The sequence below is a fragment of the Arvicanthis niloticus genome, unplaced genomic scaffold, assembly GCF_011762505.2.
Source record: "Arvicanthis niloticus isolate mArvNil1 unplaced genomic scaffold, mArvNil1.pat.X pat_scaffold_588_arrow_ctg1, whole genome shotgun sequence".
In the NCBI taxonomy this organism is placed as follows: Eukaryota; Metazoa; Chordata; class Mammalia; order Rodentia; family Muridae; genus Arvicanthis; species Arvicanthis niloticus.
Genome location: NW_023046210.1, coordinates 1 through 60,000, shown reverse-complemented (window position 1 = coordinate 60,000; position 60,000 = coordinate 1). Strand labels below are relative to the sequence as shown.

At 36.2% G+C, this 60,000-nt stretch overlaps 1 protein-coding gene and 1 pseudogene across 2 annotated transcripts; one reads left to right on the top strand and one right to left on the bottom strand.

Annotated features, from left to right (window-relative positions):
- Window positions 1–6,340: 6,340 nt before the first annotated feature.
- On the top strand, window positions 6,341–10,457 carry LOC117702224 (nuclear pore complex protein Nup88-like; annotated as a pseudogene). Its single transcript, XR_004605988.2, has 9 exons — window positions 6,341–6,411; window positions 6,894–6,996; window positions 8,198–8,355; window positions 8,585–8,710; window positions 8,819–8,884; window positions 8,993–9,073; window positions 9,325–9,451; window positions 9,577–9,695; window positions 10,210–10,457. The product of XR_004605988.2 is annotated as a nuclear pore complex protein Nup88-like (transcript).
- A 1,780-nt stretch (window positions 10,458–12,237) lies between these two features.
- Window positions 12,238–58,785, bottom strand: LOC117702225 (rab GTPase-binding effector protein 1-like). Its single transcript, XM_076706408.1, is given in 20 exon segments — window positions 12,238–13,251; window positions 13,650–13,766; window positions 16,222–16,320; window positions 18,396–18,463; window positions 19,049–19,115; window positions 19,117–19,223; window positions 19,226–19,238; window positions 22,503–22,643; window positions 28,354–28,452; window positions 30,126–30,242; window positions 31,822–31,926; window positions 33,339–33,806; window positions 39,431–39,562; window positions 42,701–42,879; window positions 47,062–47,131; window positions 47,133–47,198; window positions 50,641–50,687; window positions 50,690–50,759; window positions 56,396–56,556; window positions 58,587–58,785. Coding segments are annotated over 20 exon segments (2,343 nt in total). The 5' UTR covers window positions 58,702–58,785; the 3' UTR covers window positions 12,238–13,149.
- Window positions 58,786–60,000: the final 1,215 nt, after the last annotated feature.

Sequence of the window (60,000 nt, the reverse complement as noted above, 5' to 3'; positions counted from 1 at the left end):
TTTTTTTTTTTTTTTTTTTTTTTTTTTTTTTTTTTTTTTTTTTTTTTTTTTTTTTTTTTTTTTTTTTTTTTTTTTTTTTTTTTTTTTTTTTTTTTTTTTTTTTTTTTTTTTTTTTTTTTTTTTTTTTTTTTTTTTTTTTTTTTTTTTTTTTTTTTTTTTTTTTTTTTTTTTTTTTTTTTTTTTTTTTTTTTTTTTTTTTTTTTTTTTTTTTTTTTTTTTTTTTTTTTTTTTTTTTTTTTTTTTTTTTTTTTTTTTTTTTTTTTTTTTTTTTTTTTTTTTTTTTTTTTTTTTTTTTTTTTTTTTTTTTTTTTTTTTTTTTTTTTTTTTTTTTTTTTTTTTTTTTTTTTTTTTTTTTTTTTTTTTTTTTTTTTTTTTTTTTTTTTTTTTTTTTTTTTTTTTTTTTTTTTTTTTTTTTTTTTTTTTTTTTTTTTTTTTTTTTTTTTTTTTTTTTTTTTTTTTTTTTTTTTTTTTTTTTTTTTTTTTTTTTTTTTTTTTTTTTTTTTTTTTTTTTTTTTTTTTTTTTTTTTTTTTTTTTTTTTTTTTTTTTTTTTTTTTTTTTTTTTTTTTTTTTTTTTTTTTTTTTTTTTTTTTTTTTTTTTTTTTTTTTTTTTTTTTTTTTTTTTTTTTTTTTTTTTTTTTTTTTTTTTTTTTTTTTTTTTTTTTTTTTTTTTTTTTTTTTTTTTTTTTTTTTTTTTTTTTTTTTTTTTTTTTTTTTTTTTTTTTTTTTTTTTTTTTTTTTTTTTTTTTTTTTTTTTTTTTTTTTTTTTTTTTTTTTTTTTTTTTTTTTTTTTTTTTTTTTTTTTTTTTTTTTTTTTTTTTTTTTTTTTTTTTTTTTTTTTTTTTTTTTTTTTTTTTTTTTTTTTTTTTTTTTTTTTTTTTTTTTTTTTTTTTTTTTTTTGTTTTTTTTTTTTTTTTTTTTTTTTTTTTTTTTTTTTTTTTTTTTTTTTTTTTTTTTTTTTTTTTTTTTTTTTTTTTTTTTTTTTTTTTTTTTTTTTTTTTTTTTTTTTTTTTTTTTTTTTTTTTTTTTTTTTTTTTTTTTTTTTTTTTTTTTTTTTTTTTTTTTTTTTTTTTTTTTTTTTTTTTTTTTTTTTTTTTTTTTTTTTTTTTTTTTTTTTTTTTTTTTTTTTTTTTTTTTTTTTTTTTTTTTTTTTTTTTTTTTTTTTTTTTTTTTTTTTTTTTTTTTTTTTTTTTTTTTTTTTTTTTTTTTTTTTTTTTTTTTTTTTTTTTTTTTTTTTTTTTTTTTTTTTTTTTTTTTTTTTTTTTTTTTTTTTTTTTTTTTTTTTTTTTTTTTTTTTTTTTTTTTTTTTTTTTTTTTTTTTTTTTTTTTTTTTTTTTTTTTTTTTTTTTTTTTTTTTTTTTTTTTTTTTTTTTTTTTTTTTTTTTTTTTTTTTTTTTTTTTTTTTTTTTTTTTTTTTTTTTTTTTTTTTTTTTTTTTTTTTTTTTTTTTTTTTTTTTTTTTTTTTTTTTTTTTTTTTTTTTTTTTTTTTTTTTTTTTTTTTTTTTTTTTTTTTTTTTTTTTTTTTTTTTTTTTTTTTTTTTTTTTTTTTTTTTTTTTTTTTTTTTTTTTTTTTTTTTTTTTTTTTTTTTTTTTTTTTTTTTTTTTTTTTTTTTTTTTTTTTTTTTTTTTTGTTTTTTTTTTTTTTTTTTTTTTTTTTTTTTTTTTTTTTTTTTTTTTTTTTTTTTTTTTTTTTTTTTTTTTTTTTTTTTTTTTTTTTTTTTTTTTTTTTTTTTTTTTTTTTTTTTTTTTTTTTTTTTTTTTTTTTTTTTTTTTTTTTTTTTTTTTTTTTTTTTTTTTTTTTTTTTTTTTTTTTTTTTTTTTTTTTTTTTTTTTTTTTTTTTTTTTTTTTTTTTTTTTTTTTTTTTTTTTTTTTTTTTTTTTTTTTTTTTTTTTTTTTTTTTTTTTTTTTTTTTTTTTTTTTTTTTTTTTTTTTTTTTTTTTTTTTTTTTTTTTTTTTTTTTTTTTTTTTTTTTTTTTTTTTTTTTTTTTTTTTTTTTTTTTTTTTTTTTTTTTTTTTTTTTTTTTTTTTTTTTTTTTTTTTTTTTTTTTTTTTTTTTTTTTTTTTTTTTTTTTTTTTTTTTTTTTTTTTTTTTTTTTTTTTTTTTTTTTTTTTTTTTTTTTTTTTTTTTTTTTTTTTTTTTTTTTTTTTTTTTTTTTTTTTTTTTTTTTTTTTTTTTTTTTTTTTTTTTTTTTTTTTTTTTTTTTTTTTTTTTTTTTTTTTTTTTTTTTTTTTTTTTTTTTTTTTTTTTTTTTTTTTTTTTTTTTTTTTTTTTTTTTTTTTTTTTTTTTTTTTTTTTTTTTTTTTTTTTTTTTTTTTTTTTTTTTTTTTTTTTTTTTTTTTTTTTTTTTTTTTTTTTTTTTTTTTTTTTTTTTTTTTTTTTTTTTTTTTTTTTTTTTTTTTTTTTTTTTTTTTTTTTTTTTTTTTTTTTTTTTTTTTTTTTTTTTTTTTTTTTTTTTTTTTTTTTTTTTTTTTTTTTTTTTTTTTTTTTTTTTTTTTTTTTTTTTTTTTTTTTTTTTTTTTTTTTTTTTTTTTTTTTTTTTTTTTTTTTTTTTTTTTTTGTTTTTTTTTTTTTTTTTTTTTTTTTTTTTTTTTTTTTTTTTTTTTTTTTTTTTTTTTTTTTTTTTTTTTTTTTTTTTTTTTTTTTTTTTTTTTTTTTTTTTTTTTTTTTTTTTTTTTTTTTTTTTTTTTTTTTTTTTTTTTTTTTTTTTTTTTTTTTTTTTTTTTTTTTTTTTTTTTTTTTTTTTTTTTGTTTTTTTTTTTTTTTTTTTTTTTTTTTTTTTTTTTTTTTTTTTTTTTTTTTTTTTTTTTTTTTTTTTTTTTTTTTTTTTTTTTTTTTTTTTTTTTTTTTTTTTTTTTTTTTTTTTTTTTTTTTTTTTTTTTTTTTTTTTTTTTTTTTTTTTTTTTTTTTTTTTTTTTTTTTTTTTTTTTTTTTTTTTTTTTTTTTTTTTTTTTTTTTTTTTTTTTTTTTTTTTTTTTTTTTTTTTTTTTTTTTTTTTTTTTTTTTTTTTTTTTTTTTTTTTTTTTTTTTTTTTTTTTTTTTTTTTTTTTTTTTTTTTTTTTTTTTTTTTTTTTTTTTTTTTTTTTTTTTTTTTTTGTTTTTTTTTTTTTTTTTTTTTTTTTTTTTTTTTTTTTTTTTTTTTTTTTTTTTTTTTTTTTTTTTTTTTTTTTTTTTTTTTTTTTTTTTTTTTTTTTTTTTTTTTTTTTTTTTTTTTTTTTTTTTTTTTTTTTTTTTTTTTTTTTTTTTTTTTTTTTTTTTTTTTTTTTTTTTTTTTTTTTTTTTTTTTTTTTTTTTTTTTTTTTTTTTTTTTTTTTTTTTTTTTTTTTTTTTTTTTTTTTTTTTTTTTTTTTTTTTTTTTTTTTTTTTTTTTTTTTTTTTTTTTTTTTTTTTTTTTTTTTTTTTTTTTTTTTTTTTTTTTTTTTTTTTTTTTTTTTTTTTTTTTTTTTTTTTTTTTTTTTTTTTTTTTTTTTTTTTTTTTTTTTTTTTTTTTTTTTTTTTTTTTTTTTTTTTTTTTTTTTTTTTTTTTTTTTTTTTTTTTTTTTTTTTTTTTTTTTTTTTTTTTTTTTTTTTTTTTTTTTTTTTTTTTTTTTTTTTTTTTTTTTTTTTTTTTTTTTTTTTTTTTTTTTTTTTTTTTTTTTTTTTTTTTTTTTTTTTTTTTTTTTTTTTTTTTTTTTTTTTTTTTTTTTTTTTTTTTTTTTTTTTTTTTTTTTTTTTTTTTTTTTTTTTTTTTTTTTTTTTTTTTTTTTTTTTTTTTTTTTTTTTTTTTTTTTTTTTTTTTTTTTTTTTTTTTTTTTTTTTTTTTTTTTTTTTTTTTTTTTTTTTTTTTTTTTTTTTTTTTTTTTTTTTTTTTTTTTTTTTTTTTTTTTTTTTTTTTTTTTTTTTTTTTTTTTTTTTTTTTTTTTTTTTTTTTTTTTTTTTTTTTTTTTTTTTTTTTTTTTTTTTTTTTTTTTTTTTTTTTTTTTTTTTTTTTTTTTTTTTTTTTTTTTTTTTTTTTTTTTTTTTTTTTTTTTTTTTTTTTTTTTTTTTTTTTTTTTTTTTTTTTTTTTTTTTTTTTTTTTTTTTTTTTTTTTTTTTTTTTTTTTTTTTTTTTTTTTTTTTTTTTTTTTTTTTTTTTTTTTTTTTTTTTTTTTTTTTTTTTTTTTTTTTTTTTTTTTTTTTTTTTTTTTTTTTTTTTTTTTTTTTTTTTTTTTTTTTTTTTTTTTTTTTTTTTTTTTTTTTTTTTTTTTTTTTTTTTTTTTTTTTTTTTTTTTTTTTTTTTTTTTTTTTTTTTTTTTTTTTTTTTTTTTTTTTTTTTTTTTTTTTTTTTTTTTTTTTTTTTTTTTTTTTTTTTTTTTTTTTTTTTTTTTTTTTTTTTTTTTTTTTTTTTTTTTTTTTTTTTTTTTTTTTTTTTTTTTGTTTTTTTTTTTTTTTTTTTTTTTTTTTTTTTTTTTTTTTTTTTTTTTTTTTTTTTTTTTTTTTTTTTTTTTTTTTTTTTTTTTTTTTTTTTTTTTTTTTTTTTTTTTTTTTTTTTTTTTTTTTTTTTTTTTTTTTTTTTTTTTTTTTTTTTTTTTTTTTTTTTTTTTTTTTTTTTTTTTTTTTTTTTTTTTTTTTTTTTTTTTTTTTTTTTTTTTTTTTTTTTTTTTTTTTTTTTTTTTTTTTTTTTTTTTTTTTTTTTTTTTTTTTTTTTTTTTTTTTTTTTTTTTTTTTTTTTTTTTTTTTTTTTTTTTTTTTTTTTTTTTTTTTTTTTTTTTTTTTTTTTTTTTTTTTTTTTTTTTTTTTTTTTTTTTTTTTTTTTTTTTTTTTTTTTTTTTTTTTTTTTTTTTTTTTTTTTTTTTTTTTTTTTTTTTTTTTTTTTTTTTTTTTTTTTTTTTTTTTTTTTTTTTTTTTTTTTTTTTTTTTTTTTTTTTTTTTTTTTTTTTTTTTTTTTTTTTTTTTTTTTTTTTTTTTTTTTTTTTTTTTTTTTTTTTTTTTTTTTTTTTTTTTTTTTTTTTTTTTTTTTTTTTTTTTTTTTTTTTTTTTTTTTTTTTTTTTTTTTTTTTTTTTTTTTTTTTTTTTTTTTTTTTTTTTTTTTTTTTTTTTTTTTTTTTTTTTTTTTTTTTTTTTTTTTTTTTTTTTTTTTTTTTTTTTTTTTTTTTTTTTTTTTTTTTTTTTTTTTTTTTTTTTTTTTTTTTTTTTTTTTTTTTTTTTTTTTTTTTTTTTTTTTTTTTTTTTTTTTTTTTTTTTTTTTTTTTTTTTTTTTTTTTTTTTTTTTTTTTTTTTTTTTTTTTTTTTTTTTTTTTTTTTTTTTTTTTTTTTTTTTTTTTTTTTTTTTTTTTTTTTTTTTTTTTTTTTTTTTTTTTTTTTTTTTTTTTTTTTTTTTTTTTTTTTTTTTTTTTTTTTTTTTTTTTTTTTTTTTTTTTTTTTTTTTTTTTTTTTTTTTTTTTTTTTTTTTTTTTTTTTTTTTTTTTTTTTTTTTTTTTTTTTTTTTTTTTTTTTTTTTTTTTTTTTTTTTTTTTTTTTTTTTTTTTTTTTTTTTTTTTTTTTTTTTTTTTTTTTTTTTTTTTTTTTTTTTTTTTTTTTTTTTTTTTTTTTTTTTTTTTTTTTTTTTTTTTTTTTTTTTTTTTTTTTTTTTTCTTTTTTTTTTTTTTTTTTTTTTTTCTTTTTTTTTTTTTTTTTTTTTTTTTTTTTTTTTTTTTTTTTTTTTTTTTTTTTTTTTTTTTTTTTTTTTTTTTTTTTTTTTTTTTTTTTTTTTTTTTTTTTTTTTTTTTTTTTTTTTTTTTTTTTTTTTTTTTTTTTTTTTTTTTTTTTTTTTTTTTTTTTTTTTTTTTTTTTGTTTTTTTTTTTTTTTTTTTTTTTTTTTTTTTTTTTTTTTTTTTTTTTTTTTTTTTTTTTTTTTTTTTTTTTTTTTTTTTTTTTTTTTTTTTTTTTTTTTTTTTTTTTTTTTTTTTTTTTTTTTTTTTTTTTTTTTTTTTTTTTTAAAAAAAAAAAAAAAAAGGATGGGGGAAGTGGTTACAGCACTTGCTGAGCAAGCTTTAAGATCTTGAGTTTAAACTTCTAAATAGGTATAAAACTAGGTATGGCCAAGTCCCGTTTCTCCCTTCCCTAGTAGAACAGAAACAGGAGGATAACCTGGGACTTACTGGTTGCAAGCAGCTCAGTGAAACCCTGGCTCGAGGTACAAACTGAAGCGTGCCTACCACACAGATGTGTGACAGGCACTTGTATATACACTATACACTCATACAGGTTGCTGTTACAAAATAAAAGAACAGGTTAGAGGGAGACAGACCTGGCACAATGAATGTTTTGCCATATAAGCCATCAGTGGGGAATGTCTGATGGACATAACGAGAAACTATGTTGCTTTTTTATAAGCTGAGAGGAGATGCGTAAACAGGAACACTTTGAAGAACTATACAGTGATGGCACAAGGGCAGGAATGTGGTTATGGCACAGGTAGAACAGGCATGTAGACAGTTAATAAAAAGCACACTGGTGGAGGTAACAGTGCCCATTTGAGACCCTTGGTTTTTTTTCTCCAATTCTTTTGGTGAAAGAGATAGAAAGGAAACAATGCAGTGCACCCAAATGAAGGCCTGTGGCAGGGTTGGGTCACTGGGTGTGTAAGAGTCCAGTCCTTTAGGTCTCTGAGCAGTCTGTAGACACTGGGACTATGTTCATTGAGAAGATAGATGGGCTTATTTGTTAGTGGAGAGAAAAACTAGCTGTGTATCCCTAGGTAAATAGCTCATAGATTGCTACTAAAGTGGGGCTGGTTTAAACTGATCAAAGTACATTATGTTTCCAAATAACCATGTTGTGGTGGTTACTACACTGTCAGGATGTCACAGGCCCCAAAAGGCCATGGACCAGTCACGGCTGCTATTGGTTCTGGTGCATTTGCTGCTTTGTAACTTAACTTGATTCTCTCTCTCCAGGCAGCCAGCTCCAATTCGAGGATTCTGGATCGTCCCGGATATCCTGGGGCCCACAATGATCTGCATCACCCAGTACCTATGAATGTCTAATAAGGCCTTTATTGTAAGTCCCATTCCATACTTGCAACATAACTCTCTTTAATTCTGCCAAATCAGAGCTGGAGATGCCCTCGATGACTAGTTGGAGGTTAGAAGCTTTGGCGTCTGAATTCAGTCAGTATTCTGTTTTCTTTACACCGCTGAAAAGTTTCATTTAGACATGGTGGGATTTTTTTTTTTTTTTTTTTTTTTTTTTTTTTTTTTGGCTTGTTTTGCCTACTTGTAACTGAAAAATCATAGCTTTTCTGTTTGTTTTTGAGATTGGGTCTCAGTCTGCAGTCATGCTGGCCTAGAATAGGCTTTACCTCATCTGAGATTACTATTGTGATTCCCTGCACCCAGCTACTTTTCTCCCAAGTACAGAAGATCAAGACCCTGAATGACATTGTTGTGAGTGGATTTAATTGACTGTTGCATGTCAGGCTCAGGTACAAGATGTTTCTCCTGGGTGTCCTCTTGGTATTAAGTTGTAATCACCATTTTCCTTTTCCAGCAGCCTTGGAAGGTCGGGATTTATAAAAAACGTAGGAATAGACATGAAAACCAAGTCACTGGGGTGTCAAACATGAGACCCTCCAGTCTCTTGGTGTCCATTCAGAACAAGTACTTCTGAATACTGACAGAAGTATGATGTGTTTGCATTCAGTTACTATCTTTACATGCTTTTTAAAAGATTGTCTAGTTATACTGTTTGACAAGAAAAAAACAATATAAGTATAAATTTTATGTTGCTTTATAAAAATAAAAGAGAGAAAGAGAGACATTAAAATTCTAGCAACTTAGCCAGGCAGTGGTGGCACACGCCTTTAGACCCAGCACCTGGGAAGCAGAGGTAGGCGGATTTCTGAGTTCAAGGCCAGACGGTCTACAATGTGAGTTCCAGGCCAGCCAGACCTACACAGAGAAACCCTATCTCAAAAAAAACAAAAACAAATTCTAGCAACTTTAAACAAAAGAAATACTAGGAAAGGACTGGAGGTTAAGAGTACTGACTGCTCTTCCTAAGGTGTACTGAGTTCAATTCCCAGCAACCACATGGTGGCTCACAACCATCTGTAATGAGATCTGGTGCCCTCTTCTGGCACGCCATTGTACATGCAGGCAGAATGCTGTATACCTAATAAATAAGGTGTTTAAAAAAAAAAATACTAGGGAAATATTTGCCAGTGAGATACCTCAGTGGACCTGACTTGTTTATTTTGCAGAAGTACAGTCCACCCAGCATCTCCTCCCCTCCTCTGTACCCGAGAAGATGCTGAAGTGGCAGAGTCTCCACTGCGCATTCTGGCTGAAACTCCAGACTCCTTCGAGAAGCATATTAAAGAATCTTGCAACGAAGTGCCACCAACCCAGCATTTCTCAAGTATGGGATTTAGGGCATATGAGTTTTAAGAATGGGCTTTCTGGTTAAAATGGGGATTGAACTTACGGCTTTGTGCTTGCTAGCAAGTGTTTATCATTGCTTTTGGTCCTTTCTGTCCTTACTGTGGTGATGGGAGTGGACTTGGCACATCTCTTCAGCTAGTCTGGGGCTTGTCTATTTGGTTGTTTTACCTGGCTAACAAGAATAATGACAGAAACTGTTCTGCAAGATCATCTGAAAAGGATTTGGCTCCCCCTCCCGAGGAGTGTCTCCAGCTGATCAGCAGGGCCACCCAGGTGTTCCGAGAACAGTACATTCTCAAGCAGGACCTGGCCAAGGAGGAGATTCAACGGAGGTAGTGTCTTATGTTGAACAGCCACTAATCCTTGCCTAGGGGTTGGCTCAATAATTGTCTGTGGGAGCCTGGCTTTCCTTTCAACTTGACTGCTGCTTCTTTTTGAAGGGTCAAATTATTATGTGACCAGAAAAGGAAACAACTAGAAGATCTCAATTACTGTCGAGAGGAGAGGTATGTATCAAAACCAGAGAGGAGAAAACAGTGGAGCGTAGTGGACTGCACCTCACTCAGGATGCTGTGCCGCGTTACATGGACCCTAAGAGTTTCTCATTTCTTCAGAAAAAGTCTCCGGGAAATGGCCGAGCGCTTAGCTGACAAATATGAGGAAGCCAAAGAAAAACAAGAAGATATCATGAACAGGTCAGGGGCCATGAAGCATCCAGTTCCCTGCCCACACAGGGTTAATGATGCAGCAAGTATTTGGGTACTGCCAGTGTTCACATACCTATAGAGTAAGATGGATCCTCCAACCCTTTGAAGTATCATGAGATACTGTCCCCTACTCCTTCTCTATTGTATCCTCACACACCAAATTCTTGACTTACAAAATTTGTTTACCTTATAATTAGCAGTCTTTACTTACATTTTACTCATATCTTCCTTTTCTTAAGGATGAAAAAAGTGCTTCATAGTTTTCATACTCAGCTCCCAGTTCTCTCTGACAGTGAGAGAGACATGAAGAAAGAATTACAGTTGATACCTGATCAACTTCGACATCTAGGCAATGCCATCAAACAGGTAAGAATGGGTGCAGGCTGGCTAATCTAAGAAATAGTTTTATAAGATGTAAACAATAAAATAGATACTGTAAAAATGTGTGGCAAACCATAGTCAAAATGTCTATGTTCTGTTTGATATTTGAGGTTACTATGAAAAAAGATTATCAACAGAGAAAGATGGAAAAAGTGCTGAGTCCTCAGAAGCCCACTATTACTCTGAGTGCCTACCAGCGAAAGTGCATTCAGTCCATCCTGAAAGAAGAGTAAGTTGATACTTTGCAGTCACCTACTGTTGTGAGGCAGGTTTTCCTTGGCAGTATACCAAAAGCTGCCTGTCTGCCTGGATAAGAATCCTGAGTCTAGGAGTTTGCTTGCAGAATGGGGGCACAGAAGACAAGAGGCTTAAATGAATATGGTGGGATGGAAAGTAGTGGCTCTCCTATAATTTTGTTGTATAATCAAAAGTCATCCCAGTTATGGTTGGCAATGGGGCTGTGCTTTAGCTGAGTGGCTGATGTGTCCTGGGTATGGTCCCCAACACCACACAGAAAATAATTGCTGTTCACCCGAAACCCTTTCAGGTTATTCAGTATTAGCAAAGCCACTGGGCATGGTGGTGCGCCCCTTTAATCTGAGTATTTGGGAGGCAGAAGCAGATGGATCTGAGTTTGAGGCCAGCCTGGTCTATAGATCAAGTTCCAGGACAGCTAGGGCTACACAAAGAAACCCTATTTAGAATGGTGGAGGTCCTAACAACTCATTTTGATGATTTTGCAGGGGTGAACATATAAGGGAAATGGTGAAGCAAATCAATGATATCCGAAATCATGTCAACTTCTGACACCACCTGAAGTTAACACAACAGAAGGCTTACAAACCCGTGCTGTAAAACAAACAGGTAGCACTATCTAATTTATAAAGAAGCATTTTGGATAAACTTTGGTGTGGTTATTCTTTTGTTATTCCTTCCGTTAAATCTTATTTATTCGAATAAAATTTGAATAAATTTTTATTTAAAAATTTGACTTTGCTTTATAATTAAAGTCTATGGGTTGGTTGGTTTGTTTTGATTCTGGAACACAGGCTCCTGCTGCACACTGCCAGGTCCATCTTCATGTTAAGTAGCAGCATCAAAACTGCCTCTCAATGGAACCAGAACCCTAGGATGCAAAGGAACAGGCCACACACACTACTCAGCAGCAGCTGTTTTAATCTGAACACTTTCTTACGGGCATGCCTTCAGTACAGCCGACACAGACAGACACCCCTGCAGTCTGCTCAGAGCAGGAAGGTCCACAGCTGCAGCCTCCTCTGCCGGCTCATCTCCTCACAGGACCGAGACCTCCCAGAGCTCCATTTTGGCTATGTGTGTGTCCGCTTGGTGGGTAGGAGGTGCAAATTCTAGCACCTTCAAAGAAAAGGAACATTATGGTCTGTTGCATGCAGTTTGTCCTTGGCTTTAGGTCATCTTTTCATACCTGCCAATTTGAGTTCTGAAAACTAAGTATGGTACTTGCCTAGAAATAACCAAGTGACTGCCAATTAAAAGCCACACAATAAAGGTATGTTACAGTTTAGAGTTAAGCCAGGTCAGACATGCAAGAGAACAGGTCTACACAGACTGAATGCAGTACAGGAAGGTGTGTGAAACTAGACTGACCTTTCCTATGCAAACGCTTACTTAAGTGTAAAGACCCGTTTCTTACCTGGTGGATGGATAGCAGTAGCTTATTTCATTCAACCTTGCGTTTCAGTTTCTAGGCTGTGTTTCTCAACTGAGTGGACCCCAGCAGTTTACACTCGCCACAAGTTACAGACTGTAAACAGTACCCTAATCATGATGCTTTTACTGCCCAATCCCCAACTTCAGGAGAAAAGATCTGTAATATATTTGGTTTCAGCAGAACAGTTCACTAGGAGTGCCAAAGTTCAGTATGATTATGAATTATCCATTCACTGTATACAGCCAATGGTGATCCAAACAAATTAGCTTGGAGCCCAGGGACTAGTCTTAAATCTAATTTAATCACATTATAATTAATAAAAATCCCTTTAACTCAATGAGGATATTATGTTCCTTTTAAACCAAGTAGCATTATACAAGGGGACTTTAAGCCAAATTTTCCATGCACTGGCAAGCTTTTAGCACTGTTTCCATAATTCATATTTAATTTTAAATTCATAATCATGACCATGACTATAAAAATAACCTATGGGATAACCTATGGGTATGGGATAAGTAGGCCTTATCTGTTTTATTAAAAGAAGAAAGTAGAAAAGATCTTGAGGGCAAATTCATAATGACTCATTACTAACAAAGTCCATTTATGCTATGAACTGATGGTAGTTAAACCAGAAAAGTGGTTTAAACATTCCCATAATGTTCCTTTGGGTACCAGCTGTAAGCCAACACCACTCACAAAAATTATTTGAAAACAGTTTTACTTTGAAACCGCACAAGTTAAATAGCATAGTTAGCTGTGGACAGGCTGCTCTCAGGGTAGCCTGCAGCTAGTACATGAGCACACTTCTGATTTCTGCACCGCTTCATGAAGCTGTCTGTGCTCAAGAGCCTGTTCACTGCTTCTCCAAATAGGAAAGAAATCTCAACTCTTGGAAAAGGGTGAAGCAGAGTCTAAACCAGTAAGTTTTCCAGCTTCACTGTAAGCATAGTTGTTACACTTTTAAGTCTAAACTGTAAAACAAAAATACAAAGACCTGTAAACCATCACCATTCTAAATGTGACACTTTAAAAAATAGTGTGCCTCTGACGCAGGCTGAAAATAAGCAGATTTATACATGTGTACTAGATATCAGAGATAGCTTGTTTTATTAATATTATTTTTTTCCACTGATCCAGTAACTAAAACACTTTGAAAGGGTAGATGGTGCCAGTTATTTGCCCTGGTACCTTTGGGCCCAGGAAGTTCATCACGGTGTACAGACAAAGTGCTTCCAAGGTGGTTTGTGCTTTTTTTCCATAAATTCTCTCATTCATATATATATGTATGTATATATGTGCATGTGTATATATATGTGTGTATATATATATACACACACACATATACATATATATATGTATGTATGTATGTATCCTCAGCCAAATATTCAGACTCTCCTAATTTTAATTGCTTTTCTTTGCCATGGTCCTATAGTTCTCAGGCAAGTTTCAGTAGCATTTAAGGTCTTCCAATAGAAGATAAAATGGTAAAAAGGAAACAAAATGCACTGAGCGAGGGAAATACACTCAATAGCCCATGGCCTGCGCTCACACTTCGTATTTTAATATAAAATACTCACACAGCGCACTACAGCTCCGCTAGCTGAACACTGCCACTGCTGAGTCCTAGACAACAGAAAACACGTCCCTCTCCCAGTCTGTGTGAACAGAAAACGTAATTCCAAACACTATTGGGAAGCTGCTTTCACATCAGGAAATATGTTCCAGAGTCCATGGTGGAGAAAGCGGGCACGAAACAGCACTTTTCTGGCACCAAATCTGATCCCACACCTGTTGGAATCAAGTCCAGTGTCTCATTAGTGTTCCCTTTGAAACATCTGTTGGCTGTCCTGCACACAGCAGCCTTCTCCCTCTAGCATTGCATTTCTCCAGTCTTCCTTTGCTGTGACTTCTTCCATTAAGAGTTAAATAATAATGTTATTCTAAAGATGAGTTAAAAACCCAAAATGCAGGTTAGAATCCTGCTATCAGGGTGTCATGTCTCAGGAAGCTGGTTAATGTCTGTCAGTTTGGTATCATTCAGAATTGCCCGGATCCTCTCCAAGGAGTCTGCTTGCCGTATCCTCTCCAGCTGCACCTGGAGAAACAATGAAGAGCTGAGTTTGATAGGTGATGCCCCACCTACCTATGTGCCCTCTGCTTGGACTATTTAGTCAACATGCAGCAGATCAATTCACCAGACTAGGCTCTTCAAAGAAAAGGAGGAGAAGGGAAAAATACTTTAAAATTCACCAAATTAATCAATCTCTATAACAGACTGGTATCCCTCTGCCTCTCCAGTACCCCCTCAACCTGATTATATGGTTCAAGGTAAAAGGGAAAGGAGGAGCTGGCCAAGTCTGTAGAAGAGACCAACTTAGAACAGGCTTAGTGATCATGCAAAGATTTGAGGTAGAGATAGAGGCAATCAGAGTCGTCCAGTTACATTGGTGCCCCCTCCCACAAAGGGCCATGGTGGTTCCCCAAACACCTCACCTGAAGAGTCTGAGAAAGTTTTACAAAATCTCTCTGGACTTGTTCACTAACATCTAATTCTGTCTGCAACCTCTGAGCTTTGTTCTTCTCTTCAAACATGAGCTGTTCAACAGCAGCCTAAAAAATACAAGTTTTGAGTGAAGATGGGTGCTGAAGAGTCCCTAGACCTCTCCACCAGCTTACTAAGGAACTTACATCACTCACTATATGAAAGCTGTCATCTTTTTATTTTTTTGTACTAAGGACTGGACCCAGGGCCATAGCTTTGGGTAGGCAAGCACTCTACACCACCAAGCATATCCCCAACTCTTCCTACTACTAGAGCAGAGACCTGAATGATACCTCCATATTCCATTAATCTTTAACTTCATTTTCTACTGATGTTGGGGGGTGGGTGCACACAAGTGGCAGCCACAGGGCAAGCTGCAGGAGTCTACTCTCCTACCACGTGGGCCCTAGGGATTGAACTCAGACTTGTCTGGCTGCTCACTGGTTTCTATTTTAGTGTTTTTTAAGACAGGGTCTCCCATAGCTCAAACAAGCCCTTAACTTGCTCTACTGTAGCCGAGAATGACCTTGAACTCCTCATCTACCTGCTTCCCTTCTGGGATTACAGATTGTGCCAACACACCCAGTCTTCTGCAGTGCTGGACATCAAACCCCAGGCACAGCTGCACTCGAGGCAAGCACTCTACCAGCTCAGCTTTCCCCCTCACCCATCATCTTTTACATTACCATGTGTGGAAAGGGAAGCACTCCCAGGAGGTCATCAGAGGACAACCATAGGCAGTTGGTTCTCTCCTTCCATTATGTAAGCCCCATAGATCAAACTCCAGTTAGCAAGCTTGGCAGCAAGCACCTTTACCTGATGATCCATTCCCCCCACCCATTCTCTCTTTCCACAGGGCCATGGTACCAGTTGGGGGAATTACTTGCTCTAGGTATGAAAGCCAGGATAAGAAATGTATTCAAAGTATTGTGTCCTTGATTCCCAAGATAACAGCTGTCACATCAACACAATATTTAATAGGAATGTCCTTTGACATTAACACCTCAGTAATATGGACCAAGCAGCCACAGCTATCTCTAGCTTCCCTACTGAAAAGTACAGGATCCTTTTTCTAAAAACAAGAATCTACTGACTACTACTAACTCAACACATTAAGAACACGTCTAGGCAATGTCCCCATAATTGGCCACATGTATTTTTATTCTATCCAGACTCATCTAGACTTCTTCAATGAAATCTTAGCATTTGATATAGGGATGGAATGGGGTAATGTTTTCAAAGTATCCCCACTTCCTTCAATCACTGGGGACTGAACCTAGGGCCTCATGCATGCAGGCAAGCAGCCTACCACTAAACTATATATCCCCAGCCCCCACCCTACCTCTTCAAATAAAATTTTATTTTTTACTTTTTATTTTGAGACAGGGGCCAATTAAGTTGCCAAAGCTGGTGGTAAGCTACTTGATAGTTTAAAAGACCTCTGAACTAGCAATCCTCCCTTGGTCTCTACTAACAGGAACTGCAGGTAGGCCTGTATCACCTAGCACAACTCAGAGCAATACTTCCAACAGAGCACTGTCCAAGTTAGGTTCAATCTTATTTTATTTTTTATGTATAAGGGATTATTCGCATATGTGTATGTGTACAATATGTGTGACAGAAAAGTATATCAAGGGGGCTGGAGAGATGGCTCAGTGGTTAAGAGCACTGACTGCTCTTCCAGAGGTCCTGAATTCAGTTCCCAGCAACCACATGGTGGCTCACAACCGTCTGTAATGGGATTCAACACCCTCTTCTGGTGTGTCTGAAGACAGCTACAGCACACTCATATACATAAAGTAAATAAATAAGTCTTTTAAAAGGAAATAAAAGTATGTCAAATCTGGAATTGGAGTTACATGAGTTACCTGCCATATGCATGCTAGAAACTGAACATAAGTCAGTGCTCATAACTACTGAGCTATCTCATAGCTCTGGGTTGAAATTTCTAATCAACTAATAATTGAAACCATTAAAGCATATGACCCAAGCCTGCACAATCGGCAGAGGGGAGACTTAACCCAACTCTAGGTACATTACATCCACTTTCTTTTTACAAGTTGTTAGTAAAACCAACGTTCAGAATATAACTACAAACAGCAAGGTTTTGTTTTTTCTAAATAAATAGGCTAAATTCCTGCATTCTTTTTATGTTTTTAATTTTTAAAAAATTATGGGTGTTTTGTGTATACATGGGTCTGTGTACCAAATACCTGCAATGCCCATGGAGGCCAGAAGGTGGCACTGGATCTCCCTATGACTAGAGTGAAAAAGATGGTTGTAATAGGACATGTCTGCACTACAAACTAAACCCAGGTCAACCAGTGTTCTTAACCACTGAGCCAGCTCTCTAGGCCCCTTGTTTGTTTGCTTGAGAAGGTCTCACTATGTAGACCAGGCTGGCCTTGAACTCACAAAGATCTATCTGCCTCTGCCTCACCAGTGCTAGGATTAATTAGGTGTATGCTGCCGTGCCTTAGTCTCATTTTTTAAATTACATGACCAACAAATATAATTAATTACCTTAGCAGCAGTTTCTTTCTTTAACTGTTCCTCTAAATTAACTTTTATTTCTTGGAGATTCTCGAGTTGTTCCGACTTCTCTCTTAATGTAGATTCCAACTGTGAAGTCAAAAGGGAAAACTGAAACTCATAGAAACATTGAAGGCCACACAGCACTATCCAGAGGTATCTGTAACCCAGAGTGCCACGCCCAGTCAGGCTTACTTTTGGCTGTCCTGGAATATTCTTCTCAAGCTTCAGAATGTAGATTCTCCTTGTGCTTCCAGACCTGGCCTTTACCTATTGATTAGGTACCTATCATAATTCTAATTCTAAAGCCTGAAACTGAGAAGTCAGGACAAGCAGTCATGGAAACAATTAATGCACATCAACATAAAGGCAGCAGCATTGAATTCAGGGAGAAAAACTGGACAGTGTTTTCTAGAAGAGACGACAGCTGACTTCTGCTTTAGTCCTGGGGACTGAACCCAGCCAGGGTCACAGGCTAGCAAGCACACAGCCACTTATCTTCACCCGCAACTCCTTTTGAAACTGGGTTTTGCTTTTTGTTCAGGCTGGTTCTGAACTGGTTTTGAGCTCTATAGCCTAAGCAGGCCTTGAACCTGTGGTTCTCCTGTCTCTCTTTGTACCACCATCATGGATTAACATTTTCACAGGGGAAGGAAAGGGTGACAAGGTAAAGAAAGAAAAGAGATGTTCCAAAAACAGAATGCCTGCCCTGCCCAAGGACAGTGCTCTGACCACCTGCAGCTGTATGGGGCTGTGGGGTCCTGAGAAGCCTGAGGTGAGAGATCTATGCACTAAGACTGTAGACTTGTCCTCCTAGTTGAAGGGAAATGGTTTAAAAGATTAAGACAGCCTGGCTTTAATACAGAGATGAACTGGAGCAGGCTCCAGTTCTTAGGAAAAACGAGTCAAGATGTGACAACAGGCCAACGAAAAATGACATCTCAGAGCTGGAGGTGCAGCTCAGTGGGACAGTACAATACTTGCCTAGCATACACATGAATTCAATTCCCAGAACCAACAAAACAAAGTAAAAAGTGAAGTCTGTAGGGTAGAATGTGGTGCATCTGAGCCTGGCACTTTCTTTTCAGTGCTAGGAAAGCATTCTTCTACTGAGCTACACCCTGTAGGCCTGAGTGCGGGACATCTGTGCAGTGTCATCTAAAGAGGCACTACAGAAGTAGAGGGGAGACCCAGGCTGCCTGAGGCAGAGCAGTGCTTGGGAGGTCAGGTGGAAGGCAGCACTCCTTCAAGAACCTCGGAAAACTAAGCTAAAGAACTAAAAGCTAAAAGCTAGAGAACATTGAGAGGGAGTCTGTCAAGGCACTGCCAGTGTTACACTACGGTGAGAGACAAGCCATCATTTCATCTCAAAAGACAATACTGATAATAAAGAGGAGAGCATGACTGGGGAACCAGAGAGTCCAAGTAGCCTTGTGTGATGACTGAGCAGTGAAGATACTGAGATGACAGTGACTGAGAGCCATTGTGAAGAATGAAAGAAAATCCTAGGACAAATGAAAGACTGTCTAGGAGGACTGGAGCCCATGACAGCAAGGGCAAGAGATACCACCAGTTCTGGTAGCATTGGCTTCTTGAAATACCAGGCCTAACCCAGAACTGGGCAACAGCTGAGTGAGGGCAGCAAGAGAAGAGTGTGAGTTGGAAGCCAACTAAAGACCCGACAAGCCATAGAAGGTGCAGCTTTGGCGGAAAGAAAGCCAAGCCAGGAAGCTGTTGCTCCAAGTTTAGGGAACTGGAAGAGGTACTCAAGTGAGACAGGAAGACACTGGAGTCAAAGAAAGAGAAGCAAGGTACAGTCAGTGTGAGAAGTAGGGCAGCACTGGAGTAAAGTCTTTTGGGTCACTGAGGCCAGGAAGCAACACGGGCTTCCCACACTGTGGAGACTGACTAGGAAATCGTGCCCTGTGGGCACAAGTGTACGTTACACTTGCAGTGCAGCAGTCACTACTGAGCACTCCAGGCTGAGGCACCCATCCATCCCCACCAGGCCCAGCACACAGCAGGTCTCTTTCACTGCCCCTCCCAACTCCCACTAGGAAGACATCTTAAAAGCAGGGATTATGCCTCAGCTACCTTCAATTTCTTTGTTCTGGCACAGGGATTTAATAGGTAACCACTGAGTGTTGATAGAATTAATTTTAAACTTGTGACTCACCCTGTCCCTTTTCAACTTTTATTCTTTCTAATTCAGCTTTTAGACTAGAAATGGAAGCTAGGACACAAAGGGAGAATATTAGCAATTATTTATTATTTTTTCCATAAAATGTCCCCAGTCAGAGATCAGAGATACACTGTGGAGAAAAGTTTGTTTTCTCTCTCTCTCTCTCTCTCTCTCTCTCTCTCTCTCAAACTATCCCAGAAAACTGACATTATAATCAAGCTCAGAAAAAGGGCAACTACACATGCACACTGTGCTCCAACCTAAGCTACACCACACCTAACTGTAGGAAAGCAATGCTGTTAGCAATCAAGTTCTGTGAAGAACTGCTACCTGTCTGACCCTGTTACCACGGCCTTTGGCTCCATTACCATTAAAGCTCATAAGAGGACTTTCAGAATTACTGCACCTCTGAGCACCTAGGACAAGTGTTCTTTTATTCCTGTGTTTTCTACATCCATGATCATGCATTAGTCTCAAACAGTGTTATTTACCAATGCATCACTCTCTTGCTTGTCAGCTCCCTTTCTGAGCTGGTGTCTCCTGAGTCCTGGCCTCTGATCCTCCTGCTCCCTCCCAGACGAGCACGACATCAGCAGAGCTCCACACCCAACCCCAGACCACACTGTTGTTTCTCACCTATTTCCTCCTTACAGTTTTCTATCTCCAACTGCAGGGTCTCTTCGAGGTTTTCTTTTAGACACTGTTTCCGCTTGAATTTGCTCTTTTAGGAAAAGTATTTCAGCCTTCAGTTTCTCTTCCATGTGGTCTGCTGCTGTCCGAACGTGAACAATGTTCTCACGATATTTTAAACCAGTTCCCGGAGCACCTGGATTCAGTAAACAAGAGATGACTGGATTTGTGAAGTGGGAGAAACTGAAGATTTATGTTTCAAACGATTTAGTTACTTAGACTGTGGATTTCAATGACCACAGGTGTTCTGAAAGCACATCAACGTTCAACACGGCAGAAAAGCTGTGCTGTGCTGTGAGCTACATTCTCCCCTCAAAGCTGTTTTATGAGGAGGAAAATAAATGTTATGTAATTTCCTCATGAAATTCATTAGGAAGAATACCTTCATGAGGATTACAAAGAGAAGAAACTCAGGAACAAGCATAAACTCAAGATAAAATACATTTAACTTACCTATTCATATATTCAAATGCTCACTGAAAATCTCTTTAGGCAAAGTACTATGTCAAGTAAGTAATATTCTCACACACACACACAGACAGACAGACAGAAAAAGAGAGAACAGGGAGAAGGAGAAGAAGAAAAGCAGTAAGCTTTATATATTTTTTTCATTTTTGATTATTGAGAAAGACTGGCCTCAAACTAACAGAGATCCACCTACTCCTGCCTCTAAGTGCTGAGATTACAGGCACATGCCATCATATCTGGCTTTTTCCGCCCAAATTTCAATCTTTTAGAAAACATAATTATATCCTACAGAAAACCAACCCAAACTGCATTTCCAAACAGCTTTCTAATTGAATACATGTACCTAGTGTTCTGGGATGGGCTTACCTATGTTGCCAGGCTGGCCTGGAACTCCCTACACAGCCATCTGCTTCCAATTCATGAGCCTCTTGCCTCAGTCTCCAGAGTGTTGGGATTGCAGGCAAGCACAACCATGCTCATCTTAGAATAAAAATTCTCTAGAGAACAGAACAAGAACTATGTCCGGCCAAAAAGGAAAGTTTTATCAGAGGTGAAGGTGGTGGTAAGTTATTTAAAGATCATGGCAAAAGCACAAGTTTCCCAAACTTTCTGTATCAGCAATTACCAGTTAAGAAAGGGGTAAGAGCTGTCCTAAGGGGGCCAGGTCTGGGATAGACCACAGCAGAGGGCATGATAAACAACTATGCCTTTAAAAGTAAAACAACAAAAAACCACTACTAGCAATGTAGCTGTAACACTTGGATAGAGTTAAGAAAGCAATTCCCCTACCAAGCAGAGTACAAGTGTCAAACAAATGTCCACCAAGAAAAATTAGCAGGATTACAAGAAACTTACTTTAAAAGATAAATTTATATTATATTTATTTTTTCATTTCAGACAAGAATAGGGCAGGCTGGCCTAGAACTTACTAAGTAGAACTGGCTAGCCTCAAACACATAGCAATCCTCCTGTCTCAGCCGCCACAAGTGTTGGGATTACAGGACCAAGCCACTATAACCAGCTCATTTCTAATTTTTAAATTATTTGAAACAACAGTTTCATTCACTATTTTATTTTTGCACATGGCATGTGTAAAGACAAGTCTCCTTCTAGCAAAGGAGTCCTAGGGACTAACTCTGTCCTGGCAGACTCTGCAGCAGGCACCCTCTACCTACTGAGACATCTCACCAGCCCTGAGTTTCTTTCTAAAAAATAAAAGAGCCGGGCGGTGGTGGCGCACGCCTTTAATCCAGCACTTGGGAGGCAGAGGCAGGCGGATTTCTGAGTTCGAGACCAGCCTGGTCTACAGAGTGAGTTCCAGGACAGCCAGGGCTACACAGAGAAACCCTGTCTCGAAAAACAAAACAAAACAAAAAATAAAAGAGAAAGACCTCAAAATAAAATTCTCTTTATTTTGTTTTGAAAACTGGTCTAAGAAATCTTATCTCTGCCGGGCAGTGGTGGCACACGCCTTTAATCCCAGCACTTGGGAGGCAGAGGCAGGTGGATTTCTGAGTTCGAGACCAGCCTGGTCTACAGAGCTGAGTTCCAGGACAGCCAGGGCTACACAGAGAAACCCTGTCTCAAAAAAACAAAACCAAACAAAAACCCAAAACAAGAAATCTCATCTCTACTTAAGCAACATTGAGTCTGAGGGTCATAAACCTAAAAAGGTGTTTTCTTTTAATATTGAAAGGTTTACAAATACACAGTTGTAACATTTGGATAGCATTAAGAGAGTAATTCCCCTACCAAAGCAGAGTACAAGTGTCAAAACAAATTCCATCTTTACATTCAGAAAATAAATGAGTGTAACATAACTCTTTAAATTCTACCTATAAAAGCAAGTATCACAAAGAATCAACCTGTTAGGTGGCTCAGTGGTTAAAAGCACTGACTGTTCTTCCAAAGATCCTGAGTTCAATTCCCAGCAACCACATGGTGGCCCACAACCACAGCAATGGTATCCGACACCCTCTTCTGCTGTGTCTGAGGACAGTGATGATGTACTCACATACATAAATAAATAACATTTAAAAAAAAAAAAAAAAGAATCAACCTGGTGAACCTACGCATATGGATTATTCTATATCTGGTCCTACATGACAAAATCATAGTCCTTGATTTGGCAATGGAGTCCAATACCAAAAGAATAAACAACAGAAAAAAAAACAACAAAAAAAAAGATAAGCTGTACTTCATCAATTTTTTTAAAAATGTGTTTCAAAAAAATCCCACTTAAAAAAAACAAAACAAACAAACCAAAACAACAGCAGCCACAGACTGGACCAAAATACCTGAAACCGGTTAAGACAAATAATCAATCCAACTTTAAATTTTTTTTAAAGAGAATAAAAGAAATTCTGTTGGTTGGTTGGTTGGTTGGTTGGTTGGTTTGGATTTCTTTTATGTATATGGGTTTTTTTTTGCTTACATGTATGTCAGTACAGACATAAGTGATACCTGCAGAGGCCAGATGTGTCTGATGCCCTGGGACTGGACGTATAGAAAAATCAAACCCAGGTCCTCTGGAAAAGCAGCCAATGCTCTTAATCACTAAATCATTTTTTCAACCCTGAAGGTTGGAAAAGGTTTCTCTCTACAGTGAAATATTGGAAATATGGAAATATTCTAAAATGGGGGAGTGTGGCAGCACACACCAGTCATACCAGCACATAGGGAGACAGAGAAAGGATGGAGTCTGAAGCTGGCCTACACTACATACCCAGATATTTCAAAGACAAAGACAAGACAAAACAAAGTTTTAAAACTGACATTTATCCATCAATATGCTAAAGGATGAATTACAGCTTTAAAAGTAGAATTATTTGGCATATAAAATTAATCAATAAAGATTTTTTTCTAAAGAAACTTACAACCATTTTAAAAAGTACACTTGCTTGTGTTTTTGATGTTGTGGCAAATACATTACCTCCACAGTATCTGGAAGAATGAAGTCTTCTGCTAGCTGTAATGACACATGCAAGCTATGCTTTCCCTGGAGGCTGTCATTGTCTTTCTGTAACCTCACCAGCTCTTCTGAAACCTGTTCACGTGACTGCATCAGCACAGCCTAAACACAAACAGATGCTAGGGGAGGTAAATCCAGTTTAGTAACAACCATATCAGAGGAAAGCAAGGCCAAACAAAATGACATTTGAAGATGGAGCATGTAATAAAACTATACAAAACTTCTAAAAAACATACACACAGCTCATAACTTCTATTTCCTATACTTATTGTAGTGTGGACATGTGTATGCCACAGCATGTGTGCAGACCAGAGGACAAGGCTGTGGAGTCCATTCCTTGTTTCTATGTTACAGAGGTTCCAGGTATCACATCCAGGTCAAGCACCTTCCCCTGCAGAGCCATTTTGACAGCCACCAGACCCACCTCATTTTTTTTATTTGCAGCCTATTTATTCAGCAAGGAGTGAGGCAATGAGGCAAACATGGGGAGCTCATTCTCTAGTGTTCCTACAGCAATTCAAAAATATTCACTGTTTCTTGTCTCCCAGAACACAGAGGAACCAGATTCTGTGGCTCAGTAGAATCAGCTGACACAAACAAGACCTGCACCAAACAGAACAAGTGTTCCACCACAGAAGGAGAGGGCAGATTCCATCCTCCTTCATACTTGCTGCACACACAATGTTTGCATCCAGGAGCAACTGAATGGCTGGGTAGCCTCAGGCTACAAGTCTTCAGAAAGATCTAAGCACATGCTGGTGTATATGTCCATGATCCCATCACCCAGGAGACCCAGACATAGGATCTGGAGGGCAAGCAAGTCTTGGATGGATAGAAAATTTAAGGCCAACATGAGCAACATGAGATCTTGCCTCAAGCTTCTACACCACTCCTTCACCACTACTGAATAAAGAATATCCATGCTCAGTTCATTTGTCCCCTTAAGGTTTATTTTTAAAACTTGTATTTCTTTTGATGTTTAAAAGAATTAAAATATCAAGTACTAATTCGTATCAATGTGAAAGTTATTCCAGCTAATATAAGTTTAAACTAAAGTTGTACAAAAGTCCCTGTCTCTGCTAATCTTTTTTGTTTTGCTTTTTTTTTTTTTTTTTTTTTTTTTTTTTTTGATACAAAGTTTCACTGTGTTGCCTTGGCTGGTTTGGAACTCATTATATAAACCAGGCTGGCCTTGAACTACAGATTCCCCTACCTCTGCTTTCCCAGCGATAGGATTAAAGGAGTGTGGCCACTATGCCCAGTTTTCTGCTAAATTTTAGTATTACATTATTAAGTCATTTGTTACAAATTTATATCCCCACAAATACAGATCACTCACTCAGGCCACCTTTATTGTCACCCACTACTGGAAAATAGGCATTTTTTGTTTGTCAAGAACACACAGATCCGGACAGTGGTGGTACACACCTTTAATCTCAGCACTTGGGAGGCAGAGGCAGGTGGATTTCTGAGTTCGAGGCCAGCCTGGTCTACAGAGTGAGTTCCAGGACAGCCAGGGGCTACACAGAGAAACACTGTCTGGGGGGGGGGGGGGGGGAACCTTAAAAAAAGAAAAGAAAAGAATACACAGACATGGCTGGAGAGATAGCTTAGCAGTTAAGAGCATGAACTCCTCTTCCAAAGGACCCAGGTTCAAATTCCAGTACCCACATGGCAGCTCACAACTGTCTGTAATTCCAAAATCTAACACCCTCACACAGACATATATACAGGCAAAACACCATGCACATAAAATAAAAACTTAAAAATTAAAAAAAAAAAAAAAAAGATTTATTAAGAACAATACACAAAGATATTTGCCCTGGAGAGGTAGAAGAGAAAGCTGAGTTAAAGCCAAAACTACCCCTGGGTATGACATGGTGCAATTAACAAAAACTACTTAGTGAACCATACAAGGACGGAGGGACTCCTAACTAGGAAAAGGTCAGAGAGAGACTGAGCCCCCAGGGTGGGTGATGAGCATGTTGAGCCCTGAAGGCAGGCAGGCAGTCAAGGTCATGTACAAACTGTAGCTAACATTATCAGCTTTATTTTCATGAGGCTAGTTGGACTGAGTGCTATGATCACACTCCATAGGTACCTATCCTACTACACATTCTACAGAGACAGACACCCAATGACTCTCCCTCTGGCTATCAGACTCTTGATGTGAACCCCAAGGAAATGGAGCTCCCCAGGAGCCTCATGCTGGGAGACAGAAACAAAGCCACCATGGTACTAGCAAGAGGGAGCTCAATCTCCCAGAAACAGACTCCACACAATTCGGACCTGTCAGACCACCTTAAGGTAAGATAAGAACAGAGACAGCGATGACAGGTGGGACCACAGCTTGATGCAATAGCTTAGCTATCTGTACACACTTCTTGCCTTCAATTTAAATTTAACCCTCTTGTTAGGAACATGAAGACAGATTTGGGGAGGTGTCACTTGACCTCTTTGTTCTTCCCAGTGTGTCCGTGGAAGAGTAGCAGTAAAGACCATCAAAGGAAAATTTCTAGTCAAGAGAAGATTCTCAGGCCTGGGTAGAGACCTAGTTGTCTGTCTCTGTCTATCTCTGTGTCTCTTTCTGTGTGTATGTATGTATATGCATACACAAGAGTGTGTTTGAGTTTTAGGCAAAATATACAATGTGTGCAAGCACACATGTATTTGCCACAGCACATATGTGGAGGTCAAAGGTCAACATTGGGTTGACCTCTTAATCCCTCTCTACCTTAATTACACACAAATTTTGAAGACACTAAACCTAAGCTGACTGGGTAATAAGTTCCAGAGATCACCCAGTCTCTGCACACCAACTGCCCCCCTCTCTGCAGTGCAGTTACAGAGGGCACACGTGCTGCTGTATAGGGTTTCTATGTGGATACTATGATCTAAACTGTACAGTAACAACTTTACCAACTGAGCCATCCTCCTAACCCAAATCTCTCAACATCAATTATGACTTTAACTGAACTGAGAATGGCTGGCCAAACTTGACTTCTCAGGACTGCTACGGTGCAGGTTTTGATGCTAATTCCAGTAACAGATCCACTTAACTAAGTATTAGCATCCTGTTACCTTCTGGCTATTAAAGAAAGAAAAGAAAAAGGAAAGTAAAAGAAGAATATATGTCTTTATTTCATTTTAATTTTTGAGAATTTCAATGTTTTAATGTTTGAGAATTTTCTGGATATTAACCTGTGGAGATCAAGATGATTTTCTTCCCTTTTAATTCTTTAATCTGATTATGACCCCTAGGTAGTGACATAATCACAGAGCAACTGGAATACCTCCTGAGCAGTTCCCATGCTGTACCCTAACTGGATGTATTCTAAGGGCAGAAACAACCACAAAAATACACTGGGCCTATTAAGTAAGGTCACTGTTAATGGCAATATTCATATTGTGGATCCATTTTGTCTCCAACTTCACCAAGTATAATAGAACATCCACCATCATGCACAATTTGACTTGACACCAAAATACTTTATCTGCTCAGTATTCTTGCCAAAATGTCTGACCTCTACTAAATCATGAGGAAACAATCAGATACACTCCACAGAATGTTAACCTAAAACATTCTGAGTAAAATAAGGGCTCTAAACCATTAAAAAAAGATTAATGTCATTTTGTTGTTGTTTTTTGTTGTCACTGCTATTGTTGTTGTTGTCATAGACAGTGTTTCTCTGTATAGCTCTTGTTGTCCTGGAAACTCACTTTGTAGACCAGGCTAGCCACAAAACTCACAGAGATCCAACTGTCTCTGCCTCCCCAAGTGCTGGGATGCACTACCATTGCCTAGAGATTAACGGCATTTTTTATCTTATTTAAATTTTTTTAAAAGATTGATTCATTTATTTATGTAAGTACATTACAGTTGTCTTAGACACACCAGAAGAGGGCATCTGATCCCATTACAGATGGTTGTGAGCCACCATGTGGTTGCTGGGAATTGAACTCAGGATATCTGGAAGAGTAAGCAGCCAGTGCTCTTAACCACTGAGCCATCTCTTCAGCCATAATGGCATTTTTTTAAAGTGAGGGTATTGTACTACATTAATTTAAAGGAAGAAGACTGAAATTACAACAAAGTATAATATATGATATATGATATATAATACATAACATATAATATATAATATATTATTTATATATATATATATATATATAGAGAGAGAGAGAGAGAGAAGAAAGAGAGAGAGAGAGAGAGAGAGATTGGTCCCTAGTTCGAAATAAAAGTAAAATATTTTAATTATTACAAAAAACAACTAAGAATTTGAAAGAAAAACTGGTTAATTTTAAGGATGTAAAAAGAATGTTCCAGATATATAGAACATCTTTACTCCTAAGAAATACATGCTGAAATATTTAGGAGAGTCATACTGTCTACACTTTAATTCCCAATAGTTCATCACAAGTCAGACTTAGAATATGCACATAATATATCTATATACAGTGAGCCCAAAAGAGACTAATGTTATCAACTGCTGAACTAAAGTGACAGTCGTAAGCAATACTGTTATGTATCTGATGGTTTGAGTGTACACACATGTCACAGGATGTATATGGAGCCACTGGGAGTTGGCTCTCTCCTTTCACTGTGAGTCAGATGTCGGGCCTACACAGCAAGCTCTTTCACCTGAAGTGGTAGTCTTTCAAAAGCTGATTCCACAAACTTCTCTGCAAGCGTGAAGCTTCTCAAAACACAAAGGGATAATGTTAAGACGTCCAATGCTATCACAGCCACTCTGCAGGGGCCTAAGACGCTGAGTTTCTCTTTTTCAGCATAAGTACCATTTTGAAATTAAATCCTCAAAGGACTTCAGCCCCAAATTCCACCAATTCTTCAATATCACCTAATACACACTGCTTTTAATGCAATCAACTTGCATATCATCTACAGAGGAGAAGGAACTTTTAAAAAAAAAGAGAGAGGAAAAGGTGTGAGAAACAACCCCATGAACCTTTGCCAGAAATGAACAATTATAAAGCTGTCTTCTTTACTTAAGAGAAAAATGTGAATTTCCCGATTCATAATTAGGATCTGAGAATTCCCACAGACCAGATGTAGGGTTCAAAGTCAACTCAGTTACCATTAATACACTGGCTGAATGCCAGTCAAAGATAAATTATGGCCGTCCCACCTGTAGCCTTCTGATTCTCAGAACTGTGGTCCCTGTGAAGGTGCTAGGTACATGGAAGCTTTGCAGTCATCCCAGAAAGAACACATCCACCATAACTGACCCAGGCCATTAGATACAGAGTCCAACAAGACAAATACAGCCAAAGTAGTAAGAAAGGACCCAAGTCTCAGAACCAGTCCACAAAGCTTCTTGGTGGCCACTGCTCAGGAAGCCCTGCTTCTACTCCTCACAACTAATGACCTTCTGGAAGGCCTCCAGAGCTACAGCATATATGTAAATTCTGGGAAATCAATAAGGTTATTCTAAATAAATAAAAGTTACCCAGGAAAAACACATAAATATTTAAAAGCTGTGTGAACTAGAGATTATAGTTATCTCTGTTCTTTTAGCTTGTATTTTAAACTGAAAATTAAATACTGGTCTATCACAGTTACTCTGTTTAGGTTTTCCAAGACAGAAAAGGTAAAGATGAAATGGGCAGAGTGAGGGGCCGTGCTTAGAAGCAATGTTCTCATGATGGTATTTTCCATCATAACGCTCCGTAGGCCCTGGAGTGTTGCCACGCCAGCAGCCAATTTGAGCAGAGTGATATTTTAAAAATAATGTTGAGAAGGCAATCCAGGAATAAAGGTAGCATGTGATATGTATTTCAAACACTGACTTACCATCTGCTCTTGAACGTCCCTCTTTGCTTGGGAAAAGCTCTGTTGTAACTCTTCAAGTAAGACCTCAGAGGCTTGGGCTCTTAAAACAAGTGCAGATATCTGAATAGAAGATATACAAGTGAAAATACAGTTAAAGCTGGCTATCTGAAGCTAACCCTGCATCCCATTACTCCACACAAGTCCATGAGAACCACTCATCTTTTATTCAACCAATGTGCACATTTGCTGCATAGCAAGACTTTCCAGTACCCAGAGCATTAGCAAAGCTCAAGTCACAAGCTGACATATATTAGCAAACAGTAGCAATTGGTCCTTAAAATGATGAAAACCCACATGACCTAGTTATGAATATATTTTTAAGGGGTTAAAAAAAAAAAAAGCAATTAAAAACTAGAAGCCTGGGGCTGGAGCAAAGGCACGGAAGGTAAAGGTACTTGTTGCTAAGCCTGAGTTTGGTCCTAGGAACCAGAATCCATATGGTGGAAGGAGAGAACCAACTCCTGCAAGTTGTCCTCTGATCTCCGCACATGTGCTATGGCCACATATTTTACACACACATGGTGTATGCATGTATGCACACAAATAAATGTTATTTCTTTAAAATGGAAGGATATGAAGGAGAGAAAGAGAGGAGACGGCACACCTTTAAAGGATAAATAAACTCCTTTCTGAGTACAACCTTCTAAGGTAGGTATTCAAGAGCAACTGACACCGTTTAACTCTTGACTATTTTGAATTAGTGTTAATATTCATGGGGAGGGAATTATTTGAAAACTAATCATTCACACACAAAAAACTAATAAAAATAATTCTCTCTACGCATTTAAAAAATTATTGTTAGAATTTTGTTTCTAGCTGGGCTGTGGTGGCACAAACCTTTAATCCTAGCACTCAAGAGGCAGAGGCAGTCGGAACTGAGTTCAAGGCCAGCATGGTCTACAGAGTGAGTTCTAGAACAACACAGACAAATCCAATCTTTTAAAAAAAAAAATTGTTCTTAATAATGGTAGGTTGTCCCTACCTCTCAAGAGATGAGATACTAGGTGTGTACTTCCACCCCCAGTTTATACAGTGCTTGAGATCAAAGCAAGTGCTTACACTAGACAAGCACTCCATCAATTGAGCTACATTTCCAGCCAGTAAGTCTAGCTTTTTTTTTTTTTTTTTTTTTTTTTTTTTTTTGGTTTTTCGAGACAGGGTTTTTCTGAATAGCCTTGGTGGGATTAAATAATCCTTGCCGGGATTAAAGGCGTGCGCCACCACTGCCCGGCAAGTCCTATCTTTCTTATTAATGAGGTTATATCAGGGTGAACCCAGTAAACACACACACACACACACACACACACACACACACACACGGAAATCCAAAGCCCTCAGAGCCATTAGAAATGCATTAAGTCTGTTAAAAGAAAAATCTTGAATAATAGATAACAAGATGCTGGAGAGACAACTCAACAGTTAAGAAACTTGTTGCTCTTGAAGAGGACCAGAATTTTGTTCCTAGAATACACATGGTGGCTCACAACTATCTATAATTCCAGTTGCAGGGGATCAGACCCCCTCTTCTGACCTTCCAGGGAACCAAGGATGCATGTGGTACATATACATGCAGGCAAAACACATACACACAATTAAAATATAAATAAAATCCTTTACACTTTGTATCTCAGATAGAATTGCTAAATCTTCAAATCAGAAGAAACAAAGCAACTATACTTTCTGAAACCATAAATGGAATTTAACAAGCGAGTCCTCTCCCATGCATCCCTCACCTGGTGGCTGGAGTCCTCGGCACTCTGCTTGAGAAAGTCCTCTAGCTCCTGTTTCTCTTTCATTGTCTTCTCTAGTTGGTCATTAGCTTGCCTGAGCATTAACTGCAGTTTTTTCACCTATATAATTTAAAAAGTCAACCAGAAAGAAGCAGTTGAATTTTTGCTGTTGTTGTTAACCCAGAGCCTCATGCATGCTAGGCAAGGGCTCTACCACTATGCTAAACCCTCAACCCATAATTCTTTTGTGAGTTAAAAAAAAAATTGGGGGGGGGGGGGGGTAGGGGGGATTATCAATACAAAAAACAAAAAATGAATGACCTCAAGAATTATATTGTGCTTTACAGTTAGCAACAGCTTTTCACATACATATTCTCGTTTGAAAACCTCTTCCCTGCTAGGCCCCTAGGATTCAGAAGAACCTTATAAATTTTGTAAAAGTGAAATTATAATGTTTTTCCTATTTAAAAGCAATTATGCCTCCAAGTTGCTAGGCTTCAACGTAATTCCTCTAATTATCTCCTCTCCTCTGGTCTCATCCTGGCCTTCCTGTGCAGCTCCTTCTCACACTAGCTTATAAACTCACAGGCCAGTCATGTGTCCTAGAACATACCATTCTCTTTCATGACTCTGTACATTTCCCACCTTGAATATATTTTCCCCTTCCCTAGTTCTTCTCCCAAGTGCTACCTTTCCTGAACCTACAGCTAAGCTACACAGCCTCCTCTAATCTAGATGTTCATCTCTAAGAACCAGACAGACTGAACTTGTGCTTCAGCTTGTAATGCTGAAAGCTCCTTATGGGCCAGAACCATCTTTCAGCTGTATCTGAATTGCTAGGATCCAGTAAAACACCAGGCAAACAAGAGGCATCTACAGAAGTCTACAGAAATAACTAAGGAATCCAAGACAGCCTTTTCCCACATCAGAGTATCAAAAGCCTACCATATTATCTTAGTTGTTTAAGTAGCTTTAGAAATCCACCTGTAAGCTATTAGTTAATTTAAAAAGACTACAGATGAGGAACTGAGTATCAGTGACACCTGAAATACCAGATCTTTATTCTAACCTTCAATTCTGATGGCAAAGGCAGTAAGTAATCCTCATAAGAACCAAAGAAAAATACTCCTTTCCTGACACACTCTCACAAGGCTACTCTTGTTAAATGCTACACTGTTACCAATGCCCCACTCTTCTACTCTGTATTTGGAAAAGAACTTTACCCTCAAGTCCAGTAGTCCAAGCCTGCAAGAGCTTAACTTCTATGCCCTACAAATCACCATTAATCAAGTCAACAAATTTACAGCAAACAGGCAGTAAGCAACGAATCCAAATTCTGGTCATCCTGACATCCGGCTGGCTTTTCCAGTCAGAGGCCACAGTAAATTTTACCCTCTCATATCTGTACCACTAAATTCACTGTGAGGATGAGGTTAGGCCAGCATCAGGCTTAAGTGTTTGGGTAATGGGGTGCAAAGAAAGGCTAAGGTGCTGTTAGCACCTCTGAGGGCTAAGTTGGCTGGTATAGTGTTGGCATGCTAATGAAGAGTGAATATCCAGAGTCCTACTGAGTTCTCATTAGAAAGTAGCTGCCACTGTTGCCACTATATGTGCTAGATTATTCCATAGATACACTTCATAAAGCAGACAGAGAGAGAAAAAAAAAAAAAGACAATTCTATGGCTCTAATGAAACTCACCTGGTCTCTCGTTTCAGCTTCCTGAATCTGAATTCCTTGTAACTGTTTTTCATAATTGGAACACATATCACAACGTCTACCAAGCTTATTTCCAGCATTATGTACCTGAAGGGCGCCAAAATTACCACGTATCAGCCAAAACAAAATAATTCTGTCTCATACTCAAGGAATGAACGCACATTCTTATCAGTGTTACTCTAATGCATAGCACAGAGTAAATGCTTCAAAGATTTACAGGAAAAAATTAAAATAAAATATAGTCAGTCAGATTCTAAAAGTTGTAACCTCTAGTACAAGTATGGTAGAAAAACAAGGGACACAACTTAGCACCAAGGACCACAAAACACCACATTTGAAGAACACAGAAAGCAAACAAGGTGCTACACCATGCACTCAATACTACCTAACCAAAAGGAGGAAGAAGAGAAAGGCAGCACCAAGTCCCCCATCACAAGCTCCAGGAAGCAGCATGTTCTTGACATGCCCAGCATGGCTCAAGGACAATTTATTTAGGTTTAGCAGGCTGCTGCATTTATCAGGTGCTTCTTTTCAGAGAAAGAGCCCTAAGAAGGGAAAGCACTAAGGCCAGAACACCTACATTCTAACGCAGGTTTTGCTCGCTCTCTCTGAGCCTGTCTGTAACTGAGCACAGCTATGGTCCGCCGGCCTCACCTATAATCAGAAAGCTCAGAGGTGAGGTATGTGAAAGGGCTTGGGGTCTGTAAAGCAGTGTACAAACACAGCTTAGATTCCTTTCTAGTTTTGTTTTTCCAGATAGGGTTTTTCTCTGTGTAACAGCACCCTGGCTGTCCTAGACACATTTTGTAGACCTGGCTGGCCTCAAACTCATAAAGACCCGCCTGTCTCTGCCTCCTGAATGCTGGGATCAAAGCTGTGTGCCACCACACTGATACTACTTAGATTGTTAATATCTAATCTTTACATTTAAAAATATTTTGAGAAAAATTACTTTTCATCAAGGGTGCCTTTTTTTTCCCTCTCCCATGTTTCCCAATCCTCCTTAAACCCACACTCTATATCAGGTACTTGACCAGTTCTACATTTTATAAACGTAAAGGAAAAACGAGTGAGTCATAGCATTCACTCAGCTTCAGTAAACTGAAAACTCCAATTCAGGCTGTTCTGTGGTGTTTGTTAACACCATTGGCTAGCCAGCTTCCTGTGACAGTCAGATAGAAGAGATAAAGCAGACTCGACAAGGGGTGGGTATGTGCTAACACATTCTTGCTGGCAGCACAGGCCCGAACTGACTCCAGGAACTATCTCCTAAATCAACAATGAATAGCAGTTACCTAATTCCTCCAGTGAGAAGAGAGCAAACTGTAGTTTGCTCACCTACAATCACAGTGCTGGAAAGGTGCAGGCAGGAGGATCAAGAGACAGCTTCTGAGTTTCAAGGTCATCTTCACTGTATAGTAAGTTGGGGCTAGCTTGGGCTACATGAAACTGTCTCAAAACAAAAAGAGAACAAAAGAAACAAGGTCAGAATATCTCACCTCTTTCTGCAGGAGATTCCATTCCGTCTCACTCACTAAGCGGTAACCACTAGGAGATACATATGCACTCTCCATACCCTGGGTAACACTGGAGAGGAGGGACGCTGTCTCCTCCTGCTCAGGTGTCATTGCCTTAATTGCTCTTTCTTGATCTTTGGTTAACATAAATCCACTTGGCATCTGTAGTGACCCAAGGGACACAGTATCAAAGTTCTCAGAAACAGAATCTGCTCCAACCAGTGGTCCAAAATCCGACTCATCCAAATTTCCAGCAGATTTTGCTTTGTAGTTATAGCCTAAAGCTTTGGATTGCAATGAGCTTGCGGTTCCCAAGCTGTCTGTAGACTGAGCTCTCCTGAGTCCATCTTTAAACATGTCATTGTCCGACTTACTGAATGGATCTCCAGATGGTAACAGCAAGTCTGCATCTAAGGAATGGACTGACCCATGGGTGCTGTCTAAATGCTCCTGAAACGTGAAAAGACATTTTCAAGTTAGATAATTCTCTGAATCCCCAAAGAGAATAACTACCATGTAATGCGCACGCACGCACGCACGCACACACACACACACGGCCACACATTAAACATAATCAATTTGCTGCCTTCATATAATCACTTAACAACCACTTATCAAGGAAATCTCTTCTGTATGCTGGGTACTACTCAGGCACAGGTTAGACATATAAACAAAATACAGCTTCTAATTTTAAGATATGTACAGTTTCTTGAGAGTTTAAGCAAGCAAACAGGCTCTTATAATACTGTACAGAACCATACAAGATAGAGATGAACTCATGTTCTAGGACCTCGAGGAGAAACATCTGGTCAGGAAATGAGCTGGCAAACATCACAAGCAGCTAGCTCAGTGTTGGGTGTGTAAGTGTGAAGAGCCTGCTTAAGATCCAAGTACAGACACTCATCAGACAGATGGACTCAGAAGTCTTTGGATAAACAATAGGAAATAACCATTGTACAAAGATAACTAAGTGCAACCTTAACCCCAGCACTTAGGAGGATCAGTATACAGAGCTCTGTGAGTTCGAGGCCAGCCTGGTCTGCGTACTGAGTTACAGAACAGCCAGGGCTATGTACAAACTTTTTGTTTTGTTTGTTTTTTGGTTTTTCGAGACAGGGTTTTTCTGAATAGCCTTGGCTGTCCTGGAACTCACTCTGTAGACCAGGCTGGCCTCGAACTCAGAAATCCACCTGCCTCTGCCTCCCAAGTGCTGGGATTAAAGGTTTGCACCACCACTGCCTGGCTGTAGAAACTTTTTATTTTCATGTTAATTTTTCTATTTTCTTTCAAATATTTTCACTCATCTGAAATTGAAATTGCTGGGAAAACAAAACTAGTTTAATTAAGCCATTGATGGCAATTGTCCCAAATAATAACAAAAGGAGACTAAAAACCCATTCTGTAAACTTTCAAAATAAACTTAAAAACCCTAACAATCAGGGCTGGAGAGATGGCTCAGTGGTTAGAACACAGACCGTTCTTTGAGATGGCCCAGGTTTGGTTCCCAGCACCCACATGTTGGTTCACAAATATATTTAAACTCCAGTCCCAAAGGAATCCAATACTGTATACACATGGTACACAAACACAAGGAAAATTACATATAATAACATTACATTGTTATTTAATGAAAACATTTATATCAGTAAAAAATAATAATAACCAATTTGATAAGTGGTATGTTATGTTTATTCTATAGTTCACTGTGTTTTCGCATCTTGGAGTCCTGACCGTCTAGCACTAACTACTGCCTACTTAGGGATATGTAAACCCAACAGTCTCGGAACTTGTAACCCCAAATTTCACCAAGCCATTACTTACCCTGTTCCAAATCACCCGGAACAGGTAGATCCCAAACAACTAAAGCAATTCCTATGACCCAAAGGCTGCCAGAATTATTCAAACTAGCCAGTCCTGAGTTTCTCTGTGTGCCTGTACGGCATGTCATGGCTCTCGGTCATTTCTAGGAAAAGCATGGGACGGCAATGCACAGCAGTGGCACAAAACTTGTTCAACACATACTGGGCTTGAGAGAAAAAGAAGACAGAAAAATGTAATAGCAAAACTGTTCCAAAGATACTGCCTTCCTCATGCCGCCAGCCACCTCATAAATTAAAACCTGGTCACAAAGTAGTAGGGAAATGGCCAAAGAGCTTATAGTACATTTATATTAAAATTCGATTAAATGGGTTAAAAAATTTAAGAGTGACAAAACGTTAAAGTAGATTTAAGCAAGTAGGATGCTCATAAATATGTGGTAACAATATAGAGTATATCTGCCAAGTTCCAGTCAGGCATGATGACATATACCTGTAATCCCAGCACATGGAAAATAGAGGCAGAACGCACAGAAGCTCAAGGCCAGCCTGGGCTACATAAAGGTCTGTCTCAAACAAAATAGAGCAAAACAAACAAGCAATATAAGTGGGAACATATTTCTGTTATCCTGGGAAAGAATACAGAAATAGGAGATTGACACATGACAAAACACTAGAGACAGTTGTCTCTGGGTGGTCAAAACAATTATTTTTATTTGTAAAGCCCTTCCTGCACTCCACAAATGTTCCATATTTTTCTATTCCTTTCATAGTGAAAAAGCATATTCTAAGTACAAAAATAAAGATGACATAAGGTTGTTTAAAAATATTAAATATCCTTAGCAAAAAATCTAAGTCTCCAAGTATTCCATATTGATTTTCATTTACCAGCCAAATTAAATTATCATGAATCTGAAAATAAAACAATTATATTCAAATTCATGAAACAATTATATTCAACACTGAAAATACAAAATATCAGTCTGAAAATAGAAACACACACACACCCAGAGAGAGAGAGAGAGAGAGAGAGAGAGAGAGAGACAGAGAGAGAGAGAGAGAGAGAGAGAGAGAGAGAGAGAGAGAGAGAGAGAGAGAGAGAGAGAGAGAGAGATTCTCTCACTAACTCAGTGTGGATGTGGGTTGTAGAGAACTGAACCTAGAGCCTCACGCATGCTGGCAGAGCACTCTACACTGAGTGCATCCCCCAGCAGAAGGTCTAAAACGTATTTTAAAGGCTGGGAAATAATATGCATGGTAGGAGAAAGCTATTAAAAACAAACAAAAATAAGAAAAATACTTCTTTATAAATCACACATTCTCCTTTCCTGTTTTCTAAACGTTGCTGGGTAGATTACTGCATGATGCAAATGCCATGTAATATCTGGCTGAACACAAAGACACAGACATTCTCCTGGGAGTCTAAGTATTAAAAAATGCAGAGCAAAATCGGGCCAGCAGCCCTTGGTGTGTACTCCAGAACAAACAACAAAAATGTACAAAAACAATGGCATCATACTTTTCAGTGTCTGCCAGAATTTTAAAAAAAATTTTTTTTAGTGCCAAGGATCAATAAAAATGAAAATACAAGCCACCTGTAACTGTACTGCACATGGCTCAGAGTAAATCTGTAAATTAAACAGAAACAAGATACCTGTTAGGCAAATATGTTCAACTGAACTACAACTCGCTCACCAGCTGGGAAAGAAGGTGAAAGTTAGGGAGGTGTGTATGATCGAAGTCTCCACCTTTCCAAGACTGGATATCAGACACAGAGCCTTACACATGATAAGCAAGCACTCAACCACTGAGCTGTAGCTATGGTTCTTATGCAAATACGACTATCAGCAACAGGGATGACACAAACAGGACTTAGAAGCATGAATCACAAGCAGTCAGGCCCAATTGTACTGAAGTTAAGAACAAGAGGTAAAGCTAGAACGGCCACTCAACTGGAAAAGGAGGATCCTTAAGTTCTACCCTAAAGGCACTAGGGACAGGCATTGTTTCCTTTACTAAAGAGGGAGCATCAGCTGGGAAGAATTAACAGGAGAATTTTAATAACCAGAAAGAGGAAGGCAGGCATTCCACATTAAGGAACCAACAAGTGAGGGAAACAGCTTGGCATAAGAAAATGACCAATATGGCTATTAGAAGATTTTTTTTTCTGGCCCAGAGAAATAATAGGTCAATGGGTAAAAGTACTTGCCACCAAGCCCAAAGACCTAAGTTCGATCCCCAGGCCCCACAAGATGAGAGGAAAGAAACAGTCCTCTGACCTCCACATGTATGCTAAGGTGTTTCCAGACCCCCCCAATACTAAAGTAGATTTGTTTGTTTGTTTGTTTGTTTGTTTATTAAAAAATCCTTCTTGGGGCTGAAAAAAAAATGGCCCAATGGTTAAAAACACTTGCTGTTTTTACAGAGGACCTGAGTTTGACTCTCAGAATCCATGTCAGACAGCTCATAACCACTCCAACTCCAGAGGATCTGATGTCTTTTAGACAGTGTGGTTATGTGCACACACATGTACAAACTCTCATAACCACACATAAGTGTGTCCACACACCCAATTTAAAAAATTAAAAAGAAAAAAAAAATCTTCTTTCAAATGGACTCAACAGTCTACACAAGGTTGCAGTGGTCAGTGGTGCTCTGTGTACAAGAGTGGTCTGACCGCAACCATACTTAAGGAAGAGAAGAGAACCAGACAGTACTACTGAGGGTGCAGCAGAGGAGGAAACTTAAAAGTAGAACACTCCACGCAGAGGCCCTTGCCATACGGTAGGTGTGACTGACAGACAACAGGCTTGACACCTGACATTTGCACTTCTGGGCCTCTTCCGCTTCCCAACAACTGCACTCTTCCTCGAAACATCAACGTAATCTGCCAAAGTTTACCTTCTATCCTCAGAACTTACGCCGTAATAATACTGGAACTGAACAAGTGGCAAGCCTCTGTAATCAACCCAAATGTTCAGGAAGCTGAGGAAGAAGTAACCTTGAGAGCAAGGTCAGCCTGAACTACATAGCAAGACCCTGTCATTCCCCCCCACCAAAAAAGCATGTATTTAGCAATATTTATAATTCACATTAAAAATAGACGCTAGGGCTGTAGGTGTGTTCCCCGGTAGAACACTCTTCCATATGTGTTTGATTCCCAGTACCCACTGGTATCTCCCAACCATTGGTAATTCCAGTTCCAGAGGATCTAAGGTCCTCTTTTGGCCTCTGTAAGCAGTGCATGCACATGGTATATAGACATATATGCAGGCAAAATACACTTAAACATGTATGTGTGTAAATATATGTGGGTAAGGATGTATGTATGTATGTATGTATGATATATAAAAGATTATACATATAGTACATATGTAAAAGGACATCAGGCAACTCTTGAGAAGTCCACATTTAAATGTGTCTTATCCTTCCCCCTTCTATTAACTCTGTGCTTAAATCTGATATTTAAAAACAAAAACAACTTCAATAATCTTCCAATTCCACTTCAAAACAAAACTAAAAAAACATATCATTTAGAAACTTGTTCTTATGTATGGCATTTGAATTAGCCATAGTAAAGAAATATCTAGTAACTTTTATCTAGTAACTTTAAATGATAAATGAAACCAGTATGCTTCAAGTAGTATTAAAATGCTGTAAGAACAACTACAACAACAGAAAACAGCTGACGTTCATCTCATTTTCATCTACATACTTTCCACACAAACAAAGTGCCCTGGTTATTTATTATCTTATCAAGTCGACACAAGCTAGAGTCATTTGGGAAGAGGAACCTTCAATTCAAAAAAGATGCTCCCACTAGAGCATGTGCCTACGGGCAAGCTTGTGGGACATTTTTTATGTACAAGGGCCCGATCCATTGTGAGCTGTCAACTCTGGGCAGGTAGTTCTGATTGTACAAGAAAGCAGGCAGAGTAATCCAAGAGGAGCAAGCCAGAGCCACATTCCTCCGTGACCTCTGCATGAGTCCCCTAACACCACGTTCCTGCCCTGAGTGTCTGCTCTGACTTCCTTTGATGATGGAGTGTGACCTGAAATTTGGTCTTGGTGTTTAATCACAGCAATCAATACCCTCACTAACCTACAAGGTGATTGACTGATGTAGAAATAAACTAAAAATTATGAATTTATGTATAAAAATTTTTTGAGATCCTTTGAGTCTCGGACTCCAGAAGTCTCTCAGCTCAGCCTCTCCCTGCAGTATACAGAATAACTGTCGTCATGGACTCACTTTACCTCTTCATTTGATAATGGGGTTGAAGATTCTTCTTGAGTTAAAGCACACACAACTGGTATTTTTACTTCTTCTTCAGTATCTGCTTTCTTGTTATCTTTTCTCTTATTGATCTTTTGTTGTTCATCCTCCTCCTAAAAGTTAGAAAGAAACAGCATCATTTAGTTACCCAGGTAATCTATATGTAAGCAGCATATAGTTCTTCCACCACTCAAAACAAGAGCAGAGATCTTTATAAGAACTGAAAACTGGACAAGAGAGTATTTGTTCTGCATTCAGTAGAAGGGGCCTCTGGTCAAGACAGACATTTTACTGTACTGTAAGCACAAAGCAAGCAAATCAGAAAGCAACATTTAAGAAAGCACACTGTATGAAAGTAAGACAAACAAAAGAAAAGCAACCCCCTGCTCCAGATAACCCAAAAACCGGAAAACTACATTGAATAAATCTTATCTCACCATGGAAAACAGAAAAAGTTATTCTGACATCATACTCCCATTGAAAACATGCGAAAATTCTGGTACTACCAAAGGGAGCTGTAATCCCAGCAGCCTGAAGGCTGAGTCAGGAGGCACAAATTCAAGGCCCGGTTGTGCTACACAGTGAGACTCTATCTCTTCTTTTAGTTTTCTATAAAACTAAAAGAAGAAAAGAAAGAGGGAAGTGAGGGAGGGAAAAGATAGGATATGAGGGACATACATAAAACACAAAAGGATGCCCGAAGTCCAAACAGTGACCCATTCAACAAAGATAAATGTACCGTTTCTGTCTCATGAGAAGAACAAGCATAATTACAACACAGAACAGGACACACAGAGTTCTGCAGGAGGAGAAAAATATAACTGGTTTTGGTTTCATTTAAGAGAGCCAGCAAAGGGAACCCAAAGGATCTAACTTCTAGAGCTGAATCTCAAAAGACAGGAAGAGAAGGCCACTTAAGGGCTCAAGAGAAACAAAGCATTTGTAAGACAGAGGCCCAGAAGACTAGACCTGTGGTGGAAGTGCAAAGGGGTGACCAGACTGACACATGAGCAGGTACACGAAAAGTGAAGGCCAGGAACAAAAAGGTGGTAATTAAGTAATTAAACTCTAGATTGAATTGCTCAAGCATGGGCACTGCCATTGCCATCACGTTCCTTTGCTTGCTTGCTAATCTACAATGGAAATGACTATGTAATGCCTGCCTCACAAAGCTTTTGTTTGCTGAAAAATGCTTTATAAAGCCTCAGCACAATGCTACCTAACACAATAAGCTTTAATGAAGGGCTTCAACGATCATCTTAAAAGTAAAAAACTGTTTTAATGAGATTAAAAATCTACACTTTAGGGCTGGAGAGATGGTTCAGTGGTTAAGAACACTGACTGCTCTTCCAGAGGTCTTGAGTTCAATTCCCAGCAACCACATGGTGGCTCACAACCATCTGTAATGGGATCTGATGCCCTCTTCTGATATGTCTGAAGAGAGTGACAGTATACTCATTACACTGTACATACATTAAAATAAATAAAACAAAAAATAAATAAAATAAACAATTGTTTTTTAAAAAAATCTACACTTTAAGCATAAATTTAAAAACAAAATTAAAATGAAAACTGAGAAACAAAATCTAACCTAAGTCACATAGAGCATTTTAAAATATTTTACTACCGAAAAAAAGCAGACAATACTTTAACAGCTAGTCAAGGGAAATACTTGTACACATATACACTATGCCAAAGGATACCCATTGTGACACTCTCTGAGATGGGGAAAGCACAAGAGTGGAGGTAGTTCTGGATGTCCACTACAGAGAAGATAAAGTCAATTATGGCTGCTATGCTACCAGTTAACAAGAGTGAGACAGAACTGGAATATAAACAAACCCAAGATAATGCTTATGGGAAAGCAAGGTATAAAATAATACTCAAAAGCATGTACAAGTTATATGGGGAAGGCAATACTAAGTACATGGTCACAAATACACACAGAACTAATCTAGAAAGACACTATCAAACTGATAGATGAAGTTACTGGAAAGAGTAATGTGCTTGAGCACTTGATATTATTTCATTTGTATTTTAAAATATGTCCATAGACTTATTCATTTTATTTCATGTGTTTGCCTACATGTATGAATGTTATGTGTGCCATATGAGTGCTAGTGTTCTCGTAGGCCAGAAAAGGACATCAGAACAGGGCATCTGATCCCCTGCAACAAGAGTGAATGGTTGTGAACTACCATGTGGGTGCTGGGAATTGAACCTAAGACCTCTACAAGAATAACAAGTGCTCTTAACCAAGGAGCCATCTCTTACGTACTTCATTTTGTATTTAAAACAAGCACCTTTTTCTATGAGAAAGTATTAGTATTTCATTATTCAGTGGGGTTGGTTGGCTCTCACTACCTAATCTGGGCTGGCCGTGAAACCATAATTCTCCTTTCTCTGCCTCCTAAGTGCTGGGATTTCAAGTGTAGGCCACTACTCCCAGCCTCTACCCTATCATATTTTAATCAGACTTTTAAAGCAAGATCACCACAAATTTGGCCTACTCTGAAAACTCAGAAGTCCTAAGAAAACTAAATAATGTTCTCAGAAATACAGACAGCTGCATCCTCCACTCACCAAAGGTGATTTCTAAATCAGTTTCTTCACACATGAGAAAATGCATAAGGCCGACAAAGTCCTCCCAATGGTTTGCTTGGGTTTGAGCAGAGTTTTGCTGCCCTCAGAGTTGTCATTCTCCAACAGCACACCAAGGGCTGGGACTGTAAGTGTGTGCCCCCCACATCTGGGTAGCTACTGGGATTTTTTTCAAAGTGACATTAAAAATAAAATCACTAAGAGAGATTTTGCACAATGGGGCAGCATCTGCCTAGCATGAGCAAGACCCCTCAGTTTGATCCCCAACATCACAAATAAATGATAATCAAGTGTCACAAAACATCTTGCTCCAGCTTAGGTTAACCTCCAACATATACACTACAATATAGACAGGAGCATGATTACTAACCATGATACCTAACAAACAACTGTCTGGGGCTGGAGAGATAACTCAGCATTTCATAGTGCCACTTGCTCTTGCAGAGGACCTGAGTTTGGTTCCAAGCATCCATATCAGGAAGTTCACAACCGACTGTTAACTCCAAAAGGATCTGTGCTCCCGGCTTCAATGTGCACTAAAGTAAACATCCCTCCCCCAAAACACTCACAGACACAAATTAAAAATAAAAGCAATCTTTTTTTTTTTTTTTTTTTTTTTTTTTTTTTTTTAAAAAAAAGAGCCTATTCACCTGATCTTTCTTCTTCAGTTCTTCAACTTGTCGGAGCTGCTCCGAAGTTAACACAATCTCCATTCGCTGCATGTCTCTCATCAGCAAACGCTGAGATTCCAGAAACTGGTCGTTGGCCTTCTGCCATGTATGCTTTAACTGGTTGTGTTGTTGTCGTTCTTGCTCCAAGAGATGGCAAACTGTTTAGGAGTGCCACCCCACCCCCCAATCAAAAACACTGTATTTTAATGGTAGGCAATTTCTTTAGCATAGGTTTACTACAGGTCTGGCCAGCATTCTATACTGTGAGTTAGCCTTACGACTGACACCAAGAGCAATCTACAAGTAAATATAACAACTATTCCCACACCACCCCTCGAAACCAAAGTCACCCCAACTATGACCTTAGGAACAGACAAACAACTTCTGTGCTTTCTAAGTTTTAGAAAACCTGGATAAATTTTTTTAAATGTTAGGAGTTGCTTTACTGCAGAATTTAGAGCTGTTATTATAGTTATGGTAAGTATCTCTATGCTGTCTTGGGACAAGACGTGATATACCATGCACAAACTTAATATGAGAAAATGCATTGTTTTAAAAGCCTTCAGAGGCTCTTTCACAACCAATATGATAAAGCATGGCCTCTGTAGAATAGAGTCTCTATGGCCTGTCAAAGGTCCACCACTCTAGTACCACATTTTGTTTCCTGCACACTGATTTGCTGAACTAGCTGGGAGGGTAGGGACAAGGGATGGGACTGATCCACTGTGTAGCCTAGGAACTTCTCTGGTGTGTGCCATCCATCATGCCTGCTGAACCACTTGCGTACACACCCTTAGCTGTAGCCAGAGGTCTGTTCCAGGCTTCACAAAACACTTAAAACTTGACTTCAGAAAGCAACAACAACAAAAATTTTTAAAGTAAATTTTAAAAGCATCATGTGACCATGACTTCTTTCAGCTGGTATAATGACCTACGTCTGAAGTCCCAGCTAATCAGGAGCTTAGGAGTTCAGGAATAGTCTAGGCAACTTCTGCCTTCAAAACTTTTTAAAAAGATTTATTATTATTATTATTATTATTATTATTATTATTATTATTATTATTATTATTATTATTATTTTAATGTGAGTATACTGTAGCTGTCTTCGGACACCCCAGAAGAAGGCATCAGATCCCATTACAAATGGATGTGAGCCACCATGTGGTTACTGGGAATTGAACTTACAGCAGTCAGTGCTCTTAAGCGCTGAGCCATCTCTCCAGCCCAAACTAGTATTTCTTTAAGTGCCACCCCAACAATTTTTTAAATAAACTGTATTGTTTTGATTTTTGGTTTTTCAGGACAGGGTTTCTCTTTGTAGCCTGGCTGTCCTGGAACTCAGTCTGTAGACCAAGCTGGCCTTGAACTTAAGAGATGCCTCTGCCTCTCTGCCCCTCTGCCCCTCTGCCCCTCTGCCCCTCTGCCCCTCTGCCCCTCTGCCCCTCTGCCCCTCTGCCCCTCTGCCCCTCTGCCCCTCTGCCCCTCTGCCTCCTTAGTGCTGGATTAAAGGTGTGTGCCACCACCATCTTTTGGTTTTTTGCTCCTGTTTTTTTTGGGGTTTTTTGGTTGTTTGCTTGTTTTTGTTTTTTGTTTTCTGGTTTTCAAGACAGGGTTTCTCTGTACAGCCTTGGCTGTCCTGGAACTCACAATGTAGACCAGGCTGTCCTGGAACTCAGAAATCCGCCTGTCTCTGCCTCCCAAGTGCTGGGATTAAAGGCATGTCCCACCACTGCCTGGCTTGTTTTTATTTTTTAAAGAAACCTATCTATAGGATAAGAAGAACTGACCACTCTCTGTTAGTGATCTCAATGCCCCATCTCAATCCACTTCCCAGCAAGGCAGCTGTATAGTGCTCTATCCCACAGCTGCCAGCTATGACTGCTGGACAGATCTAGTCTCCAAGTGAGACTGTAACCTTCTGTTAGGCTATTACACTGCTTCTCAATTTTTTTTCTCTTTTCAAGAGACTCATGGGCTGGAGAAATGGCTCAGTGGTTAAGAGCACTGACTGCTCTTCTGGAGGTCTTGAGTTCAATTCCCAGCAACCACATGGTGGCTCACAACATCTATAATGGGATCTAATGCCCTCTTCTGGGGTGTCCGAAGACAGCTACAGTATACACATATAAATAAAATAAATAAATCATTTTTTAAAAAAAAGCACACTCTTATTTTTCCTTTATTTCTTATATTTTAATTAGTTATTTTGTGTATATAGTAGATTATATGTATGTGGAGTCAGAGGACAACCTGCAGAACTCATTTTCTCCTCCTACCACAGGATCCTCAGGCCATCAGGCTTGGCTGCTGAACCACCTACCCCAAGATACATTTTTGATATGCTATGTATCAGTACAGAAATTAATAGAGTTTTTTTGTTTTAATTGCTTGGTTTTTCAGAGCTAAGGACCAAATCCAGGGCATTGTGCTTCCTAGGCAAGTGCTCTGACACTAAACTAAGACCCCAACCACCTTTTAAAACGTACTGCTTTTATTTCTCATTTAATGAAAGATACTGTTCATTTATATATATAAAGTATCTAGATAGATAGATAGATAGATAGATAGATAGATAGATAGAAGATAGATAGAAAGAAGGTTTGTGGTATCAATGACTATTTTCAGAAAAGTTATGACATAAATTTTAAATTTATCTTAATCAAATTGAAAATTCTCTTTCTTTTGAACTCCACTGACAGTTTAGGTGTCTGACGTCAACAGCACACGTAAAGACTGTTTCCTGGAGGTCAAAACCCAACTCAAAGATTGGGATATTTTCACAACATTTTATGTAGCAATCCCTTAGGGATATATTATTTCAGTTTTCAACTATAGGGAGGGAAAGCTGGCTCGTATATAATCCTAATTGTCCATATCTCTATTTTCCACAGCATTTGATAAAAGTACTCACTATAGAATTCCACCACAGACCAAATTCTATATACTAAAACATGTTCCTAACAAAATTTCAAATAGATTTATTTATTTGTACAAGAAAATAATATAAGAGGAGGCTGAGGATTCAGCTCTGAAGTGTTTGCCTCTCTCTTTTTAAAAGTTACAACTTTATTCTCACGACTCACTAACTTAATTTTGTTCTTTCTATTGTATTATTTTTATAAAATGTAGGTAACAAACCACAGAAAGCTAACTATACATACCACAACCATTACCAACAGAAATTACAACTGTTTCCATATTTTGGTGTAGTTTCTACAGATGTCTTTTGGGGGTTTATGGAATGAGGTCTCTATCTCACACTGGATTCCAACTGATAAGCAGAAAATGACCTTGAACTTCTGACTCTCCTGCCTCTAGGCCCAGTGCCTGGGGTAGAGGCATATTCAAGCAGTCTGTCTTTATTCACTTAGGCTCATTAGGACCTCAGAATTGCAGTTGGTAAATGAGCTACTTGTAGCTTATTACTTGATATGTCAAGGAAGCAGCAGTTATCACTGTGTATCTCAAGTGTTTGATTTTGTATTTTTTTCTTTTAGTTTGTTTTGAAGGAGTTTATTTGTTTCCTTACTTTAAAAGAGAGAAAGAGAGAAAGAGAGAGAGACTCAGAATTTGAAAGAGAATAAGCCTTACAGGAAGGCTCATTTATAGGAAAAAATAAGAGAGAAATTATGCAATTATATTATGATCTAAAAAGTAAAAGAAATATTTTTTCAAAGTATTATATTTTTAATTTTAATTATGTATATATAAGTGGGTATGATTATATGCACACAAGTGCAGGTGCATGCAGAGGTCTGAAGAGGGTACTGGAAACCCTGGATCAGGAGTTACAGACAATTACAAGCTGCCCATCAAACTCTGCAAGATGTCCTCTGTAATAGTAGTGCTCTTAACTGCTGACTCCTCTCTTCAACCCATGTTTGTTTGCTTGTTTGTTTTGAGAGAGTCATACTCTGTAGCCCAAGTTGCTTCTTAATTTTTTTTTAAATTGTGGAAATACAGAGTCCACTTGTACATACACAGTACATCTTCATGAGTGAAATCCAAACTGTCCCTTGGACAGCTGTACTACATGAGAAGCTCTCTGCCCTCTCATCTTGCTAATCCACTTCCTGTTGAATACCATGCAGACTAAAGCACTCTAAGCATCATTACAAGCCTGCCCAGAGCTCATGCCTTGTAAAGTTATTGCTGACACAGTGGTGGAATGAGAGGCCACTTAACAATCCAAATTACTTTAGCAACTTTCATAAAGGCTTTCAAATTGACTATAAAGCTTAAATAAATCACTAGCATGCTGCATTGATAAACCAATCACTATGAATTTTATTTACACAGCTGGAATAAAGTAAAAATATACACAATATATATTTATTTACCTTCATGCAGCTCTTTCCTCAATTTCTCAGCATCTTCCTGTAGAACAGATTTCTGAGTGTTTAAAACAGCTTACATACATCTCCAGATCAGTCCTGCAAGACTTCTCAGCCTCCAGATAATGATTCAGTTCCTTAACCTGAAAATATAAAGCTCAACTTTATAACCCTGGTAGAAATGGCAAATAAGGTAAATATCAATGGCTGTATTCTAAACATGAAAATAGAATACAAATTTAGAAAATAACAAAACTGGCAGATGCTAGCCATAATTCTTTAGGTTAAATATATAGATAAGCTTATATGTAGTTATTTTATACCATTCATTACAAAAAGGTACTTCTAATTTGTACTTACAGAGCAATGCATGCATATGCTTGTTCTTTTTAGCAACAAAATTATGATTTACTTATGTGTGTGCATGGACACAAGCACATTTGTATAAGAGTGCACATATATGCATAGGTTCACAAAGCACGTATGTATATAAATTAGACAACTACAGGTGTCATCCCTTAGGTACCAGCTATCTGGGGGCTTTATTTATTCTGTTTTTGAGATAAAGTCTGTCACTGACCTGGAACTTACCTAGTGTGTAGGGTGGCTACACATTAGGCCCCAGTTATCTGCCTATCTCCTTCTCCCTAGTGCTGTGATTACTAATACACCCCACCATACCTGGGTTTTTTTTTTTTTTTCCTCTATAGGTTCCAGGGATCGAAGTCTAGCCTTAATTATATCTCCTCAGTCCCTCAGCTCTCCTTTTAGGTAAGATAAAATAGCTTCATACTCTCACAGCTTTCTTTAATTTCTGGGGAGGTAATTCTAATACTTTAAATTTATAAAACATTGACTTATTTTGATCAATACATATAGAAGTTAAAGAAGTTAAGACATCAAGATGGCTCAGCAGGCAAGAGGTACTTGCCCCTAAGACTAATGACCTGAGTTTGATCCAGAGAACCCACATGGTAGAAGGAAAAGCCAACTGCCTACAGTTGTCCTCTGACCTCCATATGTGCATCATGGCAGTTTTTCAAAAAAGAAATCATGATGTAAAAGATAAACTAGTCTCATAATAATCACACAAACTTGAAGGCAAGTGCCGAAAAACTTTAAATCCTATCTTTTTATAATATACTTCCTGGGTTTTTTTTTTTTTTTTTTTTTTTTTTTTTTTTTGGTTTTTTGTTTGTTTGTTTTTGGTTTTGTTTTGGTTTTTTGGTTTTTTCAAGACAGGGTTTCTCTGTGTAGCCCTGGCTGTCCTGGAACTCACTCTGTAGACCAGGCTGGCCTCGAACTCAGAAATCCGCCTGCCTCTGCCTCCCAAGTGCTGGATTAAAGGCGAGCACTACTGCTGCCTGGCTATACTTCCTGTTTTAATACTCAGACTGGTAACAACACAGCCTACATAACTAAAACAGACACAACCAAAATAAAATGCATACTACTAAAAAAAAAAATGCCTTCTAAATACTTATGTTTCTTTATGATCAATCTTACCTTGTATTTAGTTATATGTCATATATGTGGGTTCAGGAAATAGAACTCAGGTCCATCAGGCATGGTGGTAAACACTATCTGCTGAATCATCTTCATGGCCCTAGATTCCTAAAATTTGATCTGACCATCTTGTAGAATATATTAAATTATAGTTACTAATATTGATATATTGCCATTTGTTTCTACATTCCTTCCTTATACATTTGTAATCTTTTCCATTTGTTTCTTGTCTTGTTTTAATGAGTTTATCAGCATATATTATTCACACATAATGGGTTTTATGATAATATTTCTTACATATAATATACACTTTGCACTTTGATCACATCTGCTCCATTGCCCTCTCTTGTTCCACTCCAGCCTTGTTGATCCCTTTTCTCCCCATATAGCCCCTCTTCTACTTTCATGTCTTTTCCTTCCTGTGACCGAGTACGTTTTTCACAGGAGCCTGAGTGAGAGTTTGACTGTGGGAGCATGGGTACATCACTGGTTATACCATGGAAGAAAACCGTCTCTTCCTTGTCCACCAACCATTAACTCCATATAAATCCTTATGGAGGTATGAACACAATGTGCCACTTTCCTTCTGTAACAGCATTTATTAGCAATCCAATCCTGTACAAGAATCACACCTACTATGTGTTCAAGAATATATAGACATGACATGGCTGCAAGTCAGCATTCCACCTGCTCCTCTTCTTTTAATCATCTCTTACATTTTCTATAACTCTTCTTCTCAGATATATTTTCAAACATTTCTATTTAAAGTGAGGGGCAGAGTTGGGACCACATGCAGATGAAAAGACAACTTTGGGGGTCAGTTCTCCTTTTCATCATATGAACAGCAGAGATCAAACATGGGTCATCAGGCATGAAGACAAGCAACTTCATCTGCCATGTCGTTTTGCTGACCCCATTTTCTTTTTGTCCTTTTAGTACTGAAGATCAAACCCAGACCTTCGTGTACACAAGGCAAATATATTAGCACTTAACCAACCGTACCTCTAATTTCTTATTTTCTTTCATTACTAAAGAATTTCCTCAGTGGTAGAGAACTTGCCTAACATACTTCAGTGAGGCCCTAGGTTCAACCTCTAGCACTAAAAACAGACATAAAAACTTTAACACCCTATTAATACTTCCACTTCATTTTTTTGTTTGGTTTGGCTTTTTAAAGGCAGCATCCATGTAATCCAGGACGGATGTAAACTCGAAATAGAGATGAAGATGACCTTGAACTTCAGGTCCTCTTGCTCTGAAATCCCATTATGAGACATCAGTCACCATGCTCGGCTTATGCAGAGCTGAGGATCCACCTCTTGGCCTTGAGCATGCCAGAGGCACTGCACCAAGGAGCCACATCCAGCCATGCTGTGTATGGCCAATAGGAGGTGCACCCTCTCCTAAACAATCTCTAGAACCAGGATGAGGAAATAGTCAACTATAAACAGATTCTTTCCTTGGTAAGAAAACTAAGGCTAGAAATGTAGTTCAGTTGTCAGAGTTCTCAGCCTAAAGCCCTGATCTCCAGTCATATAAAATAGGCATGGAATACACTGCAAATTCAAGGTCAGCCTGGGCTTCATGAAACCCTGTCTTATAAAAATAAACAATAAAGATAACTTGTTAAAAGAAAAAAAGATGGCCAGGCAGTGGTAGTGCACACCTTTAACCCCAACACTCAGGAGGCAGAGGAGGGCACATCTCTGAGTTCAAGACCAGCCTGGTCTACAGAGCAAGTTCCAGGGCAGCCAGGGCTACATAGACCAACTCTGTCTCAGTAAACCATGAAGGGGGGTTCAGTGGGAAAGTGAGAGAAAACTGAAGTTGAGTCTCACTTGGATAAAATGAACAACTGAACACCAGTCTTCATTCATGAATAAGTATCATCACTGAGGGTTTAAATAACCAAAGGCCAAATTACCATAGAGGGGGTTTGCTTTTATTTTGGTTTTCTGAATTTAAAACAAAAAATAAGATTCTTAAGATGCAAGGCTAAATGACTTCCCAGCACCACTTCTTAAGTGATCTTAATTTTGTTCCTGGCATTGGAGCAAATGGGTAAGAACATCTTACAACCTTTGAGGCCTCCAGCTCTTTAATCTTGTCTTCTGCTTCTGTCAGTTATCTTTCAGTGCTGCAATTTCCTTCTCCATGGGCATCACGACAGAACGAAGCTTTTCAGCATCCTCTTGGGCCTATGATTACAAAGAATTAAATGCAATAACTTATTAATGATGGCTTTTCTAAGAAACCCTGGTCTACCTATTTGCTAAAAATTAGTATAACAACTAGAGTACACACTTCATTAGCATTCATAAGATTACCAATTCTTCTTTTCTTCAGGTTTTTTCTTTGAATTTTATTAGCATGTATCACTATTTTACAAAATAATGGGCTTCAAAACTACATTTCTTTCTGGTCCATCACATACTTGACCGTACTGCACCAGCCATTGCCCATTTCACTCTCCACACTCTTCCTTTACCCAGATCTCTCCTTGTCTTCCCTCCCTCCCTCCTCTCTCTCTCTCTCTCTCTCTCTCTCTCTCTCTCTCTCTCTCTCTCACACACACACACACACACACACACACACACACACACACACCGTAGATTCCTAGATTCCATATACAAGATGAGATAGTACAATAGTCGTCTTTTTGAGTACAGCTTATTTTGTTGATATCTGATATTTGACCCTACGTTCCGGCAAATAACATGCATGTTCCTCTTTATAACAGAATAAAGCTTCACTGTGTGGCTAGGGATATGGGTCAGCACTTAAGAGCATGCACTGCACTTCAGACAACTGCCTCTACCTCCAGCTCCCAAGGCAAATTCCATTTTTAAATAGTTTATTACTGTGAATGTCAAGGTGTAATTATGTTTTCCCAAATATTTCACTCACAATTTGACAATAAGTAGAAAAAGAGATTCACTAAAGATATCTGATTTCTTTACTGCTCATATTTAAGAAGCAGAATCAAGAACTGGGTATACCCTCAGGAAGCAGAGGCAAGTGGAACCTACTCAGGTCTGCATGTCAAATCTAGGTCAGCCAGAGCTACAGAGTGTAATTCTGCCTCAAAAAACAAAAATAAACACATTTAGTTCCAGTGCTTAAGAGGCACAGGGAGGTGAATCTCTTGTGAGTTTGAGGCCAGCCTGGTCAAGATAGCAATAATGTATTGGGGTTATTTTGTTAACTCTGACAAATATAACATACTATATGGTAAAATGTTAAGAAAACTGGGCATGAAGTATATTGAAATGGTACAATATCAAACATTTTTAATATTTAAAAAATACCTCCTAAAAAATAAAATTTAGGGCTGGAGATATGGCTCAGAGGTTAAGAGCATGTATTGCTCTTGTAGAGGACCAAAGTTTGATTTCCAGCACCAACATCAGGCAGCTCACACCATCTGTAACTGTAGCTCCAAGGAATGCATTCATATATATGTACCCTACACAGACACATATACAAACAATTAAAAAACTAAAATAAAATATATAGAGGCCTAGGAGCTGACTCAATCAGTACAGGGCTCACTACACAAGAAGCTTGAAGCCTAAGTTCAGACCCATGTAGAAAGCCAAGTGTAGTTGTGTACACTTGTAATGCCAGCACTGGGAAGCAGAGCAGGATTCTAGGAGTCCACTGGCTAGTCAATCTAGCCCACGTAGTGAACTTCAGGTTCAATGAGAGACCTTGCAAAAAGTAAAGTATCGGGGCTGGAGGGATGGTTCAGTGGGGACTGCTCTTTCAGAGATCCTTAGTTCAACTCCCAGCAACCACATAGTGGCTCACAACCATCTATAGCAAGATCTGATGCCCTCTTCTGGTGTGTCTGAAGACAGTGACAGTGTACTCATATACATAAAATAAATACACATAAAACAATGATTAAAAAAAAGTAAAGTACCCGATGTGGTGCCATTGAAAAGACAATATAAAACCCCATTTGTCCCCATTTCAGGATCCCATTTGCTCCATTTTGAGGACCAGGCCTGATTTCAAAATAGACCATAAGGCACCAGCTTCAGGAATATACCATGAGTCCCAGAAACTAGGTCATAAAACACCAGCTCTAACAACAGACCATACATTCCAGAACAAGATCATAAAACCCCCTCCCAAATAACAGCCTAGGGATAACCACAAAAATAGGGAAATACTTTATCTCAGAATGGACTATCTGTGCTGGGTGGCCCTATTTCATCACATGACTGAACACTCATGACATAGGAATGAATATAGACCACTGATCACTGTAAACCCCTAGCACCCATCAATGAAATTTTAGATTACCTAATCCTTCTAGAGAATTCCTTGGTTCCCTATAAGAAGGCCTGCATGCTATTGTTTCTGCAGAATAAATGCTCTTTGTTATTGCATACTATCTGAGTCTGGGGTCTTCCTTCAGCAATTTTTGGACCCTTACAGCGCAAGCTTTTAATCTCAGCATTTGGGAGGCAGATCTCCGTGTCAAAACCAGCCTGGTCTACATAGAAAGTTCCTGATCAGCCAGGGATGCAGAGACCCTATCTCAAAGAGAAAGACAAAGACAAAAAGAAAATAAGGCAGACGGAAAAAGGGATGGGAACTAGGAGCTGGAAATAAGTATGACCAAGATACACTCATGAAACTGTGAAAGGCAAAACAAAGATAAATCTTAAATAATAATAAAGGTCATACATTTATACAATGAAATACTATTGGAATACTATTCAGCTATGAAAAACAAAGACATCATAAATATAACAGGCAAATGGATGGATCTTGAGAAGATCATACTGAGTGAGGTAACCCAGTCCCAAAGGACATGCTCAATATGTATTCACTTGTAAGTGGATATCAGCCATACAATACAGGATGCCCATGCTACACTCTACAAACCCAAGGAAGCCGGACAGGAAGGAAGGAGGGCACAAGCAAGGATGCTTGAGTCTCACTTGGAAGGGGTAATGGAATGGTCATGGAAGGCAGATGAAGGGAGAGAACTAGATGGGAGAAGGGATCAGGAGTGGAGTGTGGAGGTTCAGAGTTAGGAATGGGGGGTGGGGGATGAACACGGCCTAAACCTAGGCCACCCAGCAGATGTGCAGCTTGGTCTTCATGTGGGTCCCAGACAACTGGAGTGACAGCTATCCCAATAGCTGTTGTCTGTATGTGGGATATGTTCTACTAGCTGGGCTGCCTTGTCTGGCCTCAGTAGAAGAGGAAGCACCTAGCCTTGCAGAGACTTTGAAGTACCAGGACTGGGGACATACTCAAGGCGCCCCTACCCACACAGAGAAGGCAAGAGGGTGACCAGGAGGGAGACAGTGAACAGGATGTAAAGTGAATAAGTAAAAGCAGTGACCTGCCTGCAAGATATACTAGTGCAACAGTGGCAAAAATCATATAGAAGTACCTCCCACCCCTAACCCCACCCCCACCCCAACCCCACCCCCAGCCCCAACTTCACCCCTGCCCCAACTGAATTTAAAGCCCATATCATTTTAGATAGAACCCATACCTGACACTGCTAAAGTGGCCAAGAACCTGGGACTAAATAGGTCATTGGCCTAGGGGAACACTTACTACTATTATTCTGCTAAAGAAATACAGCCATAAAATTACTCTAATGGCATATTGCTATACCCACAGAACAGTGCATCATTCAACCCTCTTCAGAGAAGCTTCTTCTTTCAGATAAGAATTATTAACAGAGAGACCCACAACTGGACAAGAGAGTGAGAGACTTTGGAGCACTCAGCCCTAAATAGGATGTCTTCATCACACCCCACCCCTGAAGACTCAGGTAACTATGCAGAAGAGCAAGAAGCAGTAGTTAACTCTAAGAAAACATCATCTTGCCGGGCAGTGGGGGCACGCTCCTTTAATCCCAGCACTTGGGAGGCAGAGGCAGGCGGATTTCTGAGTTCGAGGCCAGCCTGGTCCACAGAGTGAGTTCTAGGACAGCCAGAGCCACACAGAGAAACCCTGTCTTGGAAAAAAAAAAAAAAAGAAAACAGCATGTTTTAGACACGACAGGGCTGACGCACATATGAATGCACAGAGACTGTGACAGCACACACAATCTGCACAAATTCAAGTAAGACAAAAACCTCAGCAGGGAGAGGTGGATACAAATCCCACTGATAACCAAGATGCCATTTGCAATTGATACCTTCTGGCAAAAGGATATCAGCTTTTTCCAATGGAGTATCACTGGGTATATTAACCACAGTTCAAGGCAGGTCTTATGGCCAGGAGTAAGTCAACACAAAACAGACTCTGTAAAGTGTGCTTTTGTTTTGGTTTGGTATTTTGGGTCTTCCTGCCTTTTCGTTTGATTTTCATTTGGGAGGAGGGAGGTTGTTATGATTTTGAGAAGGAAAGAAAAAAACATGAAGCTGGGTGAGGAGGGAGGTGAGGAGATCTAGAAGGAGTTGGAGGCGGCAAAAATATAATCAAAACATGACATAAATAATGTAACCAAAGGGCTGGAGAGATGGCTCAGTGGTTAAGAGCACTGACTGCTCTTCCAGAGGTCCTGAGTTCAGTTCCCAGCAACCACATGGTGGCTCACAACCACCTGTAATGGGATCCGATGCCTCTTCTGATGCGTCTCAAGATAGTGATGGTGTACTTACATAAAACAAATAAGTCTTTAAAAAAATGTAACTAAAAGGAATTTTAAAAACAGAGAGGTAGAGGAGAGAAAACTCCTGACATTTACCCCTAGCATCACATGCACACACATGCAAAATAAATTTTATAAAGATAAAAGCTAGTTTAAAAATTAGAACTTTTTTAAAGTGGCAAAGAGTATGATTATAGAAGTAATAATTACACATTTATATAAAGAATACAGCAAGAATTACTAGGCAAAGATCATTATTAACCATTTTTAAAATTTTAATTTTTAATTATTCTATGTTCTTAAATACACATATGCATTATACATTCACAAAGTAATTTCTGTAATCAAAATATTTAAAGGCTGTTTTAAAATGTTCTCAGTGATGGTCAATCAGCTGGCTCAATATTGTCTCCTACCATTGAGCCTGATGACATGAGTCAGGACCTACATAGTGGAAAAAGATAACCAACTCCTAAAAGCTGGTTTGAAACTGACCTCCACGCACATGTGCACACACATCCACACATAAAATAAATAAATATTTTTAATGTTCTCAATGTTAAAATGTCTCTGTCATTTAGTTGCCTGTGTTAAAGTATTATATGGTGCTGTTCAAGCATAATATATGTAGCATTTGTCATAGAAATCAAGGTATACTGAAAAAAATTATCTAGTGTTTTAAAATATTATTTAGACACAGTAACAAGCAACATCTCTCAACCAACATGGATTCACTGAGCATCTATGTGCTAGAGACCATCCTACACACTTAACATACACAATAAAGGCTACAGCCTCACAGAGCTCACATACTACCAAACAGGAAAAAAGCAGTAAATAAACAAAATAAAAGGTGAACTCTGTTTTATGAGGAAATATACTGTGCAAAGAAAAACCTGAAGCAGAGTACAGAAAATCAGGAGAGTCCTGAAAGCTCAGAGGAAGAGGCAGATAGGCTGTAATCTTAAATAGAGGTAAGGAAAGCCTCATGAAGAGATGACATCCCGTCAAGGGTCTGAAGACAGTAAAGCAGTCGGTCACATTACTGTGGAGGGGAGGGGAAAGCACTGTCCTGTGCATAAGGAACTCCTTCAACACAAAGAAAGCACACATTCAATTTCCAGTTCTGCAGCAATGCTTTAAACACTTTGCTTTTAGACTCAAGCAATTGTAATTCTGTAAGTGAATGATATTCCTGCATACCTTTTTCATTTCATTTTCTAGATTTTCTTCCTCTTGACCTTCAGACAACCTTCTTCTTAAGTCAGCTATTTCTCGCTCTGCAGATTCTCGATACTGTGCCCACTGTGCTCGCTCCTGCTCCAGCCTCAGGTGAAACTGATGCTCATAGTCACGGACTGTCTCTACAAAACATCACATAGTCCATGTCTAGTGTTATGGGTCAAATACCTTGTTCACTAGAGTTCGTAAGTTATGTTAAGAGTTTGAGACAATAAAAAACATTCTAGTTCTTATTATGAGTGAGAATAAGGGTTATAGTACTTCATCATCAATCTTCACAGCAAGCTTCCAGATGCTACTTGACAAGAAAACCTAGAGAAGGTTCAAAGTGAAGCTTTCAACTCACATCTAACACTCTCTCCCACATCCATGTTCTTTGACACTATACTGTGGCTTCCAAAATAAACACAACATTTCATTATAACTGTGAACATGTAAAAAGTATTTTTTCTGAGATATTTTACTATAAAACCTAAGGTTCTAAATTGAAACAAATTCTATAAAGTTTTTACAAACTAACTTCTCTTTAATACAGTCTTGAAACATCACCTGACAAGCAGTACTGGTGGCCCATTAAATTCTTCTCTCTCTTTTTTTAAAGATTCATCTTTATTTTACACATGTTTTGAGTGTCACCTGCATGTACATATTGCACTATGTGCATACCTGTTGCCTGCAAAGGACAGAAGAGTTTGCCACAGCCCAATGTAGTTACAAGCAGTTGGGAGCCACCCTGTGGGTGCAAGGAACTAAACCCAGATCCTCTGCAAGAGCAACACATGCTTTTAACCACTGAGCCATCTCTCCAGCCCAAATTTTTACTCCTTCTTCATCACTAACAAAACCAAACCTCAGAATTTATGCTGCTCAATATAAATACTACACTTTCAAATGAGTAAAGCAGCTTAGTGGGATCGCCTACCTCACAGCACAAAACTAAATACAGAGGCTTAAAACTACATTTCAATATCCTTTTAGTAAAAGGTAACCACATACTTTGTCAACAAAGTTTGAGGAAGGTATAGCATGGAAATTTCTAGAACTTTTTCTTCCTTTTCTAATGTAGACTGAAAGAGGTATAAGTATTTTTCAGCCACAAAGCAAAAATGAAATTTTAAAGAACATGTTAACTATATAGACACAGATAGCCAGAAAAGTCTAGGATATGGGTAGGGTAAGGGTGGTCTAACAGAACTGTTAAGACCACCCTTAGCTTACCTACAGATGGATTTGATTCTATGAGAAAAATTAACTCCTGTACAGATAAACCAATACAGTCAGACTTATGACACAAGACTAGAGTAACCCTTAGTGAGAGCTAGACTCAGAAACAGAGGTAGCCATAATGGCTTCCTCTCAAGGAATACTACGTAAAAAATGGAACACAAATGCAAAGATCATCTGGGATAGGGCAGTTACCATTAGTACACATTTGTAAATATTAACTAATTCCCAGATCACAAAGACTAAGGTAACACCTTACTTCATTTTGTCATTATTATTGAAGGAAGTAATGAAGCATTGCGCTGAAAGGATAGAAGCTACACACACTATACACTTCCTTCAGACCAAGAGTCAAAACTTGAGCATGCCATTAAGTCCATTTTAGCCTTAAGGACATTCTTGCCCATCCAACAGATATTTCACATACAAATATACATTATACTTAAAAATCTAAACAAATAAAAGTCCAGGATTAAAACTTGCTTTAAATCGTACAAGTAACTACAACCCTCACTTAATACATACATCATCTCTAAGTATCCACAATTAGATCTGTTAAAGACACCAATAATGTTGCCCATTCATTACAACACCTCTGGTTTCCCTTTCATCTGACATCTTGAAGATGACAGTACATAAAGCCAAATATAAACAGAAAATGCTTTTTTTTTCTTGAGGGGCTGTTTCAAGACAGTGTTTCTCTGTGTAGCCCTGGCTGTCCTGGAACTCACTCTGTAGAACAGGCTGGCCTCAAACTCACAGAGATCCACCTGCTTCTGCTTCCAGAGTGTTGGAATTAAAGGCATGCACCACCACTACCCAGTGCATTAAAATGCATTGTTGCCACAAACACATTTTAAGGCCATTTGGTGTCAAGCATCAGAATTTGTTGATCTTAGAAAATCTAAAACCTGATCTTTGTCTTTACCTTTCATTACAGCCTGAAGTGAAGCAACTTCTTCTCTCCATTGCCTTTTAACTTCATCTATTGCTTCTTGCTTAGTATTCTCAGAGACTGTGGCAATTGCCTTAATATTCTCCATCTCTGCCTGAGCCTCCCACAGCTGTGTCCGAAGGTGACCCAAATCATCCTGTGCAGCTTGCAATACTGCATTTTGCCTCTTCAGATCCTCTGGGGGAAAAGTAAAAGATTTTCCATTAATGTGTATTTCACTTTATCAGACCCCAAAAAAATGAAGAAATTGAATTTTAAAATACTAATATAGATTATGAAGCCATCTTAATAGAATATAAAGCATGCTGGGTTTCAAAAGTATTTAAACTATCTAATAACACCTGGGGAAGGTCTATAACGCACTGGGTTGGTGCTAGATTTAGACTTTTACTTCTCACTAAATGAACACAATCAAATTCTTTTTTTTTTAATTTGTTTTTATGTGTATGGGCATTTTAACTACACATATCTGTACTATATATATATCTGTGCACCACATGTTTGTTTAGTGCCTTTGAATGCCAGGAGAGTACATCAGATCCCAAGACTGTAGTTACACAGTTGTGAGCTGGCATATTCATGCTGGGAACTGAACTAAGGTCCTCTGGAAGAAGAGCCCTTGCTCTTTAACCACTGAGCAATCTCTCCAGCCCCAATAATCGAATTATTTAACTACTCAGGTGTAAGTATCCAAATCTACAAAATGGAGATTAAAAATGGCCACTTTACAGGGCTGTTGCAATGATAAAAATGATATACTGTAAATTTAAGTATGATAACTTTCAAGGGTAAGCCTTCAAGATATATTTAATGGAAGAAAGCCATACTGCATAGTAGTAAGAATTGATAAAGCTAAGCTTACTTTCTCAGTCACTCTTTACAATCTCTTAACTATTACATTGATATCACATGCATACCACAAGACTTAAGCCTAGATAGAACATATACTTGGTCATGACTTCCAAAAATATAGAGGTGCAGAGTCAGGAATACAGTTCAGCACTTGCCTAGTATATACAAGGCCCTAGGTTTTGGTCCCTCACACTACAAAGAAAACAAAGATAAACCTATTAATCCTATATAGGGATACATCTATTTTCTCTGTCAACTCTCTATAAAAAAAAAAAAAAAATTAAGCCAGGCAGTGGTGGCTCACATCTTTAATACCAGCACTTGGGAAACAGAGGCAGGCAGATTTCTGAGTTCAAGGCCAGCCTGGTCTACAGAGTGAGGTCCAGGACAGCCAGGGCTACACAGAGAAACCCTGTCTTGAAAAAAAAAAAAAAAAAAAGTCATGGATCTCAAATGAACACAAAATTCAATTATTAAGTCTATACTTCCTTATTTGTAGGAGTTTGAATATCAATACATTGATCAGTGACCAGAA